Source organism: Arachis stenosperma, chromosome 1, assembly GCF_014773155.1.
Source record: "Arachis stenosperma cultivar V10309 chromosome 1, arast.V10309.gnm1.PFL2, whole genome shotgun sequence".
Classification (NCBI taxonomy): Eukaryota; Viridiplantae; Streptophyta; class Magnoliopsida; order Fabales; family Fabaceae; genus Arachis; species Arachis stenosperma.
In genome coordinates, this window is record NC_080377.1 from 81868566 (window position 1) to 81922648 (window position 54083).

Genomic DNA, 54083 nt, shown 5'->3' on the forward strand with positions numbered 1-54083 from the left:
AAGAGATACTCATTTAATCTAATGTAGAACAGAGGTGGTTGTCAGGCACACGTTCATGGATTGAAGAAGGTGATGAGTGTCATGGATCGTCACCTTCTCCATAGTTAAGCGCGAATGAACATCTTAGATAAGAACAAGCGTGTTTGAATGGAAAACAGAAGTAATTGCATTAATTCATCGAGACGCCGCAGAGCTCCTCACCCCCAACAATGGAGTTTAGAGACTCATGCCATCAAAGAGTATAAAATTCAGATCTAAAAATGTCATGAGGTACAAAATAAGTCTCTAAAAGTTGTTTAAATACTAAACTAGTAACCTAGGTTTACAGAGAATGAGTAAACTAAGATAATTGGTGCAGAAATCCACTTCTGGGGCCCACTTGGTGTGTGCTGGGGCTGAGACTTAAGCCTCTCACGTGCTTGGGCTGTTTCTAGAGTTGAACACCAGGTTGTAATGTGTTTTGGGCGTTGAACTCCAACTTGTAACCTGTTTCTGGCGCTGGACGCCAGTCTGCAACATGGAACTGGCGTTGAACGCCAGTTTACATCATTTATCTTCGCGCAAAGTATGGATTATTATATATTTCTGGAAAGCCCTGGATGTCTACTTTCCAACCCAATTGAGAGCGCGTCAATTGGACTACTGTAGCTCCAAAAAATCCATTCTGAGTACAGGGAGGTCAGGATCCAACAGCATCAGCAGTCCTTTTTCAGCCTAACTCAGATTTTTGCTCAGCTCCCTCAATTTCAGCCAGAAAATACCTGAAATCATAGAAAAACACACAAACTCATATTAAAGTCCAGAAATATGATTTTTTCCTAAAAACTAATAATATTTTACTAAAAACTAATTAAAACATACTAAAATCTACATGAAGTTACCCCCAAAAAGCGTATAAAATATCCGCTCATCAACAGTTTTGGCACTTCACTTCATCCTTTGAAGTTTAGAATGATTGGCATCCATAGGAACTCAGAATTCAGATAGTGTTATTGATTCTCCTAGTTTAGTTTGTTAATTCTTGAACACAGCTACTTTTATGAGTCTTGGCCGTGGTCCTAAGCACTTTGTCTTCCAGTATTACCACTGGATATATAAATGCCACAGACACATAACTGGGTGAACCTTTTCAGATTGTGACTCAGCTTTACCAAAGCCCCCAATTATAGGTGTCCAGAGTTCTTAAGCACACTCTTTTGGATCACGACTTTAACCACTCAGTCTCAAGCTTTTCACTTGGACTTGCATGCCACAAGCATATGGTTAGGGACAGCTGGGTTCAGCCGCTTAGGCCAGGATTTTATTCCTTTAGGCCCTCCTATCCATTGATGCTCAAAGCCTTGGATCCTTTTTACCCTTGCCTTTTGGTTTTAAGGGCTATTGGCTTTTTCTTTTTCTTTTTTTTTCACCATTTTTTCACTGCTTTTTCTTGCTTCAAGAATCAATTTTATGATTTTTCAGATTATCAATAACATTTCTCTTTTTCATCATTCTTTCAAGAGGCAACAGTTTTAACATTCATAAACAAGAAGATAAAAAATATGCACTATTTAAGCACTCTTTCAGAAAATAAAAAGTATTGCCACCACATATAAATAATTAGAATTTTTCTTATTAAGAACTTGAAAAAGTTGCTTCCTTATTCTAAAAATATTTGCTATTTCATTCATATTCAATGATAATGAGAAAAATAAATTATAGCTTACTTGGAGATGATAAAAATAAAAATAAAAATATTAACTACTACTACTCATATGACTCCTAAAATAGATTTCTAATAGTAGAAGTTATCACAGAGTTAAGATTAGGACTCAACAACCTTTATTTTGGGAGATGGATGCTCCTTCAATTTGTGGGTTGTCTGGACTTTCAAGAGAAAGCTTCTGGCACTTCAGCTCCTGTAGTTCACGCCCTTGCTTCTCCTGTTCCTTAAGCCGTTTGTAGATCATACTATTTTGATTCTGCTGTTCTTCCTTGAGTTGATCCATAGTTTCTTGCAGCTTGGTGATAGATTCTTCTAGGCGAGTCCAGTAGTCAATCTGAGGGATTTCTGGGAGGAACTCTTGCGCCCTCCTTTTGATGGAGTTTTCTTGTACTTGTTGTCACTCCATTGACTTCTTGGTGATTAGATGTTCGACTGGGATGAACTCATCTACTCCCATCTTCACCCCAGCCACTTTACATAGCAGAGAAATCAAGTTTGGGTAAGCTAATTTGGCGTCCTTGGAGTTTTTATTTGCAATTGTGTAGAGCTCACAAGAAATTAGATGATGAATCTCCACTTTGTTTCCTTACATAATACAATGGATCATCATTGCTCTCTTGATAGTGACTTCAGAACGGTTGCTGGTAGGCAGTATGGAACGTCCAATGAAATCCAGCTAGCCCCTAGCAACTGGTTTGAGATCCGCTCTCTTGAGTTAGTTTGGAACACCTTTTGTACTGGTTATCCACTTGGCTCCAGGGATGCATATGTCCTCTAGAATTTTGTCTAAGCACTTATCATCACACACCATTCTCCTATTAAAGGATTCCGAATCATCTTGTAGTTGAGGCAGCTTGAAGACCTCTCTTATTTTGTCAAGGTAGAAGTAAATAATCTTCCCTCTGACCATGGTTCAAAAGGTATAAAAAGCGGTTCCAGTTATTCTCTGCCTCTCTGTTTGCTACAGATTTGAGTAGAATTTCTGAACCATGTTTCTACCCACCTTTGTCTCAGGATTAGATAAAATTTCCCAACCTCTGTTTCGAATCTGCTCTTGGAACTCCGGATATTCGCCTTCTTTTAGATTAAATTTAACCTCCAGGATCACTGACCTTAGGCCCATTATTTTGTGGTAATGGTCCGAATGTTCCTTGGTTAAAAACCTCTCTTGATTCAAAAGTGATTTTGGATTATTCTCTTTCTTGCCTCTTGAAGTGGTTTGTTTTCCCTTAGGAGCCATGATCTTAGTGAGTCTTAGCTCAGTGATCATGCAAAACACACCAAACTTAGAGGTTTGCTTGTCCTCAAGCAAAAGAAAAGAAAAGAGAGGAGAATGAGGAGAGCCAAATTCGAATTGTGGAGGAGAGGGGGTGGCCGAATGTTAATTTAAAAGGGAGGGGTGGGTTTGAAAATTTTTGAAAAAGATATGATAGAAGATATGATTTGTAAAAAGATAATTATGATATGCAAAAGATGTAATTTTAAAATTGAAAAGATAAGAGATAGTTTTGAAAAAGATAAATCTAAATTTGAAAAGATAGTATGATGAGTTAAAAAAAGATTTGAAAAGATATTAGAAAGATATATGAATTTTGAAAAAGATTTGAAAAGAAATTAAAAAGATATATGAATTTTGGAAAAGATTTGAAAAGAAGAAAAGATTTTTAGGATTAAAAGTTATTTTTGAAATTTGAAATTGAAAGATGAGGATTTGTAATATGTTTATGCAAGAAATTATGGATGAAAACATAAAAAAAATAAAAAAATTGAGTTGGAAAATAAAATTACCTCCCCTCCATGTTCCTGGAGTTAAACGCCCAGGAGTTGCTTGTTTTGGGCGTTTAACACCCATTTGCTGCTTGTTTTGGGTGTTTACCGCCCAGCCAGGTACCCTGGCTAGCGTTAAACGCCAGAAAGTCTTTATCACTGGGCGTTTTTCTAAACGCCCAAGATGCTACAGTTCTGGCATTAAACGCCCAAAATGGCACCCATTCTGGCGTTTAACGCCCAGAAAGATATCCTTACTGGCATTAAACGCCCAAAATGGTGCCCATTCTGGCGTTTAACACCCAAAAGTGCCTCTTACTGGCATTTTTGTGCCAGTGAGCTTCTTTTTTCTACTCTGAATCCTTCTGTAACACTGTGAACTCCTGTAAATAGAATTAGTTCTGATGATAATTTATTAAACTCCTATAATTATTATTTAAATAACAAATAAACTACAATAATGGCTGGGTTGCCTCCCAACAAGCGCTTCTTTATTGTCTTTAGCTAGACCTTATTGAGCTTTAATCTAGCCTCAGTTTTGAGCATTCTTGCTTAAAATTGCTTTCAAGATAATGTTTGACTCTCTGTCCATTAACAATGAACTTTTTGTTAGAATTAATATCCTGAAACTCTACATATCCATATGGTGACACACCTGTAATCACATATGGTCCTCTCCACCGAGATTTTAGTTTCCCAGGGAATAGCCTGAGCCTAGAGTTAAACAACAGAACCTTTTGTCCTGGTTCAAAGACTCTGGATGACAGATTCTTATCATGCCATTTTTTTGCTTTCTCCTTGTAAATTTTGGCATTTTCAAAAGCATTGAGTCTGAATTCCTCTAGCTCATTCAGCTGGAGCAATCTTTTCTCTCCAGCTAATTTGGCATCAAGGTTTAGGAATCTGGTTGCCAGTAGGCTTTATGCTCCAATTCCACGGGCAGGTGACAGGCCTTCCTATACACAAGCTGGTATGGAGAGGTTCCTATAGGAGTCTTGAATGCTGTTCTGTATGCCCATAGAGCGACATCCAAGCTCTTTTCCCAATCCTTTCTACGGGCAATTCCCGTCCGTTCCAGGATTCTCTTTAGTTCTCTGTTAGAGACTTCAGCTTGCCCATTGGTCTGTGGATGATATGGAGTTGCCACCTTGTGGCTAATTCCATATCAGACCATGGCAGTATAAAGCTGTTTATTGCAGAAATGAGTGCCTCCATCACTGATTAGAGCTCCAGGGACACCAAATCTGCTAAAAATATGTTTCTAGAGGAACTTCAGTACTATCTTAGTATCGTTAGTGGGTGTTGCAGTTGCCTCCACCCATTTAGACACATAGTCTATTGCCACCAGAATGTAAGTGTTTGAGTATGATGGTGGGAAAGGGCCCATGAAGTCAATACCCTATACATCAAACAACTCAATCTCTAAGATCCCTTGTTGAGGCATGTCGTAACCATGAGGCAGATTACCAGCTCGCTGGCAGCTATCACAGTTACGTACAAACTCTCGGGAGTCTCTATAGATTGTAGGCCAGTAGAACCCACATTCGAGGACTTTGGTGGCTGTTCGCTCACCTCTGAAATGTCCTCCATATTGTGATCCATGGCAATGCCATAGGATCTTCTGCGCCTCTTCTCTAGGCACGCACCTATAGATTAGTCCGTCTGCGCATCTCTTAAAGAGATATGGTTCAACCTACAAGTAGTATTTCGCATCAGAAAGTAGTTTTTTCTTTTGCTGCCTGCTGAACTCCTTGGGAATGAATCTTACAGCTTTATAGTTTGCAATGTCTGCAAACCATGGCACTTCTTGAATGGCAAAGAGTTGCTCATCCGAAAAGGTTTTAGAGATCTTTGTGAGGGCGAGAGACATCCCTTCTACTGGTTCTATCCGGGACAGGTGATCTGCTACTTGATTCTCTGTCCCTTTTCTATCTCTTATTTCTATATCAAACTTTTACAGAAGCAACACCCATCTTATGAGCCTGGGTTTTGAATCCTGCTTTGTGAGTAGATATTTAAGAGCAGCATGGTCAGTATACACAATCACTTTTGATCCTACCAAATAGGATCTGAACTTGTCAATGGCATAAACCACTGCAAGCAATTCATTTTCTGTGGTTGTGTAATTTTTCTGCGCGTCATTTAGAACACAGCTGGCATAGTAAATGACATGCAGAAGCTTACCATGCCTCTGTCCCAATACTGCACCAATAGCATGATCACTGGCATCACACATTAGTTCAAATGGTAATGTCCAGTCTGGTGCAGAAATGACAGGCACTGTGACCAGCTTAGCCTTCAGAGTTTCAAAGGCCTGCAAACACTCCTTGTCAAAGACAAATGGTGTATCAGCAGCTAGCAGGTTACTCAGAGGTTTGCGATTTTTGAAAAATCCTTTATAAACCTCCTGTAGAATCCTGCATGTCCCAGAAAACTTCTGATTGCCATAACATTGGTAAGTGGTGGTAATTTTTTGACTACCTCCACCTTAGCTTGATCTACCTCTATGCCTTTGTTCGAAATTTTATGCCCAAGGACAATTCCTTCAGTCACCATTAAGTGACATTTTTTCTAGTTTAAAACGAGGTTGGTCTCTTGGCACCTTTTCAGAACTAGTGCTAGATGATCAAGATAGGAGCTGAATGAGTCTCCAAATACTGAGAAGTCATCCATGAAGACTTCCAGAAATTTTTCTACCATATCAGAGAAGATGGAGAGCATGCAACTCTGAAAGGTTGTCAGTGCATTACACAGACCAAATGGCATCCTTCTGTAGGCAAATACTCCAGATGGACATGTGAATGCAGTTTTCTCTTGATCTTGAGGATCTACTACAATCTGGTTGTAGCCTGAGTAGCCATCCAAAAAGCAGTAATAGTCATGACCTGCTAGCCTTTCTAGCAATTGGTCTATGAATGGTAAAGGAAAATGATCTTTTCTGGTGGCTGTATTGAGTCTTCTGTAGTCAATACACATGCGCCACCCTGTAACTTTTCTTGTAGGAACCAGTTCATTCTTTTCATTATGAACCACTGTCATGCCTCCCTTTTTGGGTATAACTTGGACAGGGCTCACCCAAGGGCTATCAGAAATGGGATAAATAATCCCAGCCTCTAGTAATTTACTGACCTCTTTCTGCACCTCCTCCTTCATGGGTGGATTCAGCCGCCTTTGTGGTTGAACCACTAGTTTGGCATTATCCTCCAGTAGGATCTTGTGCATGCATTTGGCTGGGCTAATGCCCTTGAGATCACTAATGGACCACCCAAGAGCTATCTTGTGTGTCCTTAGCACTTGAATTATTGCTTTCTCTTCCTGTGCCTCTAAAGTAGAGCTTATGATTACAGGAAAAGTTTCACCTTCTCCCAGAAATGCATATTTTAGGGAAGGTGGTAGTGGTTTGAGCTCGGGTTTAGGATGTTTCTCCTCTTCCTGAGGAGTTTTTAGAGGTTCTTTTATTTCTTCTGGTACCTCTAGATCAGGCTGAACATCTTTAAAGATGTCCTCGAGCTTTGATTCGAGACTCTCAGCCATACTGATCTCCTGTACCAGGGATTCAATAGTATCAACACGCATGCAGTCTTTTGATGTGTCTGGGTGCTTTATTCCTTCAATAGCATTCAGCCTAAACTCATCCTCATTGACTCTCAGGGTTACTTCCCCTTTTTGGACGTCAATGAGGGTTCGTCCAGTTGCTAGGAAAGGTCTTCCTAGAATGAGAGTTGCACTCTTGTTCTCCTCCATTTCCAACACTACAAAGTCAGTGGGAAAGGCGAATGGCCCAACTATGACAATCATGTCTTCAATCACGCCTGATGGGTATTTAATGGAGCCATCAGCAATTTGAAGATATATCCTGGTTGGTTTGACCTCTTCAATCAAGCCAAGCTTTTGGATAGTAGATGCAGGGATTAGGTTGATACTTGCCCCAAGTTCACATAGAGCTGTCTTGGTATAAGTACCCTCTAATGTGCATGGTATCATAAAGCTTCCAGGATCCTTAAGCTTCTCTGGTAAGCTTTTTAAAATGATTGCACTGCATTCTTCAGTGAGGAGAACTTTTTCAGTTTTTCTCCAATCCTTCTTATGACTTAAGATCTCTTTCATGAACTTAGCATAAGAGGGTATTTGCTCAAGTGCCTCTGCAAACGGAATCTTGATTTCAAGAGTCCTGAGATAGTCAACAAAGCAGGCAAATTGTTTATCTTGTTCCGCTTGGTGGAGTTTCTGAGGATAAGGTATTTTGGCTTTGTATTCTTCAACCTTCGTTGCTGCAGGTTTATTTCCTACAGAGGTAGGTTGAGAAGCCTTCTTGAGGGAGTTATTATCAGCACTTGCAAGTGTCTGACCCTCATAGGCGTTTGAACGCCAGGATTGGGGGCTGGATTGGCATTTAATGCCAGATTCATTCCTTTTTCTGGCGTTTGAACACCAGAACTGAACATGGGTTGGGCGTTTAACGCCATTTTTTCCCTTTTCTGGCATTTGAACGCCAGAACTGGGCGTCCACTGGGCGTTTAACGCCAGTTTTTCACCCTTTTCTGGTGTTTAAACGCCAGAATGATTCCTCTCTGGGCTCTTACTGTCCTCAGAGGGATTTTGGGTAGCAGTCTGCTCATCCTCTATTATTTGTTCGTTTCTTGGCTTTCTGCTGCTTTGAGCTGAGGTATTCAATATTTTTTCACTCCTTAATTGAATTGCTTGACACTCTTCTGTTATCTGTTTTGATAATTGTGTCTTGTCTGGTCAAGTTGTGCTTCCATGTTCCTGTTAGCATCCTTAGTGTCTTGTAACATCTCTTTAAATTCTGCCAACTGTTCTGTTAGATAACATAAATGCTGATTGATTTCAGCAATTTGTTCTAGAGGACTAAGTTCAGTGGACATTGTCTTAGCCTCTTCTTTTATGGAGAACTCACTACTTAAGTACAGATGCTGATTTCTAGCAACTGTATCAATAAGCTCTTGAGCCTCTTCAATTTCTTTTCTCATGTTTATAGATTCACCAGCTGAATGGTCTAGAGATATCTGAGCTTTTGCTGTAAGCCCGCAGTAGAAGATGTCTAACTGCACCCATTATGAAAACATTTCAGAGGGGCATTTCCTTAGCATCTGTCTGTACCTCTCCCAGGCATTGTAAAGGGATTCATTATCCTCTTGTTTAAAGCCTTGGATGTCCAGCCTTAGCTATGTCATCCTCTTAAGAGGGAAATATTGATTTAGGAATTTGTCTAACAACTGTTTCCATGTTCTTATGCTAGCTTTAGGTTGGTTATTTAACCACATCTTAGCTTGGTCTTTTACAGCAAATGGAAACAGTAATAATCTGTAGACACCCTGATCTACTTCCTTATCATGTACTGTGTCAGCAATTTATAAGAACTGTGCCAGAAACTTAGTAGGTTCTTCCTGTGAAAGAAAGGAATACTGGCAATTTTGCTGCACCATGATAATGAGTTGAGGATTCAACTCAAAACTACTGACTCCGATGGAGGGTATACAGATACTACTCCCATATGAAGCAGTAGTGGGGTTAGCATATGACCCCAGAGTCCTACTGAACTGTTCATTTCCACTTAGATCCATGATGGAGAAAGGGAGATGATGTGGATTTATTTTATTATATTTATTTATTAATTTTTTTGAAATAATAAAATAAAATAAATAGAAAAAAACTAAAATAAAATGAGAAAAGATTTGAAAATATTTTATGAGAATTTTCGAAAAAGTGAGGAGAGAGAAAGTGGTTAGGATGTTTTTGAAAAAGATATGATTTTAAAATTCTTAAAAGGATATGATTTGAAAAATTTTGACCAAGTCAACCCAAGGGATTTGAAAATTATGAGCAATTAAAGGAAAATATATTTTTTTTATTTTTGATTTTTATTATGAAAGAGAAAAACACACAAAAGACACAAGACTTAAAATTTTTAGATCCAATGCTCCTTGTTTTTGAAAGTTTTGGAGGAAAAACACCAAGACACACCAAACTTAAAAATTTTAAGATAAAAATACAAAGAAGACTTAAGAACATTATGAAGACTCACAAGAACAACAAGAACAAAAGAAAGAACACCAAACTTAAAATTTTTAGAAAACTAAAAATAAATATTCGAAAATTAAAGAAAAATAACAAGAGAACACCAAACTTAAAATTTGGCACAAGATTTAATCAAAGAAAAATTATTTTTGAAAAAGTTTTAAAAGGAAGATACCCAATAACCAAGAACACAAGCAGAACGCTTTAGCCAACTAAGCTATAAATTTAACGTGTTTTAAAAAGGTATTTAATGTATATAATTTTTTTTAAAACTGATAATTTGAAAATGCACAAGAAAAACAAGAAAAGACATAAAACAAGAAAAACTAAAGATCAAACAAGAAAAATAGCAAGAACGACTTGAAGATCAAGCAAGAACAATGAACACAAACTCGAAAATTTAAAGGAAAATAAAAACATGCAATTGACACCAAACTTAAAATATGAAACTAAACTCAAACAAAAGACTCAAAGAAAAATTAAAAACTAATGAAGAAAAATAATATTTTTGAAAGATTTTTAAAAGGAATAATAAAAGATGCAATCCTAGTGACTTAAACCAAAAAGATAAATTTTTCCTAATCTAAGTAACAAGATAAACCGTCAGTTGTTCAAACTCAAACAATCCCCGGCAACGGCGCCAAAATCTTGGTGCACGAAAATTATACTCACACTGTGTAATTCCGCACAACTAACCAGCAAGTGCACTGGGTCGTCCAAGTAATACCTTACGTGAGTAAGGGTCGATCCCACGGAGATTGCCGGTTTGAAGCAAGCTATGGTTATCTTATCATTCTTAGTCAGGATATCAACAGTGGTTCTTAGTTATAATTGTGAAAAGTGAAAGAGCATGAAACGAATACTTGTTACGCAGTAATGGAGAATGGGTTGGAGTTTTGGAGATGCTCTGTCTTTTGAATTTCTGCTTTCCTACTGTCTTCTTCTTCACACACGCAGGTCTCCTTCCATGGCAAGCTGTATGTTGGTGGATCACTGTTGTCAATGGCTACCAGCTGTCCTCTCAGTGAAAAGGGTCCATGTACATGGCTAATCATCTTTTGGTTCTCACTGATGTTGGAATAGGATCCATTGATCCTTTTGTGTCTGTCACCATGCCCAGCATTCATGAGTTTGAAGCTCGTCACAGTCATCCCTTCCCGGATCCTACTCGGACTACCACAGACAAGGTTTAGACTTTCTGGATCTCAGGAATGCTGCTAATTGGTTCTAGCTTATACCACGAAGACTTTGGACTCACGGATTGAACGCTCTGTTGTCAGGAGAGGCAGTCAAACTCGTGAACCAGAAACCGAAGAGATAAACATTCAATCTAAGGTAGAAGGAAAGTGGTTGTCAGGCACGCGTTCATAGGTTGAGATTGGTGTTAAGTGTCATGGATCATCACATTCATCATGTTGAAGTGCGAATGAATATCTTAGAATATAAACAAGCGTGATTGAATAGAAAACAGAAATAATTGCATTAATTCATCGAGACACAGCAGAGCTCCTCACCCCCAACCATGGGGTTTAGAGACTCATGCCATTAAAGATACAAATTTAGATGTAAAAAATGTCATGAGGTACAAAATAAATCTCTAAATGTTGTTTTTATACTCAACTAGTAACCTAAGTTTACAAAAAGTGAGTAAACTAAGATAGATAGTGCAGAAATCCACTTCTGGGGCCCACTTGGTGTGTGCTGGGGCTGAGCATTGAAGCTTTCACGTGCATAGGCTATTTTTGGAGTTAAACGCCAGTTTGTAACCTATTTTTGGCATTTAACTCTGGTTTGTAACTTGTTTCTGGCGTTTAACTCCAGAATAGGGCAGAAAGCTGGCGTTGAACGCCAATTTGCATCATCTAAACTTGGGCAAAGTATAGACTATTATATATTGCTGGAAAGCCCTGGATGTCTAATTTCGAACGCAATTAAGAGCGCGCCATTTGGACTTCTGTAGCTCCAAAAATTCTATTTCGACTGCAGGGAGGTCAGAATCCAACAGTATCTGCAGTCCTTTTTCAGCCTCTAAATCAGATTTTTGCTCAGGTCCCTCAATTTCAGCCAGAAAATACCTGAAATCACAGAAAAACACACAAACTCATAGTAAAGTCCAGAAATGTTATTTTTGCATAAAAACTAATAAAAATGTACTAAAAGGTAGCTAGATCCTACTAAAAACTAAATGAAAACACCCCCAAAAAGTGTATAAAATATCCGCTCATCAGTTCCCTATCTCTTTCTTTTCCATATTAACTTTTCACTTTTCTTGTTTTAGTCTTATTTGTTATGTTTAGTTGCTTGCTTTCTATTTTCTTTATTTAATTTTGGTAATTTAGCTTAAATTTTTATTTAATTGTCTGTTTGTTGAATTGCAAGTGTTCAATTTTCTGATTTATGGGTTGTTGATGCTTGAACTTTTGGCTTGAATTTGTTGAATATGTGCACTGCATACTATGTGTTTCACATAATGCCTGGATAAACTTTTTGTTTAATTCATATGTTGTCATGACCATATGTGTTAGACTATATCCTTGTTTGGCATTCTAATCAAGAATTGTGCACTTTTGAATGATGATGATGTTATTTGGGATTGAATCTTCAATAATGTACTTGTTTAATGCTTTGAGTTGCTAACACCAAATTGATTTAGAAATTGACTTTTTTGTCTCTTATTTGGTGTAATTTTTAACAAGCACATATTGAATTTAGTGAATTGAATGGAATTGCTTGTTTATCATGGTTTTTAAGTCAATATAATCACATCACAAGCTATTTGCTTCTTGTTAATGCTTTGCATTTGTTTGAGTTGACTTGACTTGATTCTTATCAAGACTTGTCACTTTTTGTAGCAAGCACCTTCCCATGTGATTATTTGATTGTTCTTAAGGATGAATAAGTAGTTTCTCTTCATCATTGCATTGGTTATTGTTTGTTGTCCTTTTTTATGTCAATTTTGCTCTTTCACTTACACAACTTCAATATCCAATAACTCCTACATTCAATTCACTCTTGTTGGTAGTTGGCTAAGGTTGCTTGTCCTTAATTAATGCTCATCTATTGCTTGCATCTTAGGCCATTTAATTGAGGAACTCATGCTTACTTTTTCATTGTGTGGATGCCACTTTAACCGGCCGTTGTGTGTATTCCACACCACTATGCAAACATCTTCAATTAGATGCTTATTTACTGTCCCCTGTACCTTTTTGTGCTACTTGCCTATGAGTCCTAATTATACTTTATTCATTGTTTTCGAGGATGATACATGAAGGTAAGGAGCCGGGAGAGGAGGAGGACACCGAGGATGGAGACGCTAAGAATGCGTTGGACATTGGTGGTTTCCACACAACCCGAGCCCCCGCATCCACCAACTAAATGTGGACGCTCTTATGAGACATCCTCCCCAGATCGTGTTCATGTACGGAGGACTGTGCAACGCTTAAGTATGGGGAGGATTCGTCATTTTTGGGCGTAAACTTTCTTTTTCGAACAGTTTGCACTTTCATTTTTGTTTTCTTTTCTTATGTTCTTGTAGATATTTGTTAGTACTTTTAGCTATTGCATTTTGCATCGTTTTCTTAGTATATATTTTATGGATAGAAGTTGTGATTGGATGTTGTGGATAGTATAGCACCTAGTTCAATTTTGTCCTAATTGTTCATGTTAGTTTTTGGTTGTTGAAAATTAGGAATAAAACTAGGAAAATTTTTGAAAATTGCATCCATCACATCATACATACATATAGGAAATAATCTTGGTGAAAAACAACAAAGATTTCCAAGAATTTTGTTATAGGGAATTCTATTGAGGGTTCGATCACTCAACTCTATGTTTCCACACTTCTTATCATGCATTCTTGCAAGTTGCTTCTTTTTGACGAGTTAAATCAATTCTTTAGATTTTGATTGCATTGAGCTACTTCTTTGCTTAGCCCTGTATGTCTATATACTTGCTTGGGAATTTGATTGTTTGTTTTCACCAATTCAATAGGATACTATAGTATATATAGGTATATATAGTATATTGATGAGCGTGTGATAAGCGTATAAATTATCCGCTCATCACAACACCAAACTTAAATTGTTGCTTGTCCCCAAGCAACTGAAAATCAAATAGGATAAAAAGAAGAGAATATACTATAAATTCCAGAATATTAATGAATATTAATTATAATTAGATGAGCGGGACTTGTAGCTTTTTGCTTCTGAACAGTTTTGGCATCTCACTTTTTCCTTTGAAGTTCAGAATGATTGGCTTCTCTAGGAACTTAGAATTTCGGATAGTGTTATTGACTTTCCTAGTTAAGCATGTTGATTCTTGAACACAGCTACTTATGAGTCTTGGCCGTGGCCCTAAGCACTTTGTTTTCCAGTATTACCACCGGATACATAAATGCCACAGACACATAACTGGGTGAACCTTTTCAGATTGTGACTCAGCTTTGCTAGAGTCCCCAGTTAGAGGTGTCCAGAGCTCTTAAGCACACTCTTTTGCTTTGGATCACGACTTTAACCACTCAGTCTCAAGCTTTTTCACTTGGACCTTCATGACACAAGCACATGGTTAGGGACAACTTGATTTAGCCGCTTAGGCCTGGATTTTATTTCCTTGGGCCCTCCTATCCATTGATGCTCAAAGCCTTGGATCCTTTTTACCCTTGCCTTTTGGTTTTAAGGGCTATTGGCTTTTTCTGCTTGCTTTTTCTTTTTCTTTCTATTTTTTTTCGCCAAAAAATTTTTTTTTTCGCCATTCACTGCTTTTTCTTGCTTCAAGAATCAATTTCATGATTTTTCAGATCATCAATAACATTTTTCTTTGTTCATCATTCTTTCAAGAGCTAACAGTTTTAACATTCATAAACAACAAGATCAAAAGACATATGCACTGTTCAAGCATTCATTCAGAAAACAAAAAGTATTGTCACCACATCAATATAATTAAATTAAATTCAAGGATAAATTTGAAATTCATGTACTTCTTGTTCTTTTGAATTAAAACATTTTTCATTTAAGAGAGGTGAAGGATTAATGGATTTTATTCATAGCTTCAAGGCATAGTTACTAACTACTAATGATCATGTAATAAAGACACAAACATTAGATAGACATGAAGCATAAAAACCAAAAAAGCAGAGAAAATAAGACCAAGGAATGAGTCCACCTTAGTGAGGGTGGCGCCTTCTTGAAGGTCCAATGGTGCTTTTTGAGCTCCTTTATGTCTCTTCCTTGCTTCAACAAGAGTGCCTTTTTCTTTATTCCTGCTTATATGAAAGAGAAGAGAAAAAGAAAAGGAAGTGGAATCTTCTATGTTACAGTATAGAGATTCCTTTATGTTAGTAGAAAAAGAAAGGGGATAAGGAAAGGAGAATGGTTCGGATTTTTAGATGAAGAGAAGTGAAGAGAAGTGTTAGTAAATAATTAATTAAATAAAATAAGAAAAGAGAGGGAGAATTTTCGAAAATAATTTTGAAAAAGGGTTTAGTCATTTTTGAAAATTAAAGATAAGATAAGATTAAAATTAAAATTTAAAACAAAAAGAATTTTTGAAAAAGAGGTGAGATATTTTCGAAAATTAGAGAGGGAAAAGTAGTTAGGTGGTTTTGAAAAAGATAAGAAACAAACAACAAGTTAGTTAGTTGATTGAAAAAGATTTGAAATCAAATTTGAAAAGATAAGAAGATAAGAAATTTAGATAAGATATTTTGAAATAAAAAAAAAAGATAAAAAGATAAAAAAAATTTTTATTTTTTTGAAAAAGATAAGATAAGAGATAAAAAAAGATTTAATTTAAAAATTTGAAATTATTTACTCCACTAACAAGAAACTACAAGATAAGATTCTAGAACTTAAAGATTGAACCTTTCTTAGCAAGAAAGTAACAAACTTCAAATTTTTGAATCAAAACATTAATTATTGATTATATTTTCGAAAATATGATGTAAAAGATAAGAAAAAGATTTTGAAAAATATTTTAAAAAAAATTTCGAAAATTATAAAAAAAATGAAAAAGATGTGATTTTTGAAAAAGATTTTGAAAAGATAAAATTTTTAAAATTGAAAATTTGACTTGACTTGTAAGAAACAACTAATTTTTAAAAATTTTTGACCAAGTCAACCCAAAATTTCGAAAATTTGGAGGAAAATAAGGAAAAGATATTTTTTGATTTTTGAATTTTTAATGATGAGAGAGAAAAACACAAAAATGACCCAAAACATGAAAATTTTGGATCAAAATACAAGATGCATGCAAGAACACTATGAATGTCAAGATGAACACCAAGAACACTTTGAAGATCATGATGAACATCAAGAACACAATTTTGAAAAAAATTTTTGATGCAAAGAAAACATGCAAGACACCAAACTTAGAAATCTTTAATGCATGGACTCTAACAAACGAAAAATGCATATGAAAAACAACAAACAACACAAAACAAGAAAACATCAAGATCAAACAAGAGGACTTATCAAGAACAACTTGAAGATCATGTGGAACACTATGAATGCATGGGATTTTCGAAAAAATGCAAGAAAAATTTTTAAAGCATGCAATTGACACCAAACTTAAAAATTGACTCAAGACTCAAACAAGAAACACAAAATATTTTTGATTTTTATGATTTTCTAATTTTTTTTGGATTTTTATAAATTTTTTCGAAAATATTTTTGAAAAAAAAAACGAAAAAGAAAAGAAAAATTTTGAAAAAGTTTTTGAAAAGAAAATTACCTAATCTGAGCAACAAGATGAACCGTCAGTTGTCCATACTCGAACAATCCCCGGCAACGGCGCCAAAAACTTGGTGCACGAAATTGTGATTCATTCTTTTCCAACTCGAAACAATCCCCGGTAATGGCTCCAAAAACTTGGTGCTCAATATCATGGTGTCTAAAATTCAATTCACAACTCCGCACAACTAACCAGCAAGTGCACTGGGTCGTCCAAGTAATACCTTACGTGAGTAAGGGTCGATCCCACGGAGATTGTTGGTATGAAGCAAGCTATGGTCATCTTGTAAATCTCAGTCAGGCTTATCCATGTGGTTATGGGAGATTAGATAATTAAAAGATAAATAAAATAGGATAGAAATACTTATGTAATTCAATGGTGGGAATTTCAGATAGGCGTATGAAGATGCTGTGCTCCTTTTGAATCTCTGCTTTCCTGCTGCTTTCATCCAATTCTTCTTACTCCTTTCCATGGCAAGCTGTTTGTAGGGCATCACCGTTGTCAATGGCTACATCCCATCCTCTCAGTGAAAAAGGTCCAAATGCTCTGTCACGGCACGGCTAATCATCTGTCGGTTCTCAATCAGGTTGGAATAGAATCCCTTGATTCTTTTGCGTTTGTCATCACGCCCAGCCTTCAGGAGTTTGAAGCTCATCACAGTCATTCAATCCCAGAATCCTACTCGGAATACCATAGACAAGGTTTAGACTTTCCGGATCCTCATGAATGCCGCCATCTATCTAGCTTATACCACGAAGATTCTGTTGGGGAATCTAAGAGATATGCGCCCGGCCTAAGGTAGAACGGAAGTGGTTGTCAGTCACGCGCGTTCATAGGTGAGAATGATGATGAGTGTCACGGATCATCACATTCATCAAGGTGAAGTGCAACGTATATCTTGGATTAAGAATAAAATTGATTTGGAATAGAAAATAATAGTAATTGCATTGAAACTTGAGGTACAGCAGAGCTCCACACCCTTAATCTATGGTGTATAGAAACTCCACCGTTGAAAATACATAAGTGAGAGGTTCAGGCATGGCCGAATGGCCAGCCCCCAAAACGTGATCACAGGATTCAAAATACAATCCAGGATATGAATATGATAGTAAAAAGTTCTATTTATAATAAACTAGCTCCTAGGGTTTACATGAGTAAGTAATTGATGCATAAATCCACTTCCGGGGCCCACTTGGTGTATGCTTGGGCTGAGCTTGATCTATCCACGAGCTGAGGCTTTTCTTGGAGTTGAACTCCAAGTTATAACGTGTTTTGGGCGTTCAACTCCGGATCTTGACATGTTTCTGGCGTTTAACTCCAGACAGCAGCATGGCGTTCAACGCCAAGTTACGTCGTCAATTTCCGAATAAAGTATGGACTATTATATATTGCTGGAAAGCTCTGGATGTCTACTTTCCAACGCCGTTGAGAACGCGCCAATTGGAGTTCTGTAGCTCCAGCAAATCCATTTCGAGTGCAGGGAGGTCAGATTCCAACAGCATCAGCAGTCCTTTTGTCAGCCTTTTTCAGAGTTTTGCTCAAGTCCCTCAATTTCAGCCAGAAATTACCTGAAATCACAGAAAAACACACAAACTCATAGTAAAGTCCAGAAATGTGAATTTAACATAAAAACTAATGAAAACACCCCTAAAAGTAGCTTGAACTTACTAAAAACTACCTAAAAACAATGCCAAAAAGCGTATAAATTATCCGCTCATCATTTATACATACTTGCATCCATATGGATAGTTGCATTCGATAAGATGTTTACCCCTTCATTCATCTCCTTTGGTTGTGTTTAGCATGAGGACATGCTATTGTTTAAGTGTAGGGGAATTGATGAGTCCATATTTTACGATATATTTTGGTTTAATTTGAGTAGATTTCATCACATAAACCCATATTTATTCACCTAAATAGCATGCTTTTGAGATTTCTTCCTAAATTGTGCTTGAAAGTGAAAACATGCTCTTTTGTGCTTAATTTAGTCAATTTTATTCACTTTAATCCCATTTGATGCCTTGATGTATTTGTTAAGTGATTTCAGGTTTCCAAGGCAAGTATGGGTTGAAGAAGTGAGGAAAAGAGCATGCAAAATGGAAGAATTCAAGAAATGAAGGATTTGAAAAGCTATCAATCCTGACCTCTCTGTACTAAATTGGTTATAACTTGAGCTAGAGAGGTCCAAATGAGACAGTTTCAGTGGCATTGGAAAGCTAACGTCCGGGGCTTTGAAATGATATATAATTTGCTATAGTGAACATAAGTTTAAGTGTGCGTAAGCACAGGTACTTGTGCATACGCACAAGTTAGGATTTAGCATGTGTGCAGACGCACACATCTGTGCGTCCGCACAGGTCCCTGTACGTGACCTTATTAATGGCAAATCACTGGGGGCGAATTCTGGGCCCTCAAAACCCAATCCAACTCATTTTTTGAAGCTATTTAAGGCCAAATTGAAGAAGGATGAAGGGGGGAGCAATTAGGTTTAGGTTTTCTATGTTTTTGCTTTAGTTTTCTAGAGAGAGAAGCTCCCCCCTCTCTCTAGAATTAGGGTTTTTAGCTTAGTTTTCTTTTAATTTCAGCACTTTAATTCTTGCTTTAATGTAGTTTCATTTATGTTTCTATGCTTTATTGTCTTTATCTTCTTCATCTCTTTTGTTCTTTTCTCTTTTATGGCAATTTTCATGTTATGAACACTTTTGTTATTTTAATTCTAATTAATGCAAATTTATGTTTCCATGTCATTTATTGCTTTCTTTGGTTGTCATTGTCATTTTCTTGCTTTTTTTATTTTAGATTTTATTTTTAATGTAATTTAATATTATTTTATTTTCATGCACACCAAGTGTTTGATAAAATGCTTGGCTTAGTTTTTACTTAGTTTTTCTCCACTCTTGACTTCAAATTGATGACTTGGGTGATCCTTGAGTCATTGATGTCCATTCTTGTTTGATATGTTAGAGTAGTTAGTTGATTTGGTCTCCCTTGACTCTATGTGATCCTTTAGTGTTGATATAGGACTTAGAGATTGGATTTAACTATGACTATTTGACTTATCCTCGATGTTAGGGTTGACTAAGTAGGATTAACTCTTCATAATCATCATGTGTTTGTGGTCAATGACTAAGATAGGTAGCCTTAGCTCTCAATTACTTGCCAAGAGGTTTTCTTGCATTTGAAGTTTACTTGCTTTGACTTTACTTGCTTTCGACTTTTATCGCTTTGACTTTTAATTCCTTGCATGTTTACTTTTCACACTCTTGGTTGAGAAATTGGGTGTTTGGGTGAAATTGAGTTGTGGATGTCCATTCTGTATTGTGTGAGAATAGTTAATTGGTTTGGTTTCTATTGACGCTAGTCTTTCACTAAGTAATTAGTGAGTTGACTAGGACTTATGGATTGAGATCAATTACGCTCTTTTGACTAATTCTCAAGGAGGATTGACTAGTTTGCATTGACTCCACACAATTGCCATGTTTGTGGTCCATAACTAGGATAGGAATTCTAAATTCCCCAATTATCACCATGAGTCATTTTTAGCATTTAATTTCCATTTTCAATGCTTTTAGTTGCTTTCTTTTAATCCCTTGCATGCTCATTTACTTTCTTGCTATTTACATTACATGCTCTTTCTTGCATTCCCAATCCCCCATGCTTTCCCAGAGCCAATAAATGTACATTTCATTGCAACTCCTAGGGAGAACGACCCGAGGTTGAAGTACTCTCGATCTCGGTTATTATAATTTGGATTTAAAACATTTGATTTGGGAGTTAATTGTTAGTCTAGACTATACCTTCAACAATGGAATTCTATTTTGGTGAAATTCTAGACTAACACTAAATTCTCGTTGTCAGATCTTATACAAATTCCACTGCTGACTTCTATGGAAGAAGTATTAGCATACCTCACATCAGAGCAAGTAGCTTTGAACTAAACCCTCAACTCATTACTCTAGTGCAGTAAAACTGCCATTACTCTGGACTTCCTCACAAAGAACCTACAGAGTCCTTGGCTGATTTCTTAAAAATTACTGACACGGTACAAAATGAGGGAGTAGACCAAGATGTCTACAGATTATTACTATTTCCTTTTGATATAAAGGACCAAGCAAAGAGGTGGTTGGATAACCAGCCCAAAGCTAGTTTAAAAACTTGGAAACAGTTAGTAGACAAGTTTTTAAATCAATACTTCCCTCCAAGAAAGATGACCTAGCTGAGGCTGGACATCCAAGGCTTCAGACAAGGAGATAAAAAATCTCTTTATGATGCTTGGGAGAGGTATAGAAGGATGCTGGTGTGCGAAATTGTGATCACTACTTTTCACAACTCAGTTAATCCCTAGTAATGGCCCCAAAAACTTGGTGCTCAATACCATGGCATAAACACAGCTTCGCACAACTAACCAGCAACTGCACTGGGTCGTCCAAGTAATAAACCTTATGCGAGTAAGGGTCGATTCCACGGAGATTGTTGGTATGAAGCAAGCTATGGTCACCTTGTAAATCTTAGTCAGGCAGACTCAAATGGGTATAGATGATATATGAATAAAACATAAAGATAAAGATAGAGTTACTTATGTATATCATTGGTGAGAGCTTCAGATAAGCGAATGAAGATGCTTGTTCCCTTCCGTCTCTCTGCTTTCCTACTGTCTTCATCCAATCCTTCTTACTCCTTTCCATGGCAAGCTTATGCAAGGGTTTCACCGTTGTCAGTGGCTACCTCCCATCCTCTCAGTGGAAATGTTCAACGCACCCTGTCACGGCACGGCTATCCATCTGTCGGTTCTCGATCAGGCCGGAATAGAATCCAGTAATTCTTTTGCGTCTGTCACTAACGCCCCGCCCTCAGGAGTTTGAAGCACGTCACAGTCATTCAATCATTGAATCCTACTCAGAATACCACAGACAAGGTTAGACCTTCCGGATTCTCTTGAATGCCGCCATCAGTTCTTGCCTATACCACGAAGACTCTGATCTCACGGAATGGCTGGCTCGTTTGTCAGGCGAGCACTCGGTTGTCAGGCGATCAACCATGCATCGTGTATCAGGAATCCAAGAGATATTCACCCAATCTAAGGTAGAACGGAGGTGGTTGTCAGTCACACGTTCATAGGTGAGAATGATGATGAGTGTCACGGATCATCACATTCATCAAGTTGAAGAACAAGTGATATCTTGGAACAAGAACAAGCGGAATTGAATAGAAGAACAATAGTAATTGCATTAATACTCGAGGTACAGCAGAGCTCCACACCTCAATCTATGGTGTGTAGAAACTCCACCGTTGAAAATACATAAGTGATAGTGTGATCATTGGCTTCGGCCCCCAGAGAGGGAACCAGAAGAACCAAGATAAAAATACAATAGTAAAAGGTCCTACTTATAGGGAACTAGTAGCCTAAGAATTACAAAGGTGAGTAAATGACATAAAAATCCACTTCCGGGCCCACTTGGTGTGTGCTTGGGCTGAGCATTGAAGCATTTTCGTGTAGAGACTCTTCTTGGAGTTAAACGCCAGCTTTTGTGCCAGTTTGGGCGTTTAACTCCCACTTTGGTGCCAGTTCCGGCGTTTAACGCTGGGAAATCTGAAGGTGACTTTGAACGCCGGTTTGGGCCATCAAATCTTGGGCAAAGTATGGACTATCATATATTGCTGGAAAGTCCAGGATGTCTAATTTCCAACGCCATTGAGAGCGCGCCAATTGGGTATCTGTAGCTCCAGAAAATCCACTTCGAGTGCAGGGAGGTCAGAATCCAACAGCATCTGCAGTCCTTTTCAGTCTCTGAATCAGATTTTTGCTCAGGTCCCTCAATTTCAGCCAGAAAATACCTGAAATCACAGAAAAACACACAAACTCATAGTAAAGTCCAAAAAAGTGAATTTTAACTAAAAACTAATAAAAATATACTAAAAACTAACTAGATCATACTAAAAACATACTAAAAACAATGCCAAAAAGCGTATAAATTATCCGCTCATCACAACACCAAACTTAAATTGTTGCTTGTCCTCAAGCAAATAAAAATCAAATAAGATAAAAAGAAGAGAATATACTATAGACTCCAAATTATCAATGAATCTTAGCTCCAAATTAGATGAGCGGGACTAGTAGCTTTTTGCCTCAGAACAGTTTTGGCATCTCACTTTATCCTTTGAAATTCAGAATGATTGGCTTCTTTAGGAACTCAGAATCCAGATAGTGTTATTGATTCTCCTAGTTAAGTATGATGATTCTTGAACACAGCTACTTTTTGAGTCTTGGCCGTGGCCCAAAGCACTCTGTCTTCCAGTATTACCACCGGATACATACATGCCACAGACACATAATTGGGTGAACCTTTTCAGATTGTGACTCAGCTTTGCTAGAGTCCCCAATTAGAGGTGTCCAGGGTTCTTAAGCACACTCTTTTTGCCTTGGATCACAACTTTATTTCTTTCTTTTTCTTTCTTTTTCTCTTTCTCCCTTTTTTTTTCCGTTTTCTTTTTTCTTTTTTGTATTCACTGCTTTTTCTTGCTTCAAGAATCATTTTTTTATGATTTTTCAGATCCTCAGTAACATGTCTCCTTTTTCATCATTCTTTCAAGAGCCAACCAATCATGAACAACAAATTCAAAAGACATATGCACTGTTTAAGCATACATTCAGAAAACAAAAAGTATTGTCACCACATCAAACTAATTAAGCTAGTTTTAAAGATGAATTCGAAATCCTGTACTTCTTGTTCTTTTGTGATTAAAACATTTTTCATTTAAGAAAGGTGATGGATTCATAGGACATTCATAACTTTAAGGCATAGACACTAAGACACTAATGATCATAAGACACAAACATGGACAAACATAAAGCATAAATTTTTGAAAAAAAAAAAACAAGAAAATAAAGAACATGGAGATTAAAGAACGGGTCCACCTCAGTGATGGCGGCTTGTTCTTCCTCTTGAAGATCTTATGGAGTGCTTGAGCTCCTCAATGTCTCTTCCTTGTCTTTGTTGCTCCTCTCTCATGATTCTTTGATCTTCTTTAATCTCATGGAGGAGGATGGAATGTTCTTGGTGCTCCACCCTTAGTTGTCCCATGTTGGAACTCAATTCTCCTAGGGAGGTGTTCAGTTGCTCCCAATAGTCTTGTGGAGGAAAGTGCATCCCTTGAGGCATCTCAGGGATCTCATGATGAGAGGGGTCTCTTGTTTGCTCCATCCTTTTCTTAGTGATGGGCTTATCCTCATCAATGAGGATGTCTCCTTCTATGTTAACTCCTACTGAATAACAGAGGTGACAAATGAGATGAGGAAAGGCTAACCTTGCCAAGGTAGAGGACTTGTCCGCCACCTTATAGAGTTCTTGGGCTATAACCTCATGAACTTCTACTTCTTCTCCAATCATGATGCTATGGATCATGATGGCCCGGTCTAGAGTCACTTCAGACCGGTTGCTAGTGGGAATGATTGAGCGTTGGATAAACTCCAACCATCCTCTAGCCACGGGCTTGAGGTCATGCCTTCTCAATTGAACCGGCTTCCCTCTTGAATCTCTCTTCCATTGGGCGCCCTCTTCAGAAATGTCAGTGAGGACTTGGTCCAACCTTTGATTAAAGTTGACCCTTCTAGTGTAAGGATGTTCATCTCCTTGCATCATAGGCAAGTTGAATGCCAACCTTACATTTTCCGGACTAAAACCCAAGTATTTCCCCCGAACCATAGTAAGCCCATTCTTTGGATCCGGGTTCACACTTTGATCATGGTTCTTGGTGATCCATGCATTGGCATAGAACTCTTGAACCATTAAGATTCCGACTTGTTGAATGGGGTTGGTAAGGACTTCCCAACCTCTTCTTCGGATCTCATGTCGGATCTCCGGATATTCACTCTTTTTGAGTGAAAAAGGGACCTCGGGGATCACCTTCTTCAAGGCCACAACTTCATAGAAGTGGTCTTGATGCACCCTTGAAATGAATCTCTCCATCTCCCATGACTCGGAGGTGGAAGCTTTTGCCTTCCCTTTCCTCTTTCTAGAGGTTTCTCCAGCCTTGGATGCCATAAATGGTTATGGAAAAACAAAAAGCAATGCTTTTACCACACCAAACTTAAAAGGTTTGCTCGTCCTCGAGCAAAAAAAGAAAGAAGAGAGTAGAAGAAGAAGAAATGAGGAAGAAGGGAATGGCTTTGTGTTCGGCCAAAGAGGGGGAGGAGTGGTGTTTAGGTTGTGTGAAAGTGAAAGGGTGAAGAAGGGTTTATATAGGAGAGGGGGGCTCATGGTTCGGTCATGTATGGGTGGGTTTGGGAGGGAAAGTGGTTTGAATTTGAAGGGTGAGGTAGGTGGGGTTTTGTGAAGGATGGATGTGAGTGGTGAAGAGAAAGATGGGATTTGATAGGTGAAGGGTTTTTGGGGAAGAGGTATTGAGGTGATTGGTGAATGGGTGAAGAAGAAAGAGGGTGGTGGGGTTGGTGGGAATCCTGTGGGGTCCACAGATCCTGAGGTGTCAAGGAAAAGTCATCCCTGCACCATATGGCATGCAAAATTGCGTTTTTAGCCAATTCTGGCGTTAAACGCCGGGCTGGTGCCCATTTCTGGCGTTTAATGCCAGGTTCTTGCCCTTTCCTGGCGTTTAACGCCAGTCTGGTGCCCCTTTCTGGCGTTAAACGTCCAGAATGGTGCCAGACTGGGCGTTAAACACCCATCTGCTAGCCTTACTGGCGTTTAAACGCCAGTAGGTTCTTCCTCCAGGGTGTGCTATTTTTCTTCCTGTTTTTCATTCTGTTTTTGCTTTTTCAATTGATTTTGTGACTTCTCATGATCATCAACCTACAAAAAACATAAAATAACAAAGGAAAATAGATAAAATATGACATTGGGTTGCCTCCCAACAAGCGCTTCTTTATTGTCAGTAGCTTGACCTAGGGCTCTCATGGAGCCTCACAAATGCTCAGAGCAATGTTGGAACCTCCCAACACCAAACTTAGAGTTTGAATGTGGGGGTTCAACACCAAACTTAGAGTTTGGTTGTGGCCTCCCAACACCAAACTTAGAGTTTGACTGTGGGGGCTCTGTTTGGCTTTGATTTGAGAGAAGCTCTTCATGCTTTCTCTCCATGGTGACAGAGGGATATCCTTGAGCCTTAAACACAAAGGATTCTTCATTCACTTGAATGATCAGTTCACCTCCATCAACATCAATCACAGCCTTTGCTGTGGCTAGGAAGGGTCTGCCAAGGGTGATAGATTCATCCATGCATTTCCCAGTCTCTAGGACTATGAAATCAGTAGGGATGTAATGGTCTTCAACTTTTACCAGAACATCCTCTACAAGTCCATAAGCTTGTTTTCTTGAGTTGTCTGCCATCTCTAGTGAGATTCTTGCAGCTTGCACCTCAAAGATCCCTATCTTCTCCATTACAGAGAGAGGCATGAGGTTTACACTTGACCCTAAGTCACACAGAGCCTTCTTGAAGGTCATGGTGCCTATGGTACAAGGTATTGAAAACTTCCCAGGATCTTGTCTCTTTTGAGGTAATTTCTGCCTAGACAAGTCATCCAGTTCTTTGGTGAGCAAAGGAGATTTGTTCTCCCAAGTCTCATTTCTAAATAACTTGTCATTTAGCTTCATGATTGCTCCAAGGTATTTAGCAACTTGCTCTTCAGTGACATACTCATCCTCTTCAGAGGAAGAATACTCATCAGAGCTCATGAAAGGCAGAAGCAAGTCCAATGGAATCCCTATGGTCTCATTTTGAGCCTTAGATTCCCATGGTTCCTCATTGGGGAACGCAGTGGAGGCTAGTGTACGCCCATTGAGGTCTTCCTCAGTGGCGTTCACTTCCTCTCCTTCCTCTCCAAATTCGGCCATGTTGATGGCCTTGCACTCTCCTTTTGGATTTTCTTCTGTATTGCTTGGAAGAGTACTAGGAGGGAGTTCAGTAACTTTCTTACTCAGCTGTCCCACTTGTGCCTCCAAATTCCTAATGGAGGACCTTGTTTCAGTCATGAAACTTTGAGTGGTTTTGATTAGATCAGAGACCATGGTTGCTAAGTCAGAGTGATTCTGCTTAGAATTCTCTGTCTGTTGCTGAGAAGATGATGGAAAAGGCTTGCCATTGCTAAACCTACTTCTTCCACCATTATTGTTGTTGAAACCTTGTTGAGGTCTCTCTTGATTCTTCCATGAGAAATTTGGGTGATTTCTCCATGAAGAATTATAGGTGTTTCCATAGGGTTCTCCTAGGTAATTCACCTCTTCCATTGAAGGGTTCTCAGGATCATAAGCTTCTTCTTCAGATGAAGCATCCTTAGTACTGCTTGGTGCATTTTGCATTCCAGACAGACCTTGAGAAATCAAATTGACTTGTTGAGTCAATATCTTGTTCTGAGCAAATATGGCATTCAGAGTATCAATCTCAAGAACTCCTTTCTTCTGACTTGTCCGATTGTTCACAGGATTTCTTTCAGAAGTGTACATGAATTGGTTATTTGCAACCATTTCAATTAGTTCTTGAGCTTCTGTAGGCGTCTTCTTCATATGAAGAGATCCTCCAGCAGAGCTATCCAAAGACATCTTGGATAGTTCAGAGAGACCATCATAGAAAATACCTATGATGCTCCATTCAGAAAGCATGTCAGAAGGACATTTTCTGATTAATTGTTTGTATCTTTCCCAAGCTTCATAGAGGGATTCACCTTCCTTCTATCTGAAGGTTTGGACTTCCACTCTAAGCTTACTCAATTTTTGAGGTGGAAAGAACTTTGCCAAGAAGGCATTGACTAGCTTTTCCCAAGAGTTCAGGCTGTCTTTAGGTTGTAAGTCCAACCGTATTCTAGCTCTGTCTCTTACAGCAAAAGGGAATAGCATAAGTCTGTAGACCTCAGGGTCAACCCCATTAGTCTTGACAGTGTCACCGATTTGCAAGAATTCAGCTAAAAACTGATGAGGATCTTCCAATGGAAGTCCATGGAACTTGCAATTCTGTTGCATTAGAGAAACTAATTGAGGCTTAAGCTCAAAGTTGTTTGCTCCAATGGTAGGGATAGAGATGCTTCTCCCATAGAAGTCGGGAGTAGGTGCAGTAAAGTCACCCAGCACCTTCCTTGCATTGTTGTTGTTTTCGGCTGCCATGGGTTCTTCTTTTTTGAAGATTTCTGTTAGGTCCTCTACAGAAAGTTGTGCCTTAGCTTCTCTTAGCTTTCGCTTCAAGGTCCTTTCAGGTTCAGGGTCAGCTTCAACAAGAATGCCTTTGTCTTTGTTCCTGCTCATATGAAAGAGAGGAGAACAAGAAAATGTGGAATCCTCTATGTCACAGTATAGAGATTCCTTGAGGTGTCAGAGAAGAAGAATTTAGAAGGAAAAGGTAGAAGAATTCGAACTTAATCAGATAGAGTTTGAATTGTGCATTGAGGAGGAGTGGTACTCCATAAATAGAAGGATGTGAGAAGAGGGGAAGAAATTTTCGAAAATTAAGTGAAAGATTTTGAAAACATTTTGAAAAATTGATTGATAATTTTCGAAAACTAAAAGTGGGAAAGAAATTAAGTGATTTTTGCAAAAGAAAAAGAAACCAAAAAGATATGATTGAAAACTAGTTTGAAAAGGATATGATTGAAAAGATATGATTAAAAAGTTATGGTTTTAAAAAGATATGATTGAAAAGATATGATTTGAAAACAAATTTAAAAAATTTGATCTTAAAAATTAATGACTTGCCTAACAAGAAAAGATATGATTCAAACATTAAACCTTTCTCAACAGAAAAGGCAACATACTTAAAATGTTCAATCAAATCATTAATTGTTAGTAAGTATCTTTGAAAAAGGAAAAAAATTGATTTTGAAAACATTTGATTGAAAAGATATGATTTGAAAAAGATTTGATTTTGAAAAACTTTGAAAACTTGAAAAAAATTGATTTGAAAACAAAATCCTCCCCCTTGTGCCATCCTGGCGTTAAACGCCCAGAATGGTGCACATTCTGGCGTTTAACGCCCAATGCACTACCTTTTTGGGCGATAAACGCCCAACCAGGCACCCTGGCTGGCGTTTAAACGCCAGTCTGTCCTTCTTCACTGGGCGTTTTGAACGCCCAGCTTTTTCTGTGTAATTCCTCTGCTGCATGTTCTGAATCTGCAGTTCCCTGTACTATTGACTTGAAGATAGAACCAAGATCAAATAAACAATGCATGCAAGACACCAAACTTACAATTAGACACTAGACTCAAACAAGAAACATCAAATATTTTTGGTTTTTTATGATTTTGAAAATTTTTTTGTGTTTTTTCGAAAATTATATGAAAATAGAAAATAAAGGTTTCAGAATTCTTAGTTCGAATTCCAGGAATCATTGCAATGCTAGTCTAAGACTCCGGTCCAGGAATTAGACATGGCTTCACAGCCAGCCAAGCTTTCAAAGAAAGCTTCGGTCCAAAACACTAGACATGGCCAATGGCCAGCCAAGCCTCAGCAGATCATTGCTCCAATAGCAAGTTTGATAGAAATCAACAAGCTCTTGTGATGATCAGTTGAAACCTCGGTCCAATAAGATTAGACATGGCTTCACAGCCAGCCAGACTTCAACAGATCATCATGAAACTCTAGAATTCATTCTTAAGAACTCTAAAGAAAAATACCTAATCTAAGCAACAAGATGAACCGTCAGTTGTCCATACACGAAACAATCCCCGGCAACGGCGCCAAAAACTTGGTGTGCGAAATTGTGATCACTACTTTTCACAACTCAGTTAATCCCTAGTAATGGCCCCAAAAACTTGGTGCTCAATACCATGGCATAAACACAGCTTCGCACAACTAACCAGCAAGTGCACTGGGTCGTCCAAGTAATAAACCTTACGCGAGTAAGGGTCGATCCTACGGAGATTGTTGGTATAAAGCAAGCTATGGTCACCTTGTAAATCTTAGTCAGGCAGACTCAAATGGGTATAGATGATATATGAATAAAACATAAAGATAAAGATAGAGATACTTATGTATATCATTGGTGAGAGCTTCAGATAAGCGAATGAAGATGCTTGTTCCCTTCCGTCTCTCTGCTTTCCTACTGTCTTCATCCAATCCTTCTTACTCCTTTCCATGGCAAGCTTATGCAAGGGTTTCACCGTTGTCAGTGGCTACCTCCCATCCTCTCAGTGGAAATGTTCAACGCACCCTGTCACGGCACGGCTATCCATCTGTCGGTTCTCGATCAGGCCGGAATAGAATCCAGTGATTCTTTTGCGTCTGTCACTAACGCCCCGCCCTAAGGAGTTTGAAGCACGTCACAGTCATTCAATCATTGAATCCTACTCAGAATACCACAGACAAGGTTAGACCTTCCGGATTCTCTTGAATGCCGCCATCAGTTCTTGCCTATACCACGAAGACTCTGATCTCACAGAATGGCTGGCTCGTTTGTCAGGCGAGCACTCGGTTGTCAGGCGATCAACCATGCATCGTGTATCAGGAATCCAAGAGATATTCACCCAATCTAAGGTAGAACGGAGGTGGTTGTCAGTCACACGTTCATAGGTGAGAATGATGATGAGTGTCACGGATCATCACATTCATCAAGTTGAAGAACAAGTGATATCTTGGAACAAGAACAAGCGGAATTGAATAGAAGAACAATAGTAATTGCATTAATACTCGAGGTACAGCAGAGCTCCACACCTCAATCTATGGTGTGTAGAAACTCCACCGTTGAAAATACATAAGTGATAGTGTGATCATTGGCTTCGGCCCCCAGAGAGGGAACCAGAAGAACCAAGATAAAAATACAATAGTAAAAGGTCCTACTTATAGGGAACTAGTAGCCTAAGAATTACAAAGGTGAGTAAATGACATAAAAATCCACTTCCGGGCCCACTTGGTGTGTGCTTGGGCTGAGCATTGAAGCATTTTCGTGTAGAGACTCTTCTTGGAGTTAAACGCCAGCTTTTGTGCCAGTTTGGGCGTTTAACTCCCACTTTGGTGCCAGTTCCGGCGTTTAACGTTGGGAAATCTGAAGGTGACTTTGAACGCCGGTTTAGGCCATCAAATCTTGGACAAAGTATGGACTATCATATATTGCTGGAAAGCCCAGGATGTCTATTTTCCAACGCCGTTGAGAGCGCGCCAATTGGGCTTCTGTAGCTCCAGAAAATCCACTTCGAGTGCAGGGAGGTCAGAATCCAACAGCATCTGCAGTCCTTTTCAGTCTCTGAATCAGATTTTTGCTCAGGTCCCTCAATTTCAGCCAGAAAATACCTGAAATCACAGAAAAACACACAAACTCATAGTAAAGTCCAGAAAAGTGAATTTTAACTAAAAACTAATAAAAATATACTAAAAATTAACTAGATCATACTAAAAACATACTAAAAACAATGCCAAAAAGCGTATAAATTATCTGCTCATCAGATGCCAAGAAAATGTCCCACTGAAATGTTTTTAGAATGGGTACAACTAAACATCTTCTATTATGGACTTTCAGACATGGCTAGAATGTCTTTGGACCACTCTGCTGGTGGTTCCATTCACATGAGAAAGACCATTGAAGAATCTCAAGAGCTTATTGAGACAGTTGCCATTAACCAGTATCTGTACTTAGCTGGTGAGACATCTATGAAAGGAGAGGTTAAGACAGTATCTATTGAACCTAACCCTCCAGAACAGAATGGCCCATTGACTCAATAACTGCACGCCCTTCCCCAGCAACTACTAGAACTGCAAGAGGCTTTGCAAGAAACTCAGGCTTCTAACAAGAATGTAAAAGCACAGCTGAGTCAAACAAGACAGCAGTTATCTAAGCAGATAACAGAGGAATGCTAGGCTATTCAACTAAGGAATGGGAAAACCTTGAATACCCAACCTCAGAACAACAGGAAGTTAGGGAAAAAACAAATAACAGAGGATAACCAGGTCTCTGCACAAGATAACTCTGGGCGTTCAAATGCCCAGGGAGGTATCACTCTTGGCGTTGAATGCCAGGAAAGGGTAGAGACTAGGCGTTCAAACGCCCAAGGAGGCAGCATCCTTGGCATTGAACACCCACAATAGAGTGATGCCCCTGGCGTCAAACGCCAAGAAGGGAGCAAAAGCATGAGCGTTGAACACCCAAGCAAGGGAGGTCAGTCACAGACTGATAACAACCCTCCTAAGCAAGCTAGTAACTCCCCTTCCAACACACATGGCACTCGGCCTTCATCAACCAAGGTTGATGAGTATGAGGCTAAGATGCCATTTCCTAAGAAACTCTGTCAAGAGGAAAAGGATAAACAATTTACCCGCTTTGCGGATTATCTCAAAACATTAAAGATCAAGATCCCTTTTGCAGAGGCTCTTGAACAGATACCTTCTTATACTAAGTTCATGAAGGACACTCTGAGTCATAAGAAGGATTGGAGAGAGACAGAAACAGTCCTCCTTATTAAAGAGTGCAGTGCAATCATTCAAAATAGCCTACTAGAGAAACTTAAGGATCATGGAAGCTTTATGATACCATGCACTCTAGGTGATGCTTGTACAAGGACAACCTTATGTGACCTTAGAGCAAACATCAACCTAATACCTGCTTCCTTAATAAAGAAGCTTTGTTTGACTGAGGAAGTCAAACCAACCTGCATATGCCTTCAACTTGCTTTTTCCACTGACTTTGTAGTGTTGGACACAGAAGGGCACAAGAGTTCATCCCTTATCCTAGGGAGAACCTTCCTATTTATAGGATGGACCTCATTGATGTTGAAAAAGGGGAAGTAACCCTGAGAGTCAATGAGGAAAAGTTTGTACTGAATGCTGTCAAAGCTATGCAACATCCAGACATCCCTGAGGAATGCATGAGCATTGACTTCATTGATTCCCTGGTGGAAGAAGTCAACATGGCCGAAAGTCTTAAGGAAGAGTTGAATGACATCCTTACTGATGAACAGTCTAACTTAGAGGATCCTCTGGAAACCTCTGAGGAAAAGGAGAAGCCTCCAAAGCTTGAGCTTAAGCCATTACCTTCCTCCTTGAAATATGCATTTCTAGGAGATGGAGATACTTATCCTGTGATCATAAGCTCTGCTTTAGAGCCACAGGAAGAAGAAGCACTAATTAAAGTGCTCAAAACACATAGGATCACCCTTGGGTGGACTATAAGTGACCTTAAGAGAACTAGCACAGCCCGATGCATGCATAAAATCTTGCTGGATGATAATGCGAAACCAGTGGTGTAACCACAAAGGCAATTGAATCCATCTATGAAGGAAGTAGTGCAGAAGGAAGTCACTAAGCTTTGGGAGGTTGGGATCATTTATCCCATTTCTGATAGCCCCTGGGTGAGCCCTGTCCAAGTTGTTCCCAAGAAGGGAGGCATGACAATGGTTCATAATAAAAAGAATGAACTGATCCCTAAAAGGACAGTTACAGGGTGGCGTATGTGCATTGACTATAGAAGACTCAATGACGCCACCAGAAAGGATCATTTTCCTTTACCATTTATTGACCAAATGCTATAGAGACTAATAGGGCACGCTTTTTATTGTTTCATGGATGGATATTCTGGGTATAATCAAATAGCAGTAGATCCACAGGATCAAGAAAAGACAGCATTCACATGCCCATCTGGCGTGTTTGCCTACAGGCAAATGCCATTTGGCCTGTGTAAGGCACCTGCCACCTTTTAGAGATGTATGCTATCCATGTTCTCTGATATGATAGAGAAGTTCCTTGAAGTGTTCATGGATGACTTCTCTATTTTCGGAGACTCATTTGACTCCTGCCTTTCTCATCTTCCCCTAGTTCTGAAAAGATGCCAAGAAACAAATCTAGTTCTAAACTAGAAGAAATGCCACTTCATAGTAACTGAAGGCTGTAAGAACCGGGACTAATCAACCGCCTAATTAGTTAATTAATATTTCCCAAATTAGGTTCCAAAAATCTAGAGTGAGTATTTGAGGATTTAAATATGATTTGAGAATTTGAGAATTTAAATATGATTTTTAAATTTGATTTAAATCTAGAGTGAGAATTTGAGGATTTAAATTAGGTTCCGGAAAAAACTGTGAACCGGCAGTTGAACTAGTTTAAGTCTGCCCGGTACTGCGCGAGAAAAAGTGAAAACAGTCAAAAACCTAGAAGTCAAAAATCGGGCGTTAATTTTAAAGGTTTGGCCCAAAGTTGGGCCAAATGGGCTAAAAACGCTAACGGGTTGGACCGGGCCCAAGTTGGGCCCAAGCCCAACATATATAATCCCTTTTAATGAACCCACCAGCCGTTAAACACACATACACCAGCTGAAAAAGGGGAAGAAGAGAAACCTCCAAAGTCACTATTCATCACCATCTTCACAAGCTCATATCTTGAGCTACGGAGTTTCGATCGCCGCACTGTTTACGGCCACGCGTTCCTTGCGAAGAGCTCTACAAAACTCATCCAAGAAACTGGTGAGGTAACCATGAAATCTTCTCAGTTCTTCTCTTCAAAATTTTGAAAATTTAGGGCTTTTGATTAAGTGGAATTTTGTGATTTTGGGTGTTTAGGTGCACTCTAGCCTTTGATTAGCATTGGATTTGGCGTCCAAAACTGTTGGGTAAGGTGAGTTGCTCTTCAAGCCTTGTGAAATTTTGATTATGATGAGCCTTAGGTTGAATTATTGTAAATTATGTGTGTTATAGCTTGAAGTTGTGATTATTGGAAATTGTGGACCTTGTTGGTGCTTGATTGGAGTTGATTGATAGTTTGAATTATGGTGGAAAGCTTGCCTGTGCTCAATTTGGGATTTTGGCATATTGGGAATTGGCCAAGGTATGGTTTCGGTTTCTTCTATGTAGTATATAATATTTATGGACACTTAGGCTAGTGACCTATTGGATAGGTTTGGATTGATGTGGTTATTGATGATTCAAAGTTAGAGAGAGTTATGTTCATTCAAAGTTTGGTGTAAAAATATGAAATTCTACAAAGTTGTAGAATTTTGTGATTTCTGGTATGTGTGCACGCACAGCCTTGTGCGTACGTACACACAGGGGAAGGCTTTCAGTTGGTAGCGCTAGCACAACCTTTGCGCGTGCACATCCAATGAAATTTTACAACCTGTGCACACGCATAGTCTTGTGCGCATGCACACGTTGGGAAGGACAATCTGTTGAGCGCACGAGCACACCTTGTGCGAGCAAACATAATTGCAAAATTTGGTACCTGTGCATTGGTGGACGAAATTGTGATCCATGTTCTAACTATTTGTATGAAATCATTATTATGGCACTGGTTGAATTCACAACTCCGTTCAACTAACCAGCAAGTGTACTGGGTCGTCCAAGTAATAAACCTTACGCGAGTAAGGGTCGATCCCACAGAGATTGTTGGTATGAAGCAAGCTATGGTCACCTTGTAAATCTCAGTTAGGCAGATTAAATTGGTTTATGGGTTCGAAAATAGAAATAAGAAAATAGATGAAATAATAAAAGGGATAAAATACTTATGCAGATTCATTGGTGGGAATTTCAGATAAGCATATGGAGATACTGTATGGCTAAAGGACGCCTGCTTTCCTACTGCTTCAACTCAATCCTTCTTACTCCTTTCCATGGCAAGCTGTGTATAGGGGTTCACCGTTCGACGATGGCTACTTTCTATCCTCACGGGAAAATGGTCCTCTGCGGCTGTCACTCGCATGGCTAATCGTCTGGAGGCATCACCTGGCCGAAGGCTACATCCCATCCTCGCAGTGAAAACTACGCTCACGCGCTCTGTCACAGCACGGCTAATCACTGGTTGGTTCCCGCGCCTACTGGAATAGAATCCCTTGATTCTTTTGCGTCTGTCACTAACGCCCAGCACTTGCGAGTCTGAAGCACGTCACAGTCATTCATTACCGGAATCCTACTCGGAATACCACAGACAAGGTTAGACTTTCCGGATTCCCAGGATCCTACTCGGAATACCACAGACAAGGTGAGACTTTCCGGATCCTCATAAATGCCGCCATCTATCTAGCTTATACCACGAAGATTCCGTTGGGGAATCTAAGAGATACACATTCAAGCTCTGTTGCATGTAGAACGGAAGTGGTTGTCAATCACGCGCATTCATAAGTGAGAATGATAATGAGGGTCATATAATCATCACATTCATCATGTTCTTGGGTACGAATGAATATCTTGGAATAAGAATAAGAGAGAATTGAATAAAAGAAAATAGAATTGCATTAATACTTGAGGTACAGCAGAGCTCCACACGCTTAATCTATAGTGTGCAGAAACTCCACCGTTGAAAATACATAAGTAAAAGGTCCAGGCATGGCCGAATGGCCAGCCCCCATGGTCTAAGAACTATGCGTTCCAAGATATCTAATACAATAGTTAAATGTTCTATTTATAATAAACTAGCTCCTAGGGTTTACATGAGTAAGTACTTGATGCATAAATCCACTTCCGGGGCCCACTTGGTGTATGCTTGGGCTGAGCTTGATCAATCCACGAGCTGAGGCTTCTCTTGGAGTTGAACTCCGAGTTATGACGTGTTTTGGGCGTTCAACTCCGGATCATGACGTTTTTCTGGCGTTTAACTCCAGACAGCAGCATGAACTTGGCGTTCAACGCCAAGTTACGTCGTCAATTTCCGAATAAAGTATGGACTATTATATATTGCTGGAAAGCCCTGGATGTCTACTTTCCAACGCCGTTGAGAGCGTGCCATTTGGAGTTCTGTAGCTCCAGAAAATCCATTTCGAGTGCAGGGAGGTCAGATTCCAACAGCATCAGCAGTCCTTTTGTCAGCCTTTTTCAGAGTTTTGCTCAAATCCCTCAATTTCAGTCAGAATTTACCTGAAATCACAGAAAAACACACAAACTCATAGTAAAGTCCAGAAATGTGAATTTAACATAAAAACTAATGAAAACATCCCTAAAAGTAGCTTAAACTTACTAAAAACTACCTAAAAACAATGCCAAAAAGCGTATAAATTATCCGCTCATCACAACACCAAACTTAAATTGTTGCTTGTCCCCAAGCAACTGAAAATCAAATAGGATAGAAAGAAGAGAATATACTATAAATTCCAGAATATCAATGAATATTAATTATAATTAGATGGGCGGGACTTGTAGCTTTTTGCTTCTGAACAGTTTTGGCATCTCACTTTTTCCTTTGAAGTTCAGAATGATTGGCTTCTCTAGGAACTTAGAATTTCGGATAGTGTTATTGACTTTCCTAGTTAAGCATGTTGATTCTTGAACACAGCTACTTATGAGTCTTGGCCGTGGCCCTAAGCATTTTGTTTTCCAGTATTACCACCGGATACACAAATACCACAGACACATAACTGGGTGAACCTTTTCAGATTGTGATTTAGCTTTGCTAGAGTCCCCAGTTAGAGGTGTCCAGAGCTCTTAAGCACACTCTTTTTGCTTTGGATCACGACTTTAACCACTCAGTCTCAAGCTTTTCACTTGGAACTTCATGACACAAGCACATGGTTAGGGACAGCTTGATTTAGCCGCTTAGGCCTGGATTTTATTTCCTTGGGCCCTCCTATCCATTGATGCTCAAAGCCTTGGATCCTTTTTACCCTTGCCTTTTGGTTTTAAGGGCTACTGGCTTTTTCTGCTTGCTTTTTCTTTTTCTTTCTATTCTTTTTTTCGCCATTTTTTTTTCAAATTTTTTTTTTGCAAGCTTTCTTTTTCACTGCTTTTTCTTGCTTCAAGAATCAATTTCATGATTTTTCAGATCCTCAATAACATTTCTCTTTGTTCATCATTCTTTCAAGAGCCAACAATTTTAACATTCATAAACAACAAGATCAAAAGACATATGCACTGTTCAAGCATTCATTCAGAAAACAAAAGTATTGCCACCACATCAATATAATTAAATTAAATTCAAGAGCTATTTTCGAAATTTATGTACTTCTTGTTCTTTTGAATTAAAACATTTTTCATTTAAGAGAAGTGAAGGATTAATGGATTTTATTCATAGCTTTAAGGCATGGTTACATACTAATGATCATGAAATAAAGACACAAAACATAGATAAACACAACATTAAAAACCAAAAAGCAGAAAGAAATAAGAACAAGGAATGAATCCACCTGAGTGAAGGTGGCGCCCTCTTCTTGAAGGACCAATGATGTTCTTAAGCTCTTCTATGTTCCTTCCTTGCCTTTGTTGCTCCTCCCTGATTGCTCTTTGATCTTCTCTTATTTCTTGGAGAATGATGGAGTGCTCATGATGTTCCACCCTTAGTTGCTTCCAATATTTGTGTGGAGGACAACTTATCCCCTGAGGTATCTCAGGGATCTCTTGATTTGCAGCCACATGTTCTACCACTGAGCTATGACGGCTTATATTAGTCTTTCCATCTCCCAGGACTCAGAGGTGGAAGCTTTTGTCTTCTTCTTTTTTTTTTTTTGAATGTCTCTGGCCTTAGGTGCCATTAATGGTTATGGAAAGGCAAAAAGCTATGCTTTTACCATACCAAACTTAGAAAATTGCTCGCCCTTGAGCAAGAGAAGAAATAAGAGAAGAAGAAGAAGAAGAAGAAGAAAATGGAGGAGAGTGATGGGAGATGGATTCGGCTATATGGGTGGGATTAGGTGGGAAGGAGAAGTTAAATTGTAAAGGTAGGTGGGGTGTATGGGGAAGAGTGGATAAATGTGGGTGGTGAATGAAAAATAGAAGGGATGACCATGAATAGAGAGAGAGAGGGCGAGGTAGGTGGGGATCCTGTGAGGTCCACAGATCCTGAGGTGTCAAGGAATTCCATCCCTACACCAAATAGGCATGTAAAATGCCTTGGCACACCATTCTGGCGTTTAAACGCCCATTGGTGCACATTCTGGGCGTTCAACGCCCATGTAAAGCATGTTTCTGGCGTTGAACGCCAGTTTCATGCTTGTTACTGGCGTTCAGCGCCAGTTTTTTCCTTTCTGGGCACATTCCTGGCGTTCAGCACCAGGATGTTGCTTGTTTCTGGCGTTCAGCGCCAGAATGGTGCTCTGTTTTGGCGTTGAACGCCGGCCAGATGCACCTTACTGGCGTTGAACCCCAGCCTGTGCGTCCTCCAGGGTGAAATTTTTTTTTCTTCTGCTGTTTTTGATTCTGTTTTTAATTTTTTTGATTTTTTCGTGACTCCTCATGATCATGTACCTAATAAAACACAAAATAACAATAAAATAGTATAAAATAGAAATTAGATAAATAAAATTGGGTTGCCTCCCAACAAGCGCTTCTTTAATGTCAATAGCTTGACAGTGGCTCTCATGGAGCCACAAGGTGATCAGGTCAATGTTGTATAGTTGTCCACACCAAACTTAGAGTTTGGATATAGGATCTTAACACCAAACTTAGAGTTTGGTTGTGGCCTCACAACACCAAACTTAGAGTTTGACTGTGGGGGCTCTTCTTCCTGACTCTGAACTGAGAGAAGCTCTTCATGCTTACTCTCTTTTGTCACAGAGGAATGGCCATGTGCCTTGAACACAAGGTAGTCCCCATTCAATTGAAGGACTAGTTCACCTCTGTTGACATCTATCACAGCTCCTGCTGTGGCTAGGAAAGGTCTTCCAAGGATGATGCAATCATCCTCTTCCTTCCTAGTGTCTAAGATTATGAAATCAGCAGGGATGTAAAGGCCTTCAACCTTTACTAACACGTCCTCTAATTTCCATAAGCTTGTCTCAATGACTTGTCTGCCAGTTGTAATGAGAACAAGGCAGGTTGTACTTCAATGATCCCCAGCTTCTCCATTACAGAGAGTGGCATTAGATTTATTCCTGACCCCAGGTCACACAGAGCTTTTTCAAAGATCATGGTGCCTATGGTACAAGGTATTAAGAACTTGCCAGGATCTTGTTTCTTTTGAGGTAGAATTTTCTGAATCCAAGTATCCAGTTCATTAATGAGCAAAGGAGGTTCACTTTCCCAGGTCTCATTACCAAACAACTTGGCATTCAGCTTCATGATAGCTCCTAAATATTGAGCAACTTGCTCTCCAGTCACGTCTTCATCCTCTTCTGAGGAAGAATAGTCTTCAGAGCTCATGAATGGCAGAAAGAGATTTAATGGAATCTCTATGGTCTCTATATGAGCCTCAGATTCCTTTGGATCCTTAATAGGAAACTCCTTCTTGCTTGAGGGACGTCCCAAGAGGTCTTTCTCACTAGGATTTTCGTCCTCCTCCTCCCTTGTGCATTCGGCCATATTGACTATGTCAATGGCCTTGCACTCTCCTTTTGGATTCTCTTCTGCATTGCTTGGGAGAATACTGGGAGGAATTTCAATGACTTTCTTACTCAGCTGGCCCACTTGTGCCTCCAGATTTCTAATGGAGGATCTTGTTTCACTCATGAAACTGAAAGTGGCCTTTGACAGATCAGAGACTACATTGGCTAAATTAGAGGTGTTTTGTTCAGAATTCTCTGTCTGTTGCTGAGAAGATGATGGATATGGCTTGCTATTGCCCAGCCTGTTGCGTCCACCATTGTTAAAACCGTGTTGAGGTTTTTGTTGATCCTTCCATGAGAAATTTGGATGATTTCTCCATGATGAGTTATAGGTGTTTCTATAAGGTTCACCCATGTAATTAACCTCTGCCATGGCAGGGTTCTTAGGATCATAAGCTTCTTCAGAAGCTGCCTCTCTAGTACTGTTGGATGCATGTTGCAATCCATTCAGATTTTGAGAGATCATGTTGACCTGTTGAGTCAACACTTTGTTCTGAGCCAATATGGCATTCAGAGTATCAATTTCAAGAACTCCTTTCTTCTGAGGTATCCCATTGTTCACGGAATTCCTCTCAGAAGTGTACATGAACTGGTTATTTGCAACCATGTCAATGAGTTCTTGAGCCTCTTCTGGCATTTTCTTCAGATGAATAGATCCACCTGCAGAATGGTCCAATGACATTTTCGAAAATTCAGAGAGACCATAATAGAATATATCTAATATGGTCCATTCTGAGAACATGTCAGATGGACATCTTTTGGTCAGCTGCTTGTATCTTTCCCAAGCTTCATAGAGGGATTCACCATCTTTTTGTTTGAAGGTTTGAACATCCACTCTCAGCTTGCTCAGCTTTTGAGGAGGAAAGAATTTATCCAAGAAGGCAGTGACTAGCTTATCCCAGGAGTCCAGGCTATCCTTAGGTTGTGAATCCAACCATATTCTAGCTCTGTCTCTTACAGCAAAAGGGAAAAGCATGAGTCTGTAGACTTCAGGATCTACTCCATTCGTCTTTACAGTCTCACAGATCTGCAAGAACTCAGTTAAAAACTGATAAGGATCTTCAGATGGAAGTCCATAAAACTTGCAGTTTTGTTGCATTAATGCAACTAGCTGAGGTTTCAGCTCAAAGTTATTGGCTCCAATGGCAGGAATGGAGATGCTTCTTCCATCAAACTTGGACGTTGGCTTTCTGAAGTCACCAAGCATTCTCCTTGCATTATTATTATTTTCGGCTGCCATCTCCTTCTCTTGTTCGAAAATTTCTGAAAGGTTGTTTCTGGATTGTTGTAATTTAGCTTCTCTTAATTTTCTCTTCAGAGTCCTTTCAGGTTCTGGATCAATTTCAACAAGAGTGCTTTTATCCTTGTTCCTGCTCATATGAAAGAGAAGACAACAAGAAAAGAAGAGGAATCCTCTATGTCACAGTATAGAGATTCCTTTATGTTAGTAGAAAAAGAAAGGGGTAGAAGAATGAAGAAGGAGATTCGGAATTTTGGATGAAGAGAGGTGAAGAGAAGTGTTAGTAATTAAATAATTAAATAGAAGAAGAAAAGAGAAGAGAAATTTCGAAAATAATTTTGAAAAGGGGTTAGTGATTTTCGAAAATTAGAGATAAGTTGTAATTAAAATTAAAACATGAAACAATTAGTTAATTAAAAATAATTTTTGAAAAAGAGAGAGATATTTTCGAAAATAGAAAAGGGAGAATTAGTTAGGTGGTTTTGAAAAAGATATGAAACAAACAAAAAGTTAGTTAGTTGATTGAAAAAGATTTGAAATCAAAATTGAAAAAGACAAGAAGATATTAAGTTAGATAAGATATTTTGAAATCAAATTTTGAAAAAGATAAATTTTTTTGAAAAAGATAAAATAAAAGATAAAAAGATTTAATTCAAAAATTTTAAAATTATTTACTTCACTAACAAGAAACTACAAGATAAGATTCTAGAATTTAAAGATTGAACCTTTCTTAACAAGAAAGTAACAAACTTCAAATTTTTGAACCAATCACATTAATTATTATTGAATTTTCGAAAATTAGATGTAAAGATAAGAAAAAGATTTTGAAAATAATTTGAAAGAAAAAATATTTTTTTTGAAATTTTCGAAAATTATATAAAAAAAAATGAAAAAGATATGATTTTTGAAAAAGATTTAAAAAAAAAAGATAAGATTTTTAAAATTGAAATTTTGACTTGACTTGTAAGAAACAACTAATTTTGAAAATTTTTGACCAAGTCAACCCAAAATTTCGAAAATTGGAGGGAAATAAGGAAAAGATATTTTTTTTTTATTTTTGAATTTTTAATGATGAGAGAGAAAAACAACAAAAATATTTAATGCATGAAATTTTTAGATCAAAACAATGAATGCATGCAAGAATGCTATGAATGTCAAGATGAACACCAAGAACACTTTGAAGATCATGATGAACATCAAGAAAATAATTTTGAAAAATTTTTGATGCAAAGAAAACATGCAAGACACTAAACTTAGAAATCTTTAATGCATGGACTCTAACAAACAAAAAATGCATATGAAAAACAACAAACAACACAAAACAAGAAATCATCAAGATCAAACAAGATGACTTATCAAGAACAACTTGAAGATCATGAAGAACACTATGAATGCATGGGATTTTCGAAAAATGCAAGAAAAATTTTTAAAAGCATGCAATTGACACCAAACTTAAAAATTGACTCAAGACTCAAACAAGAAACACAAAATATTTTTTATTTTTATGATTTTCTTAATTTTTTGTATTTTTATTATTATTTTTCGAAAATAAAGTTTAGAAAAACGAAAAATAAAAGAAAAATTTTGAAAAAGATTTTGAAAAGAAAATTACCTAATCTGAGCAACAAGATGAACCGTCAGTTGTCCATACTCGAACAATCCCCGGCAACGGCGCCAAAAACTTGGTGGACGAAATTGTGATCCATGTTCTAACTATTTGTATGAAATCATTATTATGGCACTGGTTGAATTCACAACTCCGTTCAACTAACCAGCAAGTGTACTGGGTCGTCCAAGTAATAAACCTTACGCGAGTAAGGGTCGATCCCACAGAGATTGTTGGTATGAAGCAAGCTATGGTCACCTTGTAAATCTCAGTTAGGCAGATTAAATTGGTTTATGGGTTCAAAAATAGAAATAAGAAAATAGATGAAATAATAAAAGGGATAAAATACTTATGCAGATTCATTGGTGGGAATTTCAGATAAGCATATGGAGATACTGTATGGCTCAAGGACGCCTGCTTTCCTACTGCTTCAACTCAATCCTTCTTACTCCTTTCCATGGCAAGCTGTGTATAGGGGTTTACCGTTCGACGATGGCTACTTTCTATCCTCACGGGAAAATGGTCCTCTGCGGCTGTCACTCGCATGGCTAATCGTCTGGAGGCATCACCTGACCGAAGGCTACATCCCATCATCGCAGTGAAAACTACGCTCACGCGCTCTGTCACAGCACAGCTAATCACTGGTTGGTTCCCGCGCCTACTGGAATAGAATCCCTTGATTCTTTTGCGTCTGTCACTAACGCCCAGCACTTGCGAGTCTGAAGCACGTCACAGTCATTCATTACCGGAATCCTACTCGGAATACCACAGACAAGGTTAGACTTTCCGGATTCCCAGGATCCTACTCGGAATACCACAGACAAGGTGAGACTTTCCGGATCCTCATAAATGCCGCCATCTATCTAGCTTATACCACGAAGATTCTGTTGGGGAATCTAAGAGATACACATTCAAGCTCTGTTGCATGTAGAACGGAAGTGGTTGTCAATCACGCGCGTTCATAAGTGAGAATGATAATGAGGGTCATATAATCATCACATTCATCATGTTCTTGGGTACGAATGAATATATTGGAATAAGAATAAGAGAGAATTGAATAAAAGAAAATAGAATTGCATTAATACTTGAGGTACAGCAGAGCTCCACACCCTTAATCTATGGTGTGCAGAAACTCCATGGCAAGCTGTATGTTCGAGCATCACCATTGTCAATGGCTACCTCCCGTCCTGTCAGTGAAAATGGTCCTCTACGGTTTTCCGCATGGCTAATCATCTGTCGGTTCTCACTCGTGTTGGAATAGGATCTAGTGATCCTTTTGCGTCTGTCACTACACCCAACAGTCATGAGTTTAAAGCTTGTCACAGTCATCCCATCCCAGATCCTACTCGGAATACCACAGACAAGGTTTAGACTTTCCGGATCTCAAGAATGCTGCAAATTGATTCTAGTTTATACCACGAAGACTCTGATTTCAAGTAATTGAAGGCTCTGTTGTCAGGAGAGGCAATCAAACGCATGGACTAGGAATCAAAGAGATACACACTCTAGCTATTGCAAGTAGAACGGAAGTGGTTGTTAGGCACGCGTTCATCAGGGAGAATGGTGATGAGTGTCACGGATCATCACATTCTTCAGGTTGAAGTACAAGTGAATATCTTAGAATAGAAATAAGCTTGAATTGAATAAAAGAACAATAGTACTTTGCATTAATTCATGAGGAACAGTAGAGCTCCACACCTTAATCTATGGTGTGTAAAAACTCCACTGTTGAAAATACATAAGTGATAATGGTGTTCATTGGCTTCGGCCCCAGAGAGGGAACCAGAATGACCAAGACCTAGGTCTAAGGACTAAACGTCCAAAGATCTGGTCTAAGGACTAAACGTCCAAAGATGTTTCCAAAGATCTGAGTACAATAGTAAAAAATTCTATTTATACTAAATTAGTTACTAGGGTTACAAAAATAAGTAAATGATGCAGAAATCAACTTCCAGGCCCACTTGGTGTGTGCTTGGGCTGAGCATTGAAGATTTCATGTGTAGAGACTTTTCTTGGAGTTAAACGCCAGCTTTTATGCTAGTTTGGGCGTTTAACTGCAGCTTCTATCCTGTTTCTGGCGTTTAACACCAGAATGGGGGCAGGAAGTTGGCGTTTGAACGCCAGTTTGCATCGTCAAAACTCGAGCAAAGTAAAGACCATTATATATTGCTGGAAAGCTCAGGATGTCTACTTTCCAACGCAATTCAGAGCCCGCCATTTGGGTTTCTATAGCTCCAAAAAATTTATTTCGAGTGCAGGGAGGTCAGAATCCAACAACATCAGCAGTCCTTTTTCAGCCTCTGAATCAGATTTTTGCTCAGGTCCCTCAATTTCAAACAAAAAATACTTGAAATCACAGAAAAACACACAAACTCATAGTAAAGTCTAGAAATATGAATTTTGCTTAAAAACTAATAAAAATATACTAAAAAGTAACTAGATCCTACTAAAAACTACCTAAAAACAATGCCAAAAAGCGTAAAAATTATCCGCTCATCAATTCTAAACCATAAAAAATTCAATCATCTCATTGCCATGGCTCAGACTATGGAGGACACTTTGGAGATGAGCGGACAGCCACCAAGGTACTCCAAAGTGGCTTTTACTGGCCTACTCTCTTAAAGGATTCTAGAGAGTTTGTCCGTAATTGTGATAGTAGCCAAAGGGCTGGCAATCTTTCTCATGGTCATAGTACGCCTCAGCAAGGAATCCTAGAGATTGAGTTGTTTGATGTATCGGGCATAGATTTTATGGGACCTTTCCCGCCTTCATACTCAAACACCTACATCCTTGTGGCAGTAGATAATGTGCCTAATGGGTTGAAGCAATAGCAACACCCACTAATGACACCAGAGTAGTAATGAAGTTCCTCTAAAAGAACATCTTTAGTAGATTAGGTGTCCCTAGGACACTAATTAGTGATGGAGGTATTCATTTCTGTAACATACATTTGGATTCTGTCTTAAGCCATTATGGAGTTTGCCATAAAGTAGCAACACTGTATCATCCCCAAACAAATGGGCAAGCTGAAGTCTCAAATAGAGAACTAAAGCGAATCCTAGAGAAGACAGTATGCACCTCTAGAAAGGACTGGGTTAGAAAGCTTGATGATGCTCTATGGGCATACAGAACAGCTTTCAAAACACCCATTGGAACTTCACAATATCAGCTGTTATATGGGAAATCATATCATTTGCCAGTGGAACTAGAACACAAAGCATATTGGGCTACTAGAATCCTTAACCTTGATGCTAAAGTAGCAGGAGAGAAATGACTACTCCAACTAAATCAGTTGGATGAATTCCGCTTAGATGCATTTGAGAATTCAAAGATCTATAAGGAAAAGGCAGAGAGGTGGCATGACGGGAAGTTATCTTCCAAAGTCTTTGAACCAGGATAGAAGGTCCTGCTCTTCAACTCAAGACTCAAACTGTTTCCTAGGAAACTCAAATCCCGTTGGACAGGACCATTATATACTACTAGAAATAGATTTTTTCGGACGAATTTTGAGACGAAATTAAGATACATTTTCAACAATTAAAGACAATTTTTCTTTCAAACAAAATTGGGATGAAGTTTTTTTGTCCCAAAAAGCCTTGTTGCTAATTTACATTTTGTCTGAAATTTTTTCCGAAATTTTTTTCAGATTATTTTTTGACAGATTTCGAATAGGCATTAATCTGCTTGATTTCTAACTATTATGATGTATTTTAGATGAATTTTAGACATATTAGCCAATATAAAGACAATGTATTTCAGACAAATTTCAAACGTAAAAATATTTTATTTTAGAAAATTTTCAAACAAAAATATATTTTATTTCAGACAAATTTCTAACGAATTTTGTCAAATATAACAAATTTTTTCAAACAAATTTTAGACAAATCAAATATTTCTTTTCAATGAAATTTCAGACAAATTTAATTTAAAAGAATTTACATATTTGAAACAAATTTCATACAAACAAAAAATTATTTTCGTAAAAATTTTCTACAAATTTAATATAATATTTCAAACAATTTTCATACAAAATAATTTGCTATTTAATATATAGGGTTAACCTCCAAAAACGTCCCTGAATTATTCAAACGCTGACAAAAATACACCTGAATTTTACTATCGACAAAAATGCCTTCAAATAATTTAAAAACACAACAACAATACCCAACAGTAAATATATATTTTCAAAAAATACCTTAGAGATTGAATTTTGATGCAATTTTTTGCAAGCATGATTATAAAAATAATATATTATTATACATAAAAATTGGTAATTTTTTGTTACGTATATAATTTTTTTATAATTATTTTTGTTAATAACCAATAATAATTTTAAAAAATCACAAAATAATATATACTTAACAAAAAATCACCAAATTTTAAGAATAATAATATCTCATTTTTTTAATCATGCTTGCAAAAAATTGTATCAAAATTCAATCTCTAATATATTTTTTGAGAAATACATATTTAATGTTAGTTTTTAACTAACATTAAATATGTATTTCTCAAAAAATATATTAGAGATTGAATTTTGATACAATTTTTTGCAAGCATGATTAAAAAAATAAGATATTATTATTCTTAAAATTTGATAATTTTTCGTTGAGTATATATATTTTTTTGTTAACAACTAATAATACTTTTAAAAAATCACAAAAAAATATATACTTAGAAAAAAATTATCAAATTTTAAGAATAATAATATCTCATTTTTTAAATTATTCTTGTAAAAAATCACATCAAAATTCAATCTCTAAAATATTTTTTGAAAATATATATTTACTGTTGGGTATTATTGTTATGTTTTTAAATTATTTAAAGGTATTTTTGTCGATAGTAAAATTTGGGTGCATTTCTGTCAGCGTTTGAATAATTTGGAGACGTTTTTGGTGGTTAACCCTAATATATAAATATTTTAGAAAATAAATTGTATTCGATCTGCTTTTTATATTAAGACCATCATAATCATTTTTTTCCTATTACATCATTGAAATTATAAACACATAATAAAGTCATGAGAAAGGTAATTACCATAAAAGAGTTAAAAAAATATTTATTATTAAAATAATTTTTTCTTTAAATATAATCAAACTAAAATAAGAAAAAATACTTAAATTAAAACAAAGAAAGCCTTTAAAAAGGTCAAATATCATGAATAAAATAAAATATACTAACTAATTCACCTAAAAATTCCTTAATCTAAATTAGAAAAAACATATACTCCTAATATTAATCACTTATATTATCATCCTCATCATCACTAGAGCCTATCCCAAGCTTATCTTCTGCAGGATCAGAAAAGGTTGAAGGAAGTGGGAGATTCAACTTTTTATACAAAGCATGAATTGCCTTTTTAGTAGAACCAATTCTTTTCTGTTGAACCTTTAGTTGACGTCCTTGATCTTTTAACTTGTGCTCAGCATCATTCAACTTAACCTTTTGCTCTGACCACTGGAGAATACATAAATCAAGACAAAATGTTAAATTCAAAGATATTGGCAAATGATAGAAAAAGAAAAGTGTTAATAGAGTTGAAGGAAAACTACTAACAGTGTTAATAGGATCAAGAATTTGTATTGAATCAACAACCATAGCACGAGGGGTAAGAAGCTGAGCATTCTTCAATATGTCCTGCAAACTAGATTAAATAAAAAAGCATACAAGTATCTAGACTTCACCATACAGTTCTCGCAAGTTAAGGCTATTACATGAAATAATCTCTTAATAGGACCCAGACAATAACTTCAATAAAAATCCATGTATAAAACAGAAAATAATATAGCAAGAAGAATGCTAGCAGCAGAACTATTCAGAAAAAATCCAGATTTTCACCTCAATATTAGTACTTGAATATAAATATAAATCTGATTTAATCCTAAGGCATTCTGCTCTGTTACCAATTTGCTCAAGACTCTGTCACATGACACAAACAAAATAAATGTAACCAAATGAGAAGGTTAACTAACTCTAAACCCAAAGCACAGTCACAAATTAAATGTTAAACTTCAGTGCCCACATCAGGGAAATCAAATATTATCCCAAACTACAATATCAGGATGCAGGAAAGAAACCCAATAAAAGCTAACCTCTTCACCAGACACATATAAAACTCGAGACGCTTTGCCTTCACTGCAACCCTTTGCTATCATTGTTGCCACCTTCTAATCAAATTGTGACAATAAAAGAAAGCATTAGTGCTAAGAGTTTTGTATCCTCTTAATTAAAAAAAAATCAAATTGAACTCCTACCAAGTCCAATCAGCAAAATCTGAAAAAAGATAGATAATAATAACATTACAATCCACAAGATCGATTCTGTTACAAGTGAGCCAATCATTTCACTTCATTTGTATACTTTTAATTTATTTTGTGGCATTGCGGATGCGATCCAGAAAGAACTTATTGTATAAATATTGCTCTCATAAAATTTTAGTACCAGAAATAAAATCTCTCACACAAGGACATATTCATAAAGTTTAACTTTAATGCACTTTCAGGGTAAGCAATGTTAGACATGCATTCAATTAGGTAAAGTCACCTAGAAAAAGTGAACTACTTTTTTACATTGATTGTATGAATGACAATTGAGCAACTGTGTAAAAATTTTAGATTATTTTACTCGCATCAAAATTGGATTTATTTTGAGTTATTTATTTTGTAAAAGCTTACCATAATAAGATGCACCAACTAAGTTAGATTATAGCTCTTGACTCAAATTAAGAAAATACCTTTTGCACTTGCTCTTCAAGACAGTAGAAGAAGAAGGATTGCTGTGCTAATTCCTCTTCCTCTGATCTACTTTAGTTACAGACTAGTTTTCTACACCAGCCTTACCTTATCTTTCTCCCGAAGAAATCACATAAATGTTCAGCTCTTTATGGAATATCCAATGTGAATGTGGAAAAAAACATATCAAGTAACTACAAGATACCATGAATGAATACCAATTATATTAAATACCATCAAGATAAGCACTTGGACGCATAAATAATACTATGAAAAGTCAAAGGCTTCAACGGCTCCTATCAATTTCTAATACGAAAACAGAAGTGTGGGTATCTTATCTATCTTGTCTAATAATGTTGTACTAGTAATAGAGGTTAATATACAATAATGTTTTGTCCTATTATATCACATGGTGTACATATGATTCTCTGCTAGGCATTATCCAATAAATTTTGGTGAGGCTCACTAATGCATTTAAAAGAAAACAAAATACAAAATGCTAGATGAGTATAAATTAAACAAGATTCTTTAATTCCAGAGCAAACTATTCACCATTTCTTTCTTTCTATTTTCTCTATCCCACATGCTTTATATATACACATAGAAACTATGGTTACAAGCTTACATACATGGCAAACAATAACGCTGGCACTTGAATTTAACTTGAAGATATTCTTGTTTTTAGCATAGTAATACAAGCACCAGTGGTTATTGGAGGAAAAAGAGAAAAAGAAAAAAGAAGACAGTTGAATTTGGAGAGAAAGTTACGCTGTGAAATATATTAATTCCTATTAATTAATTAATGGATGTTACCAAAGTTTTCTTGTTCTTCCAATTCAATACCAACCTCAGCAAACCTTTTCTATTTGTAAATGTACCACTTAGCAGCAACAAAGTAAATGACGACATTGATAGCACTCAACAAATTCAATTATATTAAATCAATTATATTAGATTAAATTAGATAAACGAATACCTTGGTAATACACAACATAGATAGCAAGCACAGTTAAATTTGATAATACACAATCTGCAACACAAGAACAGATTCACAAAAGCCAATTCTCTGAGTTTTTTTTTCGGTAAAAATATTAGATCCTAACATATTCCTAAATTTAATATGCCAAAATTTAAACTTTCATTTTCACATCTACAACACAGGAACAGATTCACACATAGTTATAAGAACCGAGCCGATGATCAAATCGGTCAATTTATTAGTTCACTGGTTTATTGGTTCAACTGATAAATTACTGGTTAAACCGGTAAAATCGGTCCCATGTAAAATATTTATGAATTGGACCATTTTACACAACAAACTTTCTAATTGCTCCAAAAATTTCAATAAGTACCAACTATTTTTCTATTATCAATACTACCTATTTCAAAGCACAATTTATTTGAAATAAGAAAAATATCATGAATTCAATTATCAGAAGTTAGAATGCAAAATGAAAAAACAATAACACAATACCCAACAAGTTAACAATGAAAGTAAGCACCAACCACAAACCTCATCATAATGAAACTCTAAAAATTTAAAAAACTCATCAACAAAACATAACAAACAAATTATCAAACAGAGAATATGCATAGTAATATTTTTCCAGAAAGATATTTGTCCTTTTCTTCATTTTCGTTATGAAAGGGAAAACTGACCTGGAAAATAAGGGATATCAAGGGTTCATATTTCATAGTATGGTGGACAAAGTGAAGCCACAGGGACGACGCGACGCGAACGGAGGTTCAGACGATGCGATCCGAACGGAGGTTCAGACGACGCGACGCGAACGGAGGTTGAAGGTGCAGGAACCGGTAGACGCAGACGAGCCAACGACGAGAAAAGAGAACGGTGTCAATGACAATACATGACACACGCACAGGATTTCTGGAGGTGATAACTGATAAATCCTTATTTCATGAGTTCTTTTGTGCTTAATTTGAGTGATTTATACAATCCTTCACCTACTTATTCACATTAATTGCATGGTTTTACTTTCCCTTCCTTATTACGTGATGTATGCGAAAAACATGTTTCGTAGGCTTTAAAATTAATTATTTTAATTACCTTTATTTCCATTCGATGTCGTGATTAGTGTGTTGAGTAGTTTCAGATTTTCTAAGGCAGAATGATTTAAAGGATGAAAAAGGAAACATACAAAATGGAAGGAGAAGGCAAAACGGAGCTTTAAGGAAACTGGTATCCACGCGATCGCATGGACGACGCGATCGCGTGCCAGAAGCGAAGACGCAGCGACGCGGCCGCATGCTAATGCGACTGCGCGCCTTAAGTAGAATGCATACGACACGGAAGCGTGACTGACGCGACCGCATGGCAAGGAAAAGCTCCGAATGACGCGACCGCGTGACCCACGCGGACGCGTGACAGAACATACCCCCTTGCAGTTCCTTGAGAAGACGACCCGAGGTTTAAATACTCGGTTATCAATTTTAAAGGGGTTTGTTACTTGTGACAACCAAAACGTTTGTACAAAGAGATTTCTGTCGGTTTAGAGACTATATCTACAACGCGACTGTTTTTATGAAATTCTTTACTGGCAAAAATCCCGACGTCAAAATGGCGCCGTTGCCGGGGAATTGCAAATGTGTGCCTTATTATTGGTTATTGTAACTATTTTTCTAAAAAAATAATTTTAAATTAAATTAAAAATATTTTTCTTTTACTTGTTTATTTGTTTTCTTTTTTTTCCCCCTCCTTATTTCTGATATCTACTATGAATTCTCACCCCTCTCGCTTTGAGTTTGGTTCTAACTTTGTTGAAGGAAATAGAAACCACAGCAGGAATATGCATCAAGGTCAGACCAATCATGGATGGATGGAGCCAAGAGGATCTAATCAACCCTTTAGGCAACAATACCCTCCAAGATATCATGGACAACGACCATTCTACAATGCATACACAGCTGAAAGATATGGTGGACAACCTTGTAACTACCAACAAGCCCCACCCCGTTCCTATAGACCATCCTCTCAACATGACCTCGAACCACCACACTCACAAGCTTCTTTTCGCCATTCGCCACCATACGATCCTTATCCGCCCCAATGCTAATCCAATTACCCCCAAGAACCACCGCTCCCCCATACACAGTATCCATATCCATCAAAGTCAGAATCACAGGGTAGCCTCGAAGAATCACTAAAACAATGTACTACAGTCCTTCATCAATTGGAGCAAGCAATGGTGGAGAGGCTAAAACAATTGTCTTCCGGACGCTCAGCCCCTCAACAGACCCCCATGGCTTTATGCAGAGAATCCAATGAAGAAAGCAGTACAAAGGAGACGCTGGAAGCTCCAGTGAACAGCATAGAACATAGCTTCGTATTAGAACAAGTAGAGAAAGCTGTCATTGCAGAAGAGGAAGAGTTGGTTGTCGTGGAAAACTCCTTCAAGGATGTTACAATTGACGCCGAGGAGGATTTTGCACCGCCTCCAATGCAAATATCTTATGAAGAACTGGACGGCATAACCCAGGACGCAGGTTTCCTTGATGATGATGATCACGAGTCCTGTTCTCTCAGTGATGAACTTGCGTCTGCAAGTGAATTCCTTGAGACAGAAGAATCTTCCCCAAGTGAATACGAAAATGATGCAGAGGTAGATTTCTCTCAACCTCCAATCTATGACTCGAGTGATGAGGAAGACACAGAAGAATTTGACTCGGACATAGATACAACTGAAGATCTTTGCAAAGAAGTGGAGGAATTCACAGAAAAGCATAAGGGAGTAGAACGTACAGAATCACCCGAAACACCTATCCCAAGGCCACTACCACATAATACAAGCTTCAAGTGGGTACAATCCTTAACTTATAACTTTACTTATTCACTTGAATATGGTTTACTTGAAACAGATGGCCAACTTAGAGCTCTCTGCGGCTTTAAGATTAAGAGGGAAATGGCTCGTACTCAGAGCTGGTGCACAAGGTTCAACAAGGTTCCACGCTTCACTTCAAAGTACACGGATTGGTATCATGCTCAATTGCATGGAACACGGAGAACGTTTGGTCACCATGGTGAGATTCTACTTTTTAAACCGTCCGAAGGGAAACATGTAGATCAAGACGGAGGCGGATTTAAAAGCAGAGCTTGGAATCATGGACTCTATCCTGGCATTTGTCATTCCGGGAGCCTGATATTCTGTTTGAAGCTGCTCAGAAGCTTTACATGCCTAGTTTGGGACGCCGGAGGCTATTGGCATTCCAAGCACTGGTGGAGATTTTTGGATGAATTTAAGCATAAGCCACCATAGCAGAAAGCTCTTCCAATGTCCAACTTAAGGACTTTAACTAAAAGTGCTAGGTGGGAGACAACCCACCATTGTATGGTCGCTTCTTTTTCAATTTATTTCTTGTTTATTGCTTTCATTTTTCCTTTTTCGTTTAATATTAACCTGGAATCATGCATAGCATTCATGTTAATCATTGCATCCTGCATTTTTCAGTAAAAAAAAAGGGTGCACGACGCGACCGCATGTTCCATGCGATCGCGCCATATCGCGAAAAACACCACCCATGCGACCGCGCAACCCGCGCAGCCGCGTGATATATATATCGGCGTAAGGATCCAACGAATGGAAAGTTAGGCTGGAATCATACCGCTCTTGTGCGATTCGCACAAATTGGCCCACACGATCGCATGCCCCATGCGATCGCGTCACTTGCACAATACCAATCCCACGCGACCACGTGAGCGACGCGATCGCGTCGCATGGATTGCACATCACCCCAAAAGGAGACAGAGAGTTGCGCTGAAACGGCGCTGGAGTCGTGCGTTTAGCAAAAATTCCAGCGACGCGATCGCACGACCCACGCGATCGCGTCACCCCTCTTCTACCCCACTCATGCGATCGCGCGCCCCACGAGATCGCATCACTCCCACTTTCACCTCAACCATACGACCGCGTCCCCCACGCGGCCACGTGAGTCCGAAACTATAACTTCCCCAGCCACGCGAACCCTATCAGCCGTGCAGCCCACCCCCAACCCTCTTCCCCCTCTCTGCTTCTTCTCCTTCCAGCCACCACCCAGCACCACCCAGCCGCCGCCACACAACCACCCAGCCACCACCGCCGTCCAGACACCACCG

General features: G+C 38.1%; 1 protein-coding gene and 1 non-coding gene across 2 annotated transcripts; both read left to right on the plus strand.

The window, feature by feature from the left end:
• Positions 1 to 26844: 26844 nt before the first annotated feature.
• Positions 26845 to 26952, plus strand: LOC130950979 (small nucleolar RNA R71). Its single transcript, XR_009073790.1, has one exon. It is a non-coding gene; the product is annotated as a small nucleolar RNA R71 (small nucleolar RNA).
• Positions 26953 to 44792: 17840 nt separating this feature from the next.
• LOC130981570 (uncharacterized) lies at positions 44793 to 45519 on the plus strand. The gene is made up of 2 exons (XM_057905155.1): positions 44793 to 44830; positions 45213 to 45519. Exons 1-2 carry the CDS (start codon positions 44793 to 44795, stop codon positions 45517 to 45519), a joined length of 345 nt encoding a protein of 114 aa, XP_057761138.1.
• Positions 45520 to 54083: the final 8564 nt, after the last annotated feature.

Bases quoted from the DNA above. Each gene is read 5' to 3' on its own strand.
- LOC130981570 (XM_057905155.1), top strand. From the start codon at position 44,793: ATGGAGGACACTTTGGAGATGAGCGGACAGCCACCAAG. The intron at 44,831-45,212 runs GTACTCCAAAGT...TTCTGTCTTAAG, and splicing joins ATGAGCGGACAGCCACCAAG to CCATTATGGAGTTTGCCATA.